The 72,089-nt window shown below is 36.7% G+C and overlaps 3 protein-coding genes and 2 long non-coding RNA genes across 10 annotated transcripts; 1 reads left to right on the top strand and 4 right to left on the bottom strand.

Annotated features, from left to right (window-relative positions):
• Nucleotides 1-13,733: 13,733 nt before the first annotated feature.
• LOC130420679 (E3 ubiquitin-protein ligase RBBP6-like) lies at nucleotides 13,734-16,522 on the bottom strand. 2 transcript variants are annotated; one of them, XM_056748167.1, is made up of 10 exons: nucleotides 16,129-16,522; nucleotides 15,675-15,774; nucleotides 15,555-15,591; nucleotides 15,134-15,175; nucleotides 14,954-15,042; nucleotides 14,784-14,880; nucleotides 14,562-14,701; nucleotides 14,308-14,483; nucleotides 14,130-14,239; nucleotides 13,734-14,040 (listed from the first exon to the last, which is right to left on the bottom strand). In XM_056748167.1, exons 1-10 carry the CDS (start codon nucleotides 16,286-16,288, stop codon nucleotides 13,792-13,794), a joined length of 1,200 nt encoding a protein of 399 aa, XP_056604145.1. In that variant the 5' UTR covers nucleotides 16,289-16,522; the 3' UTR covers nucleotides 13,734-13,791. The 2 variants fall into 2 exon arrangements, with proteins under 2 accessions (XP_056604145.1, XP_056604146.1); XM_056748168.1 differs by having other exon boundaries at nucleotides 14,130-14,233.
• A 672-nt stretch (nucleotides 16,523-17,194) lies between these two features.
• LOC130420674 (uncharacterized) lies at nucleotides 17,195-20,480 on the top strand. The gene is made up of 7 exons (XM_056748158.1): nucleotides 17,195-17,417; nucleotides 17,943-18,385; nucleotides 18,535-18,640; nucleotides 19,117-19,334; nucleotides 19,566-19,697; nucleotides 19,895-20,062; nucleotides 20,152-20,480. Exons 2-7 carry the CDS (start codon nucleotides 17,945-17,947, stop codon nucleotides 20,383-20,385), a joined length of 1,299 nt encoding a protein of 432 aa, XP_056604136.1. The 5' UTR covers nucleotides 17,195-17,417; nucleotides 17,943-17,944; the 3' UTR covers nucleotides 20,386-20,480.
• Nucleotides 20,481-23,303: 2,823 nt separating this feature from the next.
• Nucleotides 23,304-27,976, bottom strand: LOC130420818 (uncharacterized). Of its 4 annotated transcripts, none has more exons than XR_008906689.1 (4): nucleotides 27,883-27,976; nucleotides 26,164-26,245; nucleotides 24,204-25,734; nucleotides 23,304-23,567 (listed from the first exon to the last, which is right to left on the bottom strand). It is a non-coding gene; the product is annotated as an uncharacterized LOC130420818 (long non-coding RNA). The 4 variants fall into 4 exon arrangements; XR_008906690.1 differs by having other exon boundaries at nucleotides 24,249-25,734; XR_008906691.1 differs by having other exon boundaries at nucleotides 23,304-24,363; nucleotides 25,086-25,734.
• Nucleotides 27,977-36,637: 8,661 nt separating this feature from the next.
• On the bottom strand, nucleotides 36,638-40,522 carry LOC130420823 (uncharacterized). 2 transcript variants are annotated; one of them, XR_008906695.1, is made up of 4 exons: nucleotides 39,317-39,688; nucleotides 39,042-39,235; nucleotides 38,065-38,190; nucleotides 36,638-37,069 (listed from the first exon to the last, which is right to left on the bottom strand). It is a non-coding gene; the product is annotated as an uncharacterized LOC130420823 (long non-coding RNA). The 2 variants fall into 2 exon arrangements; XR_008906696.1 differs by lacking the exons at nucleotides 36,638-37,069; nucleotides 39,317-39,688 and adding exons at nucleotides 37,264-37,289; nucleotides 40,449-40,522.
• A 1,229-nt stretch (nucleotides 40,523-41,751) lies between these two features.
• Nucleotides 41,752-49,393, bottom strand: LOC130420690 (uncharacterized). Its single transcript, XM_056748180.1, has 9 exons — nucleotides 49,333-49,393; nucleotides 47,292-47,612; nucleotides 46,864-47,169; nucleotides 46,625-46,714; nucleotides 44,132-44,227; nucleotides 43,123-43,148; nucleotides 42,937-43,008; nucleotides 42,565-42,633; nucleotides 41,752-42,382 (listed from the first exon to the last, which is right to left on the bottom strand). The coding sequence occupies exons 1-9, from the start codon at nucleotides 49,391-49,393 to the stop codon at nucleotides 42,302-42,304; spliced, it is 1,122 nt and encodes a 373-aa protein (XP_056604158.1). The 3' UTR covers nucleotides 41,752-42,301.
• Between the last annotated feature and the right edge of the window lie 22,696 nt (nucleotides 49,394-72,089).

The following is a 72,089-nucleotide window of genomic DNA, read 5'->3' as shown; positions in this document are numbered from 1 at the left end:
TTATTAGGGTTCGAGCCCGAAGGGCTAGAAACCTATTGTATTTGTTGGTTTTATTATTATTCTTATTATTATTCTGCCCTAAAACTGATGCTGCAGCCCAAACCGTAAAGCCGACAGAGCTGAGACTCGGTCAGATGGTAGTAGTCCTTGTCGCTACTCAGATACACGGAGCCAGCCAAATCGGCCCATAGGTGGCGCTACAACGATAAAAAGCGCGTTTGCCCCCGATACTCCTAAACCGTTTGTCGCACACCCAAGTGTCTTATATCAGTGTAATCACTGGGTCAAAACTTAAAAAACGTATATCTCCGATTTCATTTCCGGTATGCAAATTTTTTCGCTAATTTGCATTTTATGCATCAATAAAGAAAATGAACTAGTCCCTGGATTTTTGCCCGATCGAAACCAAACCAACGCTGATGAATTCTGTGGAGTGTGAATGTAAATAGTTATCAAAAAAAAGTTGAATTTTCCACTCACGGCCGCTAGGTGGCGCTAAAACGTCCAAACCGGAAGTGGAATATTTAGCTAAAACGGCCATAACTCGTAAACCATTTGAGATATCTTCATGGGGCTTGGAACACATGTGTAGACCCTCAGTCCGGGGTCACAATAAAAAAACTGCGGCGTTTGGCCACTAGGTGGCGCTATAATTTGAATGAGCTAGAAAATGGCTATAACTACGCAATCCTTTGCCCGAATGACTTGATATTTGGTATGGTGGGTCTTTGTCTCATGCTACATGAATAACTAAAAGGACATTGGCGTATCTCAAAAAACATGTTCGCCATTGGTCGATGAATTTTGAGCACTCATTACACCGGGTTAACGGAGACCGATCAAAACGACACTCGCTGGGCTTATTCGTCTCATGGTCCTTAAGGTCTGTAAGAAACATGAACTTATTCGGCCACCGGGGGGCGTAATAACGCTTTTGGAGTGCATGAACAACTGTGTATCACGTGACATTTGACATATACCCAAACTAATGGTATCATATGATAGCTTTTCTTATTCTGAGCAACTTTGCCTCTGGAACCATTTCTGTCGATCAAACGCTTCGTGAGTTATCGCTGATGATGTCAAAAAACTACTTTCGCGAACTAGTCGTGGGTTTTTCAACCGATCAGACCCAAACCAATGTAGATGACTTGTGTGGAGTGTGAAGGTAAATAGTTATCCAAAAAAAGTTGAAATTTTCTTTCCTGGTTGAATAGGGGCGCCAAAATAAAAAAATGGGCGGAGCCTATCAAATTAGAATGCCTATTAATCCAGAATGGTTTAACATATCATCATGGGCCTCGGAACATATGTGTAGACCATCACTCCGAGGTCAACTACAAAAGAACGTGGCATTTGGACACTAGGTGGCGCTATAACGATAAAAATGGCAAAATTGATGCGTATTTCATTGTTTAAACAATTGTGTATCACGTGACATTTTGTCATTTACACAAACTAATATAATCATATGATAGTTCTCCTCATTCTGAACAACTTTGCCTCTTGATCCATTGATGTCAATCAAACAGTTGGCAAGTTATTGGTGATGATGTTAAAGATGTTAAAGATGTACTTTTATTATATTAACCTCAAAAGTACACCTGAAAGCTCACTCCTCCTTAATGAATAATCCAACTGACTTGTCATTAAGGATTATTATACTTTTATGACACTAAACAAGCATGCAAAATGTGAAGGTCATCGGAAGATGCATGCCTTCATAACACTCAAAAAGACGAAATATCATTCATTTCAATGGCTTTTTTATAGTCAACAGATCACAATGCATATTGTTTCACTGTAGCGGCTTATTGTATATTATATTATGTGTGCATACGTGCGTATGTATTACATGTTATGTGTGTGTATTTATGGATATAATTTCTCTCTGTTTCATAAGAGTGTGAATGTACTTTATACTTCTGTGTGTCGTGTGTGATTGAGACTGTGCATGTGTGTGGAATGAAATCTGTCTCACAATACGACAGTGATAAAAATTAAATGTATTAAACATTAAACATTGGTCCTTATTTATACATTTATAAATATAGCACATGTCTGGCTGGTTGTAAGATGCTGTATTTATGTACATAACAAACGTTTATTACGTACACCAGTTTAATTGCATGTAAACCCAAATTGATACTCAACCAGTCTCATGGCTGTCATTGTTCCGTCATTTTTCTTGGTGTGGGAGACTGACATCCGTCGTGGATTGTAATGGTGCGATTCCCGAGCCTAGTCGACCCCTTAGACGCCTTGGACTGCTCGAACCCGATGATTGCTGCTTGCAGCTATATTTAGGGTTCGAGCCCGAAGGGCTAGAAACCTATTGTATTTGTTAGTTTTATTATTATTATTATACTTCTTCCCTAGAACTGATACTGCAGCCCAAACCGTAAGGCCGACAGGGCTGAGACTTGGTCAGATGGTTGTAGTCCTTGTCGCTACTCAGATACACGGAACCAGCCAAATCGGCCCATAGGTGGCGCTACAGCGATGCCGAACGCGTTAACGCTTGTTACTCCTAAACCGTTTTTCGCACACCCATGTGTCTTATATCAGTGTAATCACTGGCTCAAAACTTAAAAAACGTATATCTCTGATTTCATTTCCGGTATGCAAATTTTTTCGCTAATTAGCATTTTATGAAAAAAATTAAAAATGAACTAGTCCCTGGATTTTTGCCCTATTGGAACCAAACCAACGCTGATGAGTTCTGTGGAGTGTGAATATGAATAATTATTAAAAAAAAGTTGAAATTTTCATCCCCCATCGCTAGAGGGTGCAAAAATGTCCAAAACGGAAGTAACATATTGAACTAAAATGGCCATAACTCCTTAACTGTTTGAGATATCTTCATGGGGCTTTTAACATATGTGTACACCCTCAATCCGGGGTCACAATAAAAAAAATGCGGCGTTTGGCCACTAGGTGGCGCTATAATTTGAATGAGCTAGAAAATGGCTATAACTACGCAACAGTTTGCCCGATTGACTTATTATTTGGTATGGTGTGTCTTTGTCTCATTCTACATGAATATCTAAAAGGACATTGGCGTATCCTAAAAAACATGGCCGCCATTGGCCAATGAAGTTTGAGCACTTATTAGACCGGGTTAACTGAGGCCGAACAAAACGACGCTCGCTGGGCTTATTCGTCTCATGGTCTTTAAGGTCTGTAAGAAATGTGAACTCATTCGGCCACCGGGGGGCGAAATAACGCTTTAGGAGTGCTTTAACAATTGTGTATCACGTGACATTTGACATATACAGAAACTATTGGTATCATATGATAGTACTCTTCATTCTGAGCAACTTTGCCTCTGGAACAACTTCTGTCAATCGAACAGTTTGTGAATAATCGCTGATGAGGTCAAAAACCTACCTTCGCAAACTAGTCGTTGGATTTTCGACCGATCGGAACCACAACAATGCAGATGACTTCTGTGGGAAGTGTTTGTAAATACTTATTGAAAAAAAGTAGAAATTTCCTTTCACGGTTGCTTAGGGGCGCCAAAATAAAAGAATGGGTGGAGCCTATCACATTTAAATGGCCTTATATCCAGAACAGCTAAACATATCATCATATGCCTCGGGAAATATATGTAGACCATCACTCCGAGGTCACATACAAAATAACGTGGCGTTTGGACACTAGGTGGCGCTATAATATTAAAAATGGCTAAATGTACATGTCTTTTGGTGGCCTAGACAACGGTGTGTCACGTGACATTTGACTAATAAACAAACTATTGATATCAAACGATAGATCTCCTCATTCATAACAACTTTGCCTCTTGAACCATTGATGTCTATCAAATGGTTTGTGAGTTATTGGTGATGATGTAAAAAAACTACTTTTGCAAACTTGTTCAAGGATTTTCAAGCAATTACAAAATTTCCACCACAGTACATTTCTCTGGACTCTCTAGGTCAATAATCATCAAAAACATGTTGAGTTTTTTTGTTTTGTGACCATAACAGGGTCCTTTATTATATTAGCGTGAAACGAGTACGGTGAAGGTCGCTACTCCTTAATAATTAATCCAACTGACTTGCCATTAAGTACTATTATACATATTATGACAAAAAACAAGCATGCAACATGTGATTCTTATCGGAAGAGGCATGCCTTCACAACAGTCAAAAAGGTGAAATATCATACATTTAAAATTACTATTTTAAACTTGTCTTTAATAAATACATCATTTGCTAATCAAATTGCTAATCAGCCAGTCACATAGCATAAACTCAATCCATTTTGGCTTCTAGACGTGGTAAACACACTTGCTGAAGTTCAAACCGAGCATCAAAATGGAGAAACAGTTGGATATATGGTATGGGATATATTAGATAACACATACCACCTGAGGATTGTTGCCAACCAAGTCCATGTTTTGATGGCTACTTCCAGCAGTAAAAAATGGACCATGTCAGAAAGCTCAAATGATCTCAAACTGGTTTCTTGAACATGACAATGAGCTCACTGTACTCCAATGGCCTTCAGAGTCACCAGACTCAACCAAATAAGCATCAGTTAAATGGCAAGGTCTTCTGGAATATTGTTGCAGACCATGAATGTGAATCAATTATCTATTTAAATTGGTCTTATTTTTTTTAATCAATTTTTCAGAACACAAAATGAGCTATTTTGAAGAATGTGCATTGTATTAACAAAAAAGACCTATATATGTGCATGGAATGTTTTAGAGACACAGGAGTTGCTTTGTTTTGCTTATGGCTTCGTTCTTTATCAATTGACAGCTGCCAAGCCACACCCTTAGCAACCAAACAGATTATTTTTTGCAACCGTCTAGCCAGACCTACATCTCTGCAGTAGAATATTATAGAGACAAGGGGCTTGGTTCGTTTGACTTGTGGTTTGATGTGTTATTAATTGACAGGTGCTATTCCACACCCATGGCAACCGAACAGGTTAGCTTAGCAACCGTTTAGCAAGATCTATATCTCTGCAACAAATCATCGTAGAGACATGAGAATTGGTTCATTGCACTCGTCCCTTAGGTATTATCGGTTTACGCCCGTTTTTGCATACGAGTGTAAGCATGCATGGTCTGTATTAAAAGTTACCGACCGTTTCTGTCATATTTCTTGGTGTGGAAGAGTGTCATTCGTTGTGGATTTGTTACGGTGCCATTCCTGAGCCTAGTTGACAATGGCAAGGCCAATAGAGGCCTTAGACTGCTCGAACCCGCTAAATGCTGCTTGCAGCTTTAATGTTATTTATAATTGCTCACAGAGCAGATTTTTCCCCCTAAAACTGATCGTGCAGCCCAAACCGTAAGTCCTAGAGACTTGATACTTGGTCAGATGGTTGTACTCCTGTTGGCTACTCGGAGACAGAAAGACAGCCAAATCGGCCGTTAGGGGGCGCTACAGCGATGACAAACGCGTTTAGGCTTATAACTCCTAAACCGCTTTTCGTACACCCAAGTGTTTGGTATCATTGGAATTGTTGGCTAAAGCCGAACAAAACGTATATCTCCGTTTTTATTTGCGCCCGGAAAAGTTTTCCGCTAATTAGCATTTTTTGCACCTAACACGTTTTCAAACTAGTCCCTGGTTTTTCGCCCGATTGGAACCAAACCAACGCTGATGAATTCTTTGGAGTGTGAATGTAAATAATTATCGAAAAAAAGTTGAAATTTCGATTCATGGTTGCAAGCAGGCGCAAATAAATCAAACCAGGAAGTGGCATTTTTTAATGAAATAGCCATTACTCAAGAACTATTTGAGATATGTTCGTGGGGTTTGGAATATATGTGTAGGACATAACTCCGATATTACGTGTAAAAGAAGGTGGGGTTTGGACACTAGGTGGCGCTATAACACCAAAAATGGCAATATTGATGCGTTTTTCAGTGCTTAAACAATTGTGAATCACGTGACATTTGACATTTACGCAAACTATTGATATCGTATGATAGCTCTCCTCATTCCGAACAACTTTGTCCCCAGAAACATTTTTATCTATAAAAAAATATAAAAAAACGGAGTTTTCTCTTTTTGGAATGAAACTCTTCATAAATACAATTGTAAATCATTATATTGTCACTAAAACATATGAGCAATAATAGGTGTAAGCTCAATCATTGTTCATGATGGATTTTTAAATAATTTAAAATAACTCAAGTGTGACTTTTATTTTAAAACTGGCGCTTGTTTGACGTCGCTTCACTTCACTGATTTGAGATGGAAGTTTACCGCGAGCAGGTGATTTCTTTCAGCAAAGCGGATTAAAAGGCAAATATAACTACCATACTTGTTTAAAGTGCATGAATGATGTTTTATCTAAAGTTGTAACACTTGTGTAAAAGTTATCTGGCTAATTTTATCGTGATGGTTGATGACATTGAAGCTGGTGATGTGTGTTTGGACATTCAGAAATCTGACGTGCTTTATTGATTCCGTGTTGAAACTGATGATTTGATGATTAAGTATTATTTCAGGATCAATTTCTTAATCAATTTAAAGCTTTAAGTGTTTATGTTGTGTTCCTTGAGAATTTACATGTGTATTTTCCCTTGTTTTACTAGTATAGCGCGATCTGCCTGGCTCCGTCACTTTAGTCATGTGTTACCGGATCACGTGATGTATGCGGAAGTCTTTCACGCAAGCGGCAGTGGTAGCAGCAAACTGCGAGTGCTCTCAGTCTTCCGTTTCTAGAGCGATCTCTTTTTCTTTTCTCCTCTTTGCTAAGCAACGTCTGTGAGTACTTCTTATCATTTAATATTAAGATAGTCTCTATTTTGTTCCCGGTAAGGTTGTGGCTAAGTTAGCTTCATGCCTATTACTGCCGATTGTTTAGCAGCTCGATTGCATCTCGTGACGTAGATTACCCGTGTTGTTTTTGACACTTGTATTTTATATCAATATGTAGAATTAACTCTTCTGTATTGTATTGCAGTTTCACAATAATCTCAGTAAACTTTATGGAAATTAATTAACCTCGTCCTGGAGTTTTTAGGAGTGTTTTAACTGATTGGAGCACAGTCCACGAAAGTTTACATTGGATAATATACATATACTAGCAACAATTGCTGATCACACTTTAAACCCAAACGGAAGTGTTTAAATCTGAACGTCATATTTACATGGGGGTTGGTTTATCCTTCATTCTGGCATAAAGCATTTGATCTATAATCAATTGAGAACTTCCAGTCCACTCCCAAGCAACCAAATAGCACACATTAGAAACCGTTTCGCAAGCTCCATGTAGATGCATCACAACATCATAGAGACTTGGTGTATGGTTTGTTTCACTTCAATCTTTAATTGGCAGCTACAATCCACTGCCTAGCAACCAAACAGAGTACATTAGCAAACATTTAGGTAGACCTACATCTCTGCTTTAGAACACAAAAGAGACAATAGGGCTGTTTCGTTTCACTTGTGACATGCGTATTATACGTTGGAAGTTGCAAAGCCTCTCCCTAGCAACTAAACAAAGCACAAAGCATATCTCTGCGTTAGAACATTGTAGAGACACAGGGGCTTGGTTCGTTTGACTTGTGGCTTGGCGTGTTAGCAATTGTCAGGTGCCATGGCACACCCATAGCAACCAAACATATTACCTTATCAACCGTTTAGACGGACCTGCATCTCTGCATTAGAACATCGTAGAGGCACGTGGCTTAGTTTGTTTAAGTTGTGGCTTAGTGTGCTATCAATTGGCAGGTGCCATGGCACACCCATAGCAACCAAACAGGTTTTCTTAGCAACGTCTAGCCAGACCTACATCTCTGCAGTAGAATATCGTAGAGACACGGGTTTGTTCGTTTAATTCATGGATACGTGTATTATAGTATGACATGTGACCAGCCACGCCCATGGCAACCAAACATATTACCTTAGTAACCGTTTAGACAGACCTCATCTCTGCATTAGAACATCGTAGAGGCACGGGGCTTAGTTTGTTTCAGTTGTGGCTTAGTGTGCGATCAATTGACAGGTGCCATGCCGCAACCAAACAGGTTAGCTTAGCAACCGTAAAGCAAGATCTATATCTCTGGAACAAAACATCGTAGAGACATGAGAATTGGTTAATTTCACTCGTCCCTTAGGTATTATCGGTTAACACCTGTTTTTGCGTATGAGTGTAAGCATGCGTGGTCTGTATTAAACGTTGCTGACCATTTCTTTAATTTTTCTGGTTATGGGTAAGTGTCATCCGTTGCAGATGTGTTATCGTGCGATTCCTGACCGTAGTCAGCGAAAGCAGTCGACCTTAGACCTCTTAGACTGCTCGAACCCGATGATTGCTGCTTGCAGCTATATTTATTCTTATTATTATTCTGCCCTAAAACTGATGCTGCAGCCCAAACCGTAAAGCCGACAGAGCTGAGACTCGGTCAGATGGTAGTAGTCCTTGTCGCTACTCAGATACACGGAGCCAGCCAAATCGGCCCATAGGTGGCGCTACAACGATAAAAAGCGCGTTTGCCCCCGATACTCCTAAACCGTTTGTCGCACACCCAAGTGTCTTATATCAGTGTAATCACTGGGTCAAAACTTAAAAAACGTATATCTCCGATTTCATTTCCGGTATGCAAATTTTTTCGCTAATTTGCATTTTATGCATCAATAAAGAAAATGAACTAGTCCCTGGATTTTTGCCCGATCGAAACCAAACCAACGCTGATGAATTCTGTGGAGTGTGAATGTAAATAGTTATCAAAAAAAAGTTGAATTTTCCACTCACGGCCGCTAGGTGGCGCTAAAACGTCCAAACCGGAAGTGGAATATTTAGCTAAAACGGCCATAACTCGTAAACCATTTGAGATATCTTCATGGGGCTTGGAACACATGTGTAGACCCTCAGTCCGGGGTCACAATAAAAAAACTGCGGCGTTTGGCCACTAGGTGGCGCTATAATTTGAATGAGCTAGAAAATGGCTATAACTACGCAATCCTTTGCCCGAATGACTTGATATTTGGTATGGTGGGTCTTTGTCTCATGCTACATGAATAACTAAAAGGACATTGGCGTATCTCAAAAAACATGTTCGCCATTGGTCGATGAATTTTGAGCACTCATTACACCGGGTTAACGGAGACCGATCAAAACGACACTCGCTGGGCTTATTCGTCTCATGGTCCTTAAGGTCTGTAAGAAACATGAACTTATTCGGCCACCGGGGGGCGTAATAACGCTTTTGGAGTGCATGAACAACTGTGTATCACGTGACATTTGACATATACCCAAACTAATGGTATCATATGATAGCTTTTCTTATTCTGAGCAACTTTGCCTCTGGAACCATTTCTGTCGATCAAACGCTTCGTGAGTTATCGCTGATGATGTCAAAAAACTACTTTCGCGAACTAGTCGTGGGTTTTTCAACCGATCAGACCCAAACCAATGTAGATGACTTGTGTGGAGTGTGAAGGTAAATAGTTATCCAAAAAAAGTTGAAATTTTCTTTCCTGGTTGAATAGGGGCGCCAAAATAAAAAAATGGGCGGAGCCTATCAAATTAGAATGCCTATTAATCCAGAATGGTTTAACATATCATCATGGGCCTCGGAACATATGTGTAGACCATCACTCCGAGGTCAACTACAAAAGAACGTGGCATTTGGACACTAGGTGGCGCTATAACGATAAAAATGGCAAAATTGATGCGTATTTCATTGTTTAAACAATTGTGTATCACGTGACATTTTGTCATTTACACAAACTAATATAATCATATGATAGTTCTCCTCATTCTGAACAACTTTGCCTCTTGATCCATTGATGTCAATCAAACAGTTGGCAAGTTATTGGTGATGATGTTAAAGATGTTAAAGATGTACTTTTATTATATTAACCTCAAAAGTACACCTGAAAGCTCACTCCTCCTTAATGAATAATCCAACTGACTTGTCATTAAGGATTATTATACTTTTATGACACTAAACAAGCATGCAAAATGTGAAGGTCATCGGAAGATGCATGCCTTCATAACACTCAAAAAGACGAAATATCATTCATTTCAATGGCTTTTTTATAGTCAACAGATCACAATGCATATTGTTTCACTGTAGCGGCTTATTGTATATTATATTATGTGTGCATACGTGCGTATGTATTACATGTTATGTGTGTGTATTTATGGATATAATTTCTCTCTGTTTCATAAGAGTGTGAATGTACTTTATACTTCTGTGTGTCGTGTGTGATTGAGACTGTGCATGTGTGTGGAATGAAATCTGTCTCACAATACGACAGTGATAAAAATTAAATGTATTAAACATTAAACATTGGTCCTTATTTATACATTTATAAATATAGCACATGTCTGGCTGGTTGTAAGATGCTGTATTTATGTACATAACAAACGTTTATTACGTACACCAGTTTAATTGCATGTAAACCCAAATTGATACTCAACCAGTCTCATGGCTGTCATTGTTCCGTCATTTTTCTTGGTGTGGGAGACTGACATCCGTCGTGGATTGTAATGGTGCGATTCCCGAGCCTAGTCGACCCCTTAGACGCCTTGGACTGCTCGAACCCGATGATTGCTGCTTGCAGCTATATTTAAGTCTTGCATTTTTAACATATGTATATCAATAAAGATCCTATAAATTATCCTGTTTGTTATAAAATCACATATGCTTTTACTCTTTTTCTCAAGTGTTTTATCTTAGAGCACATGCTTACCTTTTTCCACAACCAGAGGTTATTTCCTGTTTTGTTTTCCCACTATGCAATGCATGAGGTAAATAACGTTTTTTTTTTAAGGGGGTAGGAAGACATTTTTTCAAAGCTGTAAGATATCACACAGATATATTGTTTTAATTTCAGTTTTATTTTTAAATCAAGAGTGAGGCCCATAAATAGTGTGTTTAGAAGGTTATTGCAGGTCACATCAAACAAAAATATCCATAAATTATGACAGTATCCATAATATCCAGCACCAATCAATTGACAGGAAAGGAGCGCCGTCAGAGATTAGATTTGTGCTATTGAAAAACTTGAATTATTTCAAACATGTCAGATTTATGCAGGGCATAGGGAGTATGACAAAAATTAGACCGCAGTAGGCTACTGATCGCAGAACTGTGCTCTCGCGCTCGCGGTACTTTGGTGTATACTCCAATCGCGTGAAATCTAGCTAATGTCTAATGATGGGAATAAGATATGTTGTTTCTATCTATGGCACAATCGAACGGCCCGTTTTGAATCGATTTAGATTTAGGAGAGTGAGGTCAACGCTTCCGTAAATGTTCTTGTTAAATTTAACGAAGGAAAGAAGTTGGTTTGTTTTAATAGTATAAATCGAGCACAAACGAATAGTGCCACGAGCGATTTGGACGACATGGGTGGAGAATGACGTAACTGCTGCTGAAGGTTAGTTGTTTGTTATATTTTAGAAAAATCATTGCTAGGGGTTTCTTTTAACAGCACAAATCGATTTCAAACGAACTGCGTCAGTTTAGAGAGATTTTGACGATATGGAGTTGAGAGTGGTGCGTCTAATCCAACAGGTCTTGTTATATTAAAGAAAAGTCATAGTACACAAATCGAGCACAATCACACGCCACCTGTTCGGGGCGATTTAAACGACATGGGGTGGAAAGTGACGTCACTGGCCCAAAAATCTTTTTGTTATAGCCTATCTCGGGAAGTAAAGTAGTTACAGTGTTTGTTTTAATGGCACAAACGAGCACAAATCAAGCACAAACGAACGGCACCGGTTTGACACGATTTGGACGACATGGGGTGGAGAGTGACGTCACTGCCGCAAATAATATGTCTTATTTCCAAGCCAGGGAAAAACATACAGTGGTCATTTTAACGGCACAAACCGGCACAAATCGAGCACAAACGAACGCCACCTGTTAGTGGCGATTTAAACGACATGGGGTGGAAGTGACGTCACTGGCCAAGAATACTTCTTGTTATAGCCTATCTCGGGAAGTAAAGTAGTTACAGTGTTTGTTTTAATGGCACAAACGAGCACAAATCGAGCACAAACGAACGGCACCAGTTTGATACGATTTGGACGACATGGGGTGGAGAGTGACGTCACTGCCGCAAATAATATGTCTTATTTCCAAGGCAGGGAAAAACATACAGTGGTCATTTTAACGGCACAAACCGGCACAAATCGAGCACAAACGAACGCCACCTGTTCGGGGCGATTTAAACGATATGGGGTGGAAAGTGACGTCACTGGCCCAGAATACTTCTTGTTATATCTCGGTAAGGAAAGTAGTTACATTGTTTCTCTTAATGGCACAAACGGGCACAAATCGGGCACAAACGAATGGCACCAATTTGATAAGAGTTGAACGACATGGGGTGGAAAGTGACGTCACACAGCCAAGAAAAAGATTGTTTAATATCTTGAACGCCAAACCAGCACAAACGCTCATTTTTGCGGCACAAATCAGCACAAACACAGCACAAACGAATGGTATAGTTTTGGTTACAATTTATTTATATGGGGTGCCAACTTCACGGAGGTGTCAAATAAATACCAAAGTGGTATGTTTTCTTAAAGTAGCTTAAAAACGTAGATATCATGTGTATTTACTACGAAAACAAAACAAGACCAAACATTAACTCTTGTGACATTATATTTAGGTGTTGAAATAAAGTAATATCCACATTGCAACAAGATGTTCAAAAAGGTTTTGATAGTACCAGAATGTAATTCAAAGTTGGAATTTATTCTGGATATAATTATTTATTATGATTACCTTTATTATGTTTTTTTTTTTTGTTGAATATCTTTTGAAATGTTTCTGTTACAGACGGTTTCATTTACATTTACATTAGTCATTTAGCAGACGCTTTCATCCAAAGCGAAAGCAAAGACTGATCACAATAATAATGGTTTGATCTTCTACATATTATTTTTATATTGAGGTTACTTGATTAAATTATTTTCTTGCTACATGTTAATTTAATGTTAAGAAAACATGACTCTAACATGTGGAACCACTGAACATGATTAAATCATTTTCAACCATAGTGCCATTTTTTGAGTTTTAATATAATAATTTAATATACAATTATATTTAGTATTACATTTACATTTTAACTTTAATAATTAATTTAACTTTAGTTGTGAGCTCTTTTTATACAGCCTATTATTCCAAAGCACATCAGCTGGAAAACCATCTGACAGGAAAGGCGTAATCTATATAAAGTATGAATGTTATGGGGAGTTTGGTCAAATTATGGCAGCGAGACAGCTATTAGTTGTCTTAAATCAAAGACTCACCTGGTCCAATAAGAACAAGACACTACTTTTAATCCTGCTTAAAAAAGACATAAATCTTAATAAAGAAGTGTTTTGCACACCATAAAAATTAATTTCTGCATGTGGCCCAGTGAGCAAATTCTTTATAAAGTCACACTTTATATGTTCAGTTGCTAATACAATATATTTAAAAATATATATATAAGGTAAAACTTCAGTATAGGGACCAAAAATAATTTATAATAATTAAAAAAATTATGCAGGACTTGGGTACTTTTCTGTATTTTAAGTTTTTTTTTCTTATTGTCTGTTCAAAGTGATAATGATTTAGATTTCTTTAAATTATAGTTAAAGGTAAGAAATAATAATGAATGTTTTTGTTTTAGTATTTTGTGTGTGTGTGTTTGTGTGTGTGTGTGTGTGTGTGTGTGCGTGTGCGGCTTCAAAAACACTTTTCAAACCTGAATAAAATGTAAAATGTATTTATTAATTCTATATGTCTATGATATCTACTGTAACTATATACATAATATATACATAATGATGAATCTCCCTGGATGTTCTTCATCAGAAAGCATTCTTGGATTTCTTGAGCAGAGGTCCGGAGTCATTGTCTTCACTGCCATCATCACGCAAACCCCGTCGCCTCTTACCGGAGGATGAGTTGGTGCGGGAATCGTGGGGTTCAGAAACGACTGAGCTGGACCGATGGCTGAGACTTTGGCTTGTGGAGGAACACGCCGTATAAGAGTTCAGGGGTTTTCGAGTGTGTGAGAAACCAGACCCCTCGGCTCTGTTCTTAAAACAGTTCACTTCCTGTGTGAGCAAGAACCAGAAAACCGGTTTGAAAAGAAGACAGAGCTTGATGCTTGACAAAAGCCTGATGTACAGTTTCACAATCTTACCTGCCGTAAGAACATGTTTACATTCAAATCATCAGGAGACACATGACACTTTGTGCAGCTGGGACAAACATGTTCATCTGAATCCAGCAGACACGTTCGAATACCTGCGACTAAACAATCACATATGTTCTCAAAGGTCAAACAAAACTGAGTGATATTTGCTTGTGTAGAGACTCACACTCATCGCAGAAGCTGTTGCTGCAACAGGGCGTCATCACAGCGTCAGTCATGAGATCTTTGCAGATCTGACACAGCAGAGCATCGGGCACCGGATCTTCATCTGGGGTGGATGTGGAGGACTCACTCCTGGTTAAGAAGGGCGGATCTTCTTTCTTTTGAGTTGCATAAGCCTCACTAAACAGAACAAGCGCACAATTATCAACCGAATGCAAATGTGTGTCAGTGGTGAGGTCTCTACAGTTGTAAACTTACGCGTTGATAATGGGAATGACATGCTTTCCACTGCTGCTCAGCATCACTCCCTTCATGTTTTGGTCATCCACCTCCATTAAGAAGCTGACAGGAATTCCTGCGCTTCTCCGTATGCGCTTGCTCCCAATAAATGCTGGATCCTGTGACGGCACAAGCAAGGTTGCATTAACATTCACTGCAAAACGTGCACACAAATCCTGTCCACAGTTAGTTATGTGTTACCCGTGTCTTTGGGCAGTTTCTGATGTGATGCCCAGGTAAGCCACATTTATAGCACACATAGTTTGGTGGAAGGCCTCCAACCAGCTTGAGTGCTTCACTGGTAAGTGATGAGAGTCATGATGGAGAGCACTTGAAAATTCAGGTCACAATGTGAACGTTATTATACTCACTTGGTAGAATAGTAACAGCGGCTGGACTGGAACATGACAGCTTTAATTTTGTCCTCCTCTGATGCCTTTGCCTCAGCCAGATTCTCTGTCTGTTCATTTACAAATAAATGCTTTATACGCCTTTTTCTACACAAACATACAGTTTACATAGTTTTCATATCGTTTAGTGGATTTCAGTACCTTGAAAAGCTGCTCAAGTGACATTAAAGAACCATTCACTTGCTGTTGAAAGAAGACCAAAGAGATTTATTACCATTCAGAACCCCATCACACCCAGAGAGACAAACTAAAGACACTTAACACAATGTAAACAGAAACCCACCAAATGACATTTTACAGCAATACTTTAGTAGAGAGTTTTAAACGCACGTATATTAGCTAAACCACAAACATATTTATATTGAAATAAGTTAATGACAGAAAATATAAAACTTATAAGATGACATGAATTACTTAAACAATGAATTTTAACTTATTGAATTTTACAGTAAAAATAAACTCAGGCCTATTGTTCAAGGCTTCTTCATGGTCAACTCTGACCAGCTTAAAGAGATCCTACAGCACAATATAAACAATCAAGTCAACACTTTTGTTTACATACTGCTTTTGAAGATCCACATGATGGTTTAGACCAGTTACTGCAAATCAAAACAACAAAGACTTAATGACTGATTGATATTCATTAAAAGATTCATATTCATAACATCATCAAGTGACTTACTTTGCAGGTCTGTTATATGTGGATTTCACCCCAGTGCCAGGGATTCTTCTGACTGTCACCATAGTGTTACTGGGGATGATGTCTGCATCATCAGTGTATTCTGTGGGAAACACACACTTATTTACAGTCTGTCCACACCAACTAAAATAATACCAGGATACTGTATACCGACCACAGTACATATCAATATATAATATATTTATACTATTTACAAACTTAGTTTATAATAAACATACAATATAATACAATACAATACATACTAGTGAGTGTACCAAACGGAGGTGACCTGCAGCGTTTTTCTTAATGTTCATTTAATCATTTATCAAAATGATAAAAGGATAAAGCCTGTGACCTCTGCCCTCCGTGACTATTTTTCCATAATCACATTTAATACTTTATACCCGTTAAAGAGAGTAAATAAGTCAAAGTTTACATGTAAAATAGCTGAACTTACCTTCATCAGTTTGCTCGTTGGAGATGCGCAGGTCACATCGCTTCAGTTTCTCTCGTCTCATGATTTGTCGTTTCAAATCTCCGAGAGTGATGTGAAGTCCCTCAAAGATCACAGTGTCGTGTGTAAGTTTACTGACAAACTTATAATGAACACACGGCATGTTGCGTTCTGATGCCCCTGCACACAAACAGATGCAATGAATGTAATAAATTGGCAGAAATGCAATAGAAATGGTCAGCAAGTAATTAATCACAACAATAATAGATATTAATAACACAAATATGAATATAAGAAGTTAAAATCAGACGACAACGAGGATGTAGAAAGGTGCTCTCGTGAACAGCGATCAAATAGCAACACTAAACAAAACTTTGCTTGTTACTATGGAAACCGATCAAGCGCATCAATTAAAAGCGATCTTGATGACGTCAATGTTTAAGATGCACATAAAGCACAACTAAACAAAAAAATAAAGTTTTATTGAAGTGTGTTAACATTAGTGTTTGGTGTCTATGATTACAGAGTCTAATTACTGTAATAAAATGTAACAGAGGGGATTACTCTTCATTTATTAGTCATTTGTAATGTACTTGCATTTGTTAAATTGACTTAATATTTGTATTCAATATTTCCTTTTATTCGGTTATTTTACTGAAATAAATAAGGGTTACTAATGGTCACAGTTTGTTACATGTAATGTTTAATTTATTAAAAAAAGATTTATATTGTCATTGTGGAGTAGGTTAATGAGTTTTTTGTATAAAGCAGAGTGTACTTTATGTAGCCCGATGTAATTAGTAATTATTACATTTTGAGGAAACATACCCAACATTGGTAATGAATATAATTAATTTGCACTGTATCTAAAGATCAATTAAAAATGTTTTTTTATCTTTTTTATTTTACCTCAGTTATCAACAGCGGGCACGCGCAGTGTTCAATTAAACTGCGCTCTATAAGCGGCTGCTAAATGAGCGCGCGCGCCAAAATGCTCGTACAGGGGAAAATCACCCGCTTCGAATGTTATCAGTGGATTGAATGGGCGTTGTCAGTGGTTATCAGCTGATTCATATAGGCCAGATGGGGCTGCTGCGGCTACTGGTAGGCTCAGAAGGCTTTTATCATCCATCCTAATGGTTAACCACCATTTCAAATACAAGAGAAGACTCCAGATCCAGTCCCAGAGGAATCCAGCTCAGCTGATCGAACGTCTACAAGATAACGTGGTGACGTTACGCTTTTTCCCGCTTGATATTTTCACTCCCGCATCATATTTCACTTACTTTCAGGTAAGACCATTTAAATGATAAACTGGGGATTTAAACTAACTTATTTGCCAATAAGTAAATAAATGCAGAAAATGTCTTTTAATTGGCGTGACATGAGTGTTGACATGACATAACGATTTAGATTTCATAGTAGCCTGCGTTATAGTTACATGCTTTATGTTAGCATTAACGTTTGCTGTCTGAAGTTTAGTTTAAGGCAATATTACTCTGTAACTGTTCCATGCTGTAAGACAGTTTATTGCATTTTATAACGTTAAGTTATCTACTCGTTAACGCTTCACTGAAGCTAACGTTATATTATACTCGTATTGCGTGAAGTATTCAAACCCAAGACGTACTTTTATAGCAAATAAAGTTATATGTGTTTAAATGTGTATGTCTGTCTGTCTATCTAATAGTGTCACCAAATACATACACCTCATCTGCATCCCATGTTCACTGATGTGTTTATGTCTTTTAGGCTGTGATAAGAAGTATGGGTTGCTGCTTGCCTTAACTAATAATTGCCAAAATTTCTGATTTTAGATATGGGAAAAGCAGTTCAGGGCGTACGCTTCAGGAGCATTAAGATTAAGGTGCTGAGGAGGTCTATCACTGGCCCTGCAAAGGTTTCTTACCTATATCAAGGTCTCCCCGAGCCCAACTGCAAACTGACCCACCCTTCAGACCCTCACAAGTCTATTACACCTCAACAGGCTGAACCTGATGATGTGGTACCGAGCTGCAGCTCATGTTCTGAGACTGCGTACAGTAAGGCAAAGAAGAGAGAGCTTCATGCCTGGGATGCAGTTAAGGATGACATGCTTAAGGTGTCATTTGAAGGTTCAGCACCAATCACTACCCAGTGTGTTGTCTGCCAAGAACATGGAGATTATAGGTGTGTCAAATGCAGCACCACTGCAGTGTCTTGTGAGGCTTGTCTGAAAAGGACTCACAGAAATTCACTGCACCTTCCTGATAAGTGGAGCGTAAGAATAATAGCATGCAGTCATACACACAGACAATAAACTCACAGTTATTCATTAATTTCTTCAAATTGTTTTTGAACTATGTAGCTGTTCGTGTCTCAAGTTTATTGTTTTAAAAACTTTGTTAGAGCTATAATTCTTTCTTACAGAATGCTTACTATGAGCCATCCACCCTGAGGTTATTCCTATATTTACCTGAAGGCCATGGCACCCATGCATTCTACACAAAGGACATGAAGGTCATTGTCAGCACAGGTTTGTCATTTTACAAATTCATTTAATTTTCTTAAAAGGTAAAGGAATCAAATCCATTTAAATGTGAAATAAGGATTTCATCAAAATTTGTCAAAATATCTAATAATTATAGTAACAATATTTATAAAATGGTCAGTTCTGTTCCTTGATTCTGATTGGCTGAGCCAATTTCTAAAATGTTATAAAGTACCCCGATTTATACAAGCTGACTGAATTACATAGCCTTAATAACACTTCGTTTACTTTATTTGATTAAAAGCAGGGGGTAACAGTGTGTTTTATAACAGCAAAGGGGGTTTTAATGACTTCGTTTAGCATCGTGCCACAACGCCCTTAGCTGTTATAAAACTCACTTTAATGCACTGCTTCACAGGCTTATTGCGTTATTAAGTTATTAGTGACACACTCAAGGGATTTAGTCTACACTGATAAGGTCTCTATAGTAGTACTTGGTTATGTTTTTTTTTATTTTGCAGGACGGCTCTGCACCGTCACAGTCAATATGTGTGCGTGTGAACCAGAAACGTGCACTCTGCTAAGGTATGGGCTCTGGCCAGCAACAGCCGACAAGCATCAGACAGCCTTCTCCATCCCTCTGCTAGAGCTTTTTGTTTGTCTGTCACTGGAGTGTCAGGTTTCTGTTGAGGGTTTTTGCAACACCCTGCGCTGGAAAAATAACCTTACACTTGCAGAGGTAAGCCAGTTTCCAGAGGTCAGTTTGAAGTCCTGTCTATAATGTGAACATTTCTGTTACTTTCATAGAATATTGATGAGTCCATATAGACAAACCATCTTGGATTTACAGTTGCTTGCAAACATTTTCTTGCTATTTTGCTATAAAATAACAACTTCTCAGTGAACCACAGTCTACAGATGTGAGAGTGGGATATAGTAATGTTTTCACTGACTCCTGCTTATACCGTAGGCTAACGCACTTTACAGAGCCCTGGTGGGAGAATCCATATCTCATTTTAGGCATCACCACTTCCGAAAAATAAGTTTGGTAGATGTTTGCCCACAATTAGGTGATGGGACCACATGTCCAGCATGTCCAAAGGTTGGTTCTAGTTCCAGCGTGGTACTTGTTTGATTAACCATAAATGCATTCTCCATTACCTTATGGCATTGAATTGATAAAAATGTAAAAATTTCTTAATTTTTTGTATAAAGAATTATAATAGAATAGTAATAGTATAAGTGTATCAACCTGTTGCATATACAAAACCAGGATTACTGTAAGTGTTTGTCTTCCAGGCGGATGGAGATGTGATAGTGACATTGGATGCCAACTTTGGCCTTGTGAGAAAGCAAAGCTCAGGGACAAGTGCGATTGAGCCATTACATGGAACCCGCATGTTTGTTGGTGAAAAGGATGTAGAGGAATACCTGCTATCACATCTTGACAGCTCAAAGCCTCACGAGGTAAGACATAGTTGTAGAATACGCCGTGAAATATTAGATTTAAAAAAGACCATTATTCCTCCAATAAATCTCGGTCCTTTAATCTTTAGGACTGCAGTAACTTCAAGGCTGGCAACGTCCTGAGGTCACCGCAACAAGCTAAGAAACTTGATGTTACAGGAGTGTTTGGAGCCTCCTGTCGTCATGAAATGCCCCTAATGTTTGTCAACATGACCCAAGGAGAACGGCAAGTCTATGCCACAGTAGTGATAATTCTCCTGTTTTATTCTACTTATTCAAAAACATTTTTGAATAGCTTGACCCTAGAATTAGCCATATTTTAATTTTATATGTCACCAAATATGAACCTCACAGAATGTAAATGGGGGATTCCAAAATATTACAAAATTTGAACTTTACCACCATTCTATAATCTTCACTTATCTAAGAAAAAGGGTTTGGTTAATTGTGAGTGCCCCTATTGAGTACGTAGGTATTGAATTTGATGCTTGAGATTATGTATATATAATAACATACAATAAATTTACATTGAGCTGATATATCAGCACTGTTAATTATTTCCCTGTTAAATAACAGGAAATTACTGGCAGCAGGGTTACCATTATTTTCCTGCTATTTGAACAGTTACAGTGCATTCCCCGTAATGTTTTTCTACAGGAATTTACTGTGAATCACAGAAAAAACAGGAAACAACTGGCAGCAGTGTTACCATTATTTTCCTGTTAAATCACCATTTATTTTGTTTCCATTAAATATTGTTAATTAGGGTTAGCATAGTAACGTGTACTGATTGTTATAGACATATTCTAGCTAGAGTTAATACAAAAGGCATAATCCTTCAGGTAACACTTAAGTGAAAGAAAACTAATAGTTCCGTGTTGAAATTAACTTTTTTTTATTGTAATACAAACACTGAAAGATAAATACTTACAAATGTAGGCACACATGGATCAGACCAATCACAAAAATATACTGTATATCATGTTCATTGCTGACATCTGTGGTCACTGGACGGAAAATAACAACTGCGTCTGTCTTAAACTAGCAAAGACACTTGCGTTTGGCTTTGCGCTGCGTTGGTGCAAGAAAGGGCCCAAAACCTCAACATTTAATGTTCCTTGAACTGCTAAAATTCATTTAAAAAGACTCAAAGGATATACACTGTGACTCCTGGTCACATAAAAATGTTACACATAGGCTCAGATTAATCACAAACAAATTTCGTTTTCTCATGTTCATGGTTTAAAAAGTAACATACATTTTTAAACCCAAATACATTTTTCATTATAACAAAATACTGAACTTCATATGCAGTGTTACCTAAACCACTAAAATTCAACATGTATGAATACATTCAAACCAATAGATGACACTTAATGGAACTCTTCATCAATAAAGAGCAATGAACAATAAAAACACTGTCACTGCTTAGACCACAAACCATTTACTCAAAGCACACAATGAGGATCCTTTGCAAAGTCTTGGGTCTGTATATGACAGAGAAAGAGAGAGGGAGAGAGAGAGAGGGAGAGATATGATTTCCATAATTTCAAATTTCAATCCAAAATTACATCACATGGCTTGACCTAACAAAAGCTAATTTTAGAAACAGAGCTTAAAACGGACAGAATAACATAAAATAATAGAAAGTGTGATGAGCACACTTCATTGAAAGAACAAAAAAAAGAATGGCAAAAGAGCACAGAAGAGAAGTTCAGCATTCTCACTTTGAAAGGCAGATGAGAATGAACATTAGAATGAATTTCCCCAGCCCCCTTAGTCATTGCTGTTTGAACATATGTGTAATGTATACATCCTACTCAACATTTTCAAATGAAATCCCACTGAAAGTCCATTTACTTGCGCAAGAGGCTGGTGACATGTGAATTGACAGTTCTTCTTTTTTTCCCCTTTGCAGCCTTTGTCCCTTTTTCTGGGTTTATACCCACAAAGCGTCAAAAATTATACACTGGTTAAAAATCTAGTAATTCACACAGACTAGCAGCACAACAAATGTACATGAACTACCCTCAACATGCACTAATATTTTAAGTTGCACTAAAACTTTCTAAATCAAAGTTAATTGCTAAATCCCGTCACCACACCTGTGGAAACCATGCTTGAGCCCCAGCCCTGTCACAAAGGTGGACTGGCTGTTGTCCACAAAATTGACAAGAAAACATAATGCAAGCCAATTAGATTTATTAATAGATTAGCAGTAAATTGCTAGATTAAAGCAAGTAAGAAACCATTCAAATTTTCACCTGTTTCTGAGACATACACCCTGGGATATTATCTTGAACAGCAGTGTGATAATGGATGGTAACGTTACCCTGCATCTGCATCTGTAATGAAAAAAAATATATAAAAAAATGTAAACATTTATCTACAACTCAATGATAATCTGGATTTACCTCATTGATAGGCTAAAACCTGCACATAAAAGTCACACCAGCATGTCTGGTAGCCCAAACAGCTATAATTATAACAGCTCATCTTACTTCATGTGGTGTAAGTCCGTGGCGTTTAACGTTAGTATACATCAACATCACTGATAGATGTTAAAACTGTGCATGACTTTGAAGAAACTCTTTAATCTCAGCAGATTATTGATATTTTGGTCGATGAAATCACCGCGATCTTCCGACGTGGATCTCCGTGTCCGATGCAGGTTCAAATGCCTCCTTCAACGTTACGCTCCTTCCTAGATAGCAAATTGACTCCGGAACGGATCCGCCCCGGAACTACCAAAGGCTCCGGAACGGATGTTGAAAACGGATCCGGAATGGAGTCCACTTGCACAGCGCATCGGATCCAGAACAGATAAGGATGGCGGATCCGGGGCAGACCCGTTTACAAAGCAGCTGATCCGCCACGGATCTAGTCATTCTCTCTAGATACCTTCAGATCCCTCATTTAAAAGTTTTCTGGCCAAAACTAGCTAAAGAAATATTTCAAATCTTATCGACCAACATTGGATAGAATGGATTGCTCTTTCATTTTTAATATGCCTTCCTTTATTAATATTAATAACACATGAGGAAATCATTCAAAACGCATAGTAAACTCACCCGTTTAAGCCAGTAACAATTCAACTTTAAAAATAGGTCATTACAGACTGTATTTATGTATACAATTGTATTACAGAAAATGAAATGCAACCATAAATTGTACAAATATTTTTATTTATTTAAGGAAAATAACACTTTTTTTAATGTAGCTCAAGAATCATTTAATTAAATATTTTTTTTGTGTAAACTGGGTTTTTAAAATATTGATCAATATAAACTTAAAAAAATACTTTTTAAAGTAGTAAACTTGTCTTTATCTTAACTGGTAAACGAACACTGAACACACAAGTTAAAGTTAAACAGTAAAACACAACTTTTGGGTCCTGACACTGGGTCTGCTCCCCTGTCTGCTGCTAGGTTGAACCACCGTATCACATGTATTGTGGTGTCATCATCAGTGGCGGCACGGGAGACATGGTTCTTTCTCACAGCACCTGTAATACACCAGCAGAATTATTATTAGACCAGTTCATGAAATCACAAAGGCGCTACCATTTTTTTTTAAAGAAAACACCACCGTTTAACATATGTCTTACCTCAAGCTAGACAAGTTGATATGTATCTGTCCCATCTCAGTGAGTGCACTTAATCGCTATGAAGTGTTTGGTGGCTTCTTAAATCATCCCTGTTTGGATCCTAATGAATGAATTGAACGAATGGTTCTAAGCTAAACGCTAACATAGTGGCACCCTGCAGCGATTAAGTGCACCCACTGAGACGGGACAGATATGTATCAACTCTTTTAGGTTGAGGTAAGAGCATAATGGCATATGTAAAAACGGTGGTGTTTTCCTGTAAGGATACACACAACCAATGTTTTTAAAACAAAAGTGTGATATCTGACACTTCTCTTTGTCTATGACGAGTCATTCAGGTACTGGGCTACTCAACAGCGGTTGACTGTCAAAAATAGTCTGAATGTAAACCCTAGGTGTATTTGATTGATTCAGGATTAGACAAAAACAAACTTCGCAAGAATGATACATGATGTATCGTTAGATACATTTTTAACCCAAAAATGTTTTGTGCTTATATTTTTAAACCAGGCAAATTTCATTACATTTACTTACACAGGAGGAACTTCCTAGACTCCATCTGATTTTAAGATTTTTTACCATTCATGCCCTTCCAGTTGATCCTCCTCCCAACATCATCATGGAACATGTGTGAAAGGATGTTCCATGTGACACGTTTTGTGTCATGGCCCCCAATAGTTGCCAGGGAGGAAATCTGAAATGTAAAAAAAAATCCTGTCATTTCTTATAATTAACACTGGTAAAATAATTTACAAAATAAATGTTGTGTTATAAAAAATATTTAGTCTTAAGACTTCGATGACCAAGTAACCTGTTTAACCCTTGTGCTACATATTTAATATTTTGTGTGTATAACAGCAAGATATTGACAGTTTTGGGAAAACTAAAACTAATAATATATCTGTTAAGATTTGCCCCAAGTGCTTAATGGGACCATCTGATAGTGGAATCTTAAACCCGGGACATACCAAGCCGACTATCGACTGTGAGTTTTATTGGGCCGATTCAATATGTAGAATGTATGGAAGAATGTGTGCCGAGGGTAGGCCCAGAGGATTATTGGAAGTGTAGGGCTGAAGTTGAGTGACCTGGTGACCGTTACACCAGTTTGCTTTGGGGCACCATTGACTTCCATAGTAGGTAAAAAATACTATGGAAGTCAATGGTGCCCCAGAACTTTTCACACTCTTCAAAATATATTATTTTGTGTTAAACAGAACAAAGAATTTCATACAGGTTTGTAACAACTTGAGGGTTTTTAGAGTCAGAACAGATCAGTCAGATGTTGACGGAAGAGATGTGTTTTCAGACGTTTCTTAAAGATGGCTACAGAATCTGCAGATCTTGTAGCAGCGGATAGATCATTCCACATAGGTGGAACAGATCCAGGGAAGATGCACAAGAGAGATTTTGTACCTTTTTGGGATGGCACCACAAGGCACCGTTCGTTTGCAGAGCATAGGGATCTGGCAGGTACATACTGTATGTCTGCAGTAGCGAGTGAAGATAAGGTGGTGCCGAACCAGTGGTGGTCTTGTAGGCCAGGAGCAGAGTCTTGAATTTGATGCGAGCAACTATAGGGAGCCAATATACAGAGGAGTGACATGTGCTCTCTTCGGTTCATTAAAGATAATTCTTGCCGCAGCATTCTGGATCATCTGTAGAGGTTTGGTTGTGCAAGCTGGAAGTCCACCCAGTAGCGCATTGCAGTAGTCCAGTCTGGACAGGACCAGAGCCTGTACTAGGACTTGCCTAGCATGCTCTGATAGGAAGGGTCTAATTTTCCTGATATTGTAGAGGATGAATTTACAGGACCGGGCAGTGCTGGCAGCTTGATCCGTGAAGTTGTTCTGATAATCGATCACCACTCCCAGGTTTCTTGCATTTCTGGAAGATGAGATGGTTGATGAGCCCAGATGAATGGAGAGGTTGTGATGAGTCTTTGTATCGGCTGGGATTACAAGCAGTTCTGTTTTTGAAAGGTTCAGCTGCAGGTGATGGTCATTCATCCAGAGCGAGATGTCGGCTAGGCAGGCTGAGATGCGTGCAGAAACCGTCGGATCGTCTGGGCAAAAAGAAAGGTAGAGTTGTGTATCATCCGCATAGCAGTGATAGGAAAAGCCATGTTTCCGGATGACAGAGCGTAGGGATGTCATGTATACAGAGAACAAGCTTCTATATAGCTTGTTACTTAAACAAGCAGCAATTGGCTCTTTTATGGGACTTGTTCTGCCATATTGTCACAGTTTCTCCCATTCATAGAAATAGTAGTAAATCATCTTTCTAGATCTATAGCCTTTGGTTGTCTGCTTATTAAACAACCAGCTTAAGAATGTGCATGTAAACACGCCCAGTATTCATTTAAATTTAGTCATTTAGCAGACGCTTTTTACCAAAGCGACTTACAAAGAGTTAGGGAGCAATAAGCGTTATGTCATATTCGACAAAATAGCTGGCTAAATAATGTTTAAAACAGTATAAAATCTTACTTTACCAGTTTGGTTGTAAAAGATAAATTGAGAAGATGAAGATGATGAACTCCAAAACAGACCAGTTGCACTAGAACGAGCTGTAAACTGCAACAGAACACACACACACACACACACAGTATATTATAGTTGATTTATTCTATTAATATGACATGAAATAATTAGAATACCAGAACTAAAGTTTACTAATGCAAGTGGGTTTTTAAAATTATTTTTTTATATAACTATAAAGTAGGTTTTAAACTTTTAATCTTAAATTATTGATATGAATCGTATGATATTAAATATTATTACATGGGCCATTATCACTATATAAAGTGCCATTTGGTGTCCTTATCAGAAACACTGAGCCATCATGTAATGCAAAATAGTGGCATTTTGAGGTTTTACTATAAATTTACTAACATTTACACACTTACAACTGCAATAAGAAGATTCTTAATATGTGTTTTATCATTTTATAACCATGTGATTTTGGCATGTCCCTCACACTGCTTAGCTACCTTCAGTGAGTTTAAAAAGTGGATACATTGCACAAAATTAAAATCTTTTTTGATAGTTCCTATTGTCCTCAGCAATGTATTTAATAAAACAAATCATTTGGATAATCTATATTCTATTTTCATAGTAATATTCAGCATTTGCATGCGTCCCTGTATTTGCCGTCTACCCTGTCCTTTTGGGGTACAAGCCCCTTTAAGAAATAGTGTGATGTACTCAGTGACATCCCCTCATTCTGACTTTCCTCAGTGGAGGTCAAAACATCTTCTGCACATACAGTTAGTATCTGCAATCAGCACTCATATTTACTTTTTATAGTTTTCAACATAATGTGTTTGTAGTTAAATGTTGTCAGGCTTCACATGTCTTGGTGACATTTTAATTAACAAAAACTTTTCAGTAATTGAAAATATGTTTCTTAAACAGTATACAGTCATCTTTAACAGTGAACCCCTTTGCTAGCTGCACACTGTGTGTTCATTAAATGCTAACTTTAGCCACAAATGCACACCAGGTCACCAAGCCTTCCTTGATATGGTGGAAAAGTGCATTAACTTAATGGGCTTGAGCTTTGACCAACATACATTTCTAACAGCCAAAGGTCTACTTAATACAACATACATGAACTTAAATGGAAAATTTAAGATCAATATTTTGAAAATTGTGAAGTCTCAAAGGCACTCTATGGTGATAATGACCCACATGTTAAAAACTGTAGTGTGTACCGTTATTGACAAAATAGCCTCGATTTTGATCCACATCCGGATATAAAAACAAGGCCACACAGTATCTTAATATAATGAATTCATTATCTGAAACAACATTACATAGGGAGGTGGACAATATATGTCAAAATATGAACAAAAGACTCAAACTATACCAGAAGTTCAGTGGATAAAAAACATGTAACGTTAAACGTTAAAGTAAGGCCTATCAATTAATCTCGCCTGCTTGTATACTGGAAATGGGTGAAAATATGGTCTCAGGATGGGATTAAAAAATCGATTAAATCACCCCCTCCGAGAAAGATAAAGACATTCCGTTTAAAAAGCTTTTATTCAAAAAGTTATTTACCAAATCAATCTTACTCAACGCGAATGACAATGCGCTGAAACTTGTCTTGCCAAAATCACTTCAGAATTAAAAACATCAAACAGAGAAATCAACGGTAATGTTACTGGCTAACGTAACTGTACAAATAAAGCAAATTTAACTATTCTTACCGTGTTCCGTCTTCACCGACCAGCCGGCTCCACCGTTTCCACTGTGTGAGGAGATGATAGTGACTGCGACCGTTTGAAAAGCGCGCGTCCGTCGCGAGTCCGCGAGTTGACAGTGTGTTGTGCGGAGGCGGGGCCTGTTCTGTGCGTATGACTGAATTGATTCTGAGAGAACAGCGGACCAGGTGACTTGAAGGCGGATCCGCCCCGGAGTCTTTTGCTATGTGGGTTCCCAGAATGCAAAAACTACTGTATGAACGTGTTATTTCAGATGCGTGTCATACGGATATTTACACCGTGTTAAGAAAGAACATACACACATAGACACACACACACATTGGGAGCGCAGTTCCTCAACTAAATATACAGGCCGTCTCGCGTAAAATCCGGAGTGTGGGGTATTAATAAAGGAATTAAAGGCTATTACACCCACGATAACAAACACATTTGCGTATGCACAGAAAACACCGCAAACTTTATTATTTCTGTCTGTGAATCCGTCGTTGTTTAGCAACCTAAAAAAAACTAAATTGCTAACTTCTCCACTGAAAAATAATAACTTTTTTTTACAATAAGAATAAAAGCATTTATCTCCAAACATAGCCTACATATCCGACATCTTTGCTTGAATTTTCGATTTTGCGGTTAAATAACAAAAATGAGGTGTTATTGAACAATGAAGTGTTAAATAACAAAAATGAGGTGTTATTTAACATATATTTCCTAAAATTAACAGTAAGGCGCAGTTATTAAAAATAACAGGTTAATCATGTTGGAATTTGGGTGTAAATTAACAGAAACATTTAACAGTGAGTCACACTGTCACAGTATAAGAATGGTGTGACATCACGTGTTGACTGACTGGCCATGCGTACTATATATGCCTTAAAAACATTCTGTTTTGCTGACCTATTTAATACGACGGCATATTAGTGCCACGAAAAAAAAAAAAGATTTCGAGAATAAAGTCGAAATGTTACGAGATTAAAATCGAAATCTTAGAAACTACAAACATTCACATCTGTCCTCCATTCTAAACTCTCAAACTACATACATGATTTAATGCGCTGCAATATCTTCATGATATACAGTCTCATAAATATGTATTTGTATAATCTTGCTTTAATAAATCTGTGTGTTTAAACATGTGTGATGGTTTCTGTGATGTTCATTCAGGTTCAGTCTGCTGGTGATGTGACTTATGCCGCTATCAGAGGAGGTAAAACTGAACCTGAAGACGCCTGCAGAGAGCTTTAATCCTCCCTGAACAAAACCACTCACAAATAAAACACAAACACACATAATTATACAAAACTTAAATTTCCTTTGACAAACAAACTCAAGTGCAGATTTGATTTATTTGATGTATTTTTGGTTGGCTTTGGAATGTTTGTTTGTTGTCTGTTTGTTTATTACTTGATGTTTTTGTCCACATGTTATTGAATCCTAACATGTCTGATGAATTTTCATATGTATTGTTAACAGTGTACGTGATCAAATTGGTGTAGTGTCATAGAAACAGATTTCTTAGTTTGACTTTTTATCTTAAATGAAGAACCCCATAAGAAATGTTAAGACATTATTATGTATTTATATATGGGCCTAACATTTTAGACCTCTGTCACAGCAGAACTTCATCCTCTGCTGCAAATGAATTATCATACATTGTGTTGTGTACTGAAAAGCGTAACACAATTTCTTTCCAAAGTATGACCAATGTAGTAGTTTCCATTAATATGACTACACCAGCAACTGTTGCTAATAAAGGGCAAAGGCAAAGTCAGTTTAAAAAATACAAAGTATATTATTTAAGGAACATACAGAGAAGGAACAAAAAAGAGGTTTAATACTGCCTTCAAAATGACCAATGTGATCAAATACAGACAGACACATTAAAATAACAGACAAACATCTCAACACATCTACAGTTAATGTAACAAAGATAGCCATAATGAGTATATATTTGAAATATTATAGTATAAAAATTGTCCATATATTTAAAATATTTATATATTGAATTAAATAATTAATTTAAATACTTTATAGTAAACAAATAACCTAAATAATTTAACTATATGATTAAAATGTTTAATTTAAAGTCACAATTATAGTGAGCAATGTTTCCTTTAGTTGAGTATTGCCAATGTCATTAATTCAATAAATGTTTACGCCAATATTAACATTGAGAGGAAAACATTTTAACCACTAGATGGCGACAGCAGCTTATTTTACACATCAATAAAACGATTGTTCATTAACAACAAATGATCAGAGAAAGAATACAAATGATTTCAAAAGCTTTAGTTCACAGGTCTATGAAAATTGACTCAACAGAATGAAATCATGGCACTAAAATAAAATAAAAATCAAGCAGAATAAATAAAACTATAATACACACATCAGTAAATGTACATTATAAGATTCCTAAAAGAAAGTTAAAGGTTTTATTAATTACTAACCCAGTTTATGATTCATTCATGTAGCAGTAGATGCCGAATTCACACTTCACAACCCACAACAGCACAGAATTACAACATCAATTAACTGTTATATAACTGTTATTTTCCCAGATTTTAGAATAAAAGTTTAAAGTATCAGTGAAATTTAAAGCGTTAAAATTATATGTCACGATTTATCCCAGATCACCGATGTGCTACGTGAAGTTAAATATTCAAAATGAAACTTCAGTTCTTTTCTTCACAATCAAGTTTTGGTGTGAAAACATTTTCATCAGGCTGCAGTCTCCATGTCACTGTTGTGATCTTCTCTATCCCATGATCCTTCAGTTTCAGCTTTATCTGAACAACACAAGCCTGTGGGGCATATTTGAGGCATATGAGGCATATTTACCCTTTAATAGTAAATAAATAAATAAATGATTACTATGTTGGATGTTATACTGTTAATGCTTCCCAGCGGCACCTTGACTGCAAATCAGACTGATGTCAAACATTTGACGTCTACTTGACCTCAACACACTGATGTCCTTTTGACTATTAAAACAGTAACACAGAATGTATCCGCTGAAGAGAATACGGTGTATAAAGCTAGATCTAAAAATGAAAGGTTACCCAGAGAGCAGAAAAAGTTGTTCTGTCAATGTTAATGACATTTTTGATATTTAATAAAATAATTGTGATCAGTGTTTGCTTGAGTTGGGATCTTGAGTCTTTTTCTGTGATCAAGTCATTTCTCTTTCAATACTTGCAATAGTATTTGGGATAAGAACACTTTTGGACATCAACATTAAACTCACGCTCTAGTACACACAGTATTTTCACATTATTAACACTTCACACTCAAAATGAATGATGTAATTTCAAAGTGATTTTATCAAATATACATTGAGGCTCATGGATTGCCAAAAAATCACAAGTACAATTCTTTGTAAATAAGTTTTGTTCAACATCAATTTGAAGACTTTTTAACTTCAATGTGCTCACTTATGGTGTCAGATTTATATCACCAGTGGCCTTATTTATAAAATGTGTGTACGCAAAAATACACGTCAACATTTATATTTATAATAACGGTCTCTGATGTGGAAAAGTGCTACAGGCGTCACGTCAGGGTCTGAGCAGACGGACACACTTTTGCTTGTCAGAGTGCTGCTGGTTTTTGGAAGTATACGTCATTCTAGCCACTCGTAAAGGATTTGGAAGTTGACAGGTGCTATCTCATATATCAATGACATAAATTACACATTATTGAAAGCAGGAGATCTGAAACTGTTCAGCTGTGCGCAATATCACGATCATTTGAGATTTATAGATTTCACTCACTCTGTTTGCAGATGAATGAAGGGCTGTTGAGCATGTTGATCATCTATCAGAGCATCAGGACCTACAGCACCACACGCTCGCTTCTGACCAGTTATGTCACGTATACTAGACAGACAGTTAATGGAGGACATGGGGACGTTTGTTCCATCTGAACACTTCCATCAGTCTCTGAACAGACCAATCCATGCTCTTGAAAATCCTCACATCATGGTCAGCAGCAGGTCATTCTCAGCTTGAGTGTGAACGGTGGTCAGATCTGTGTAGTGTCTGCAGTGACTCTGAGCATCAAGACAAGACATCTAAACATCAGTAATAGACACAAACCTGTCTGCAGTGACTCTGAGCATCAAGACAAGACATCTAAACATCAGTAATAGACACAAACCTGTCTGCAGTGACTCTGAGCATCAAGACAAGACATCCAAACATCAGTAATAGACACAAACCTGTCTGCAGTGACTCTGAGCATCAAGACAAGACATCCAAACATCAGTAATAGACACAAACCTGTCTGCTCCGGTTTACATATGTAGAATGACATGAAACATGAGAAAAAATCAATTGAATTGTTTTTCACACTTTTAAACAAGACGAAAATGTGATTTGGTTGAATAATTTGTGGATCTATGCTTCCCAGTGCTGGTGTGTATTCCAGAAAGCAGGTTAACTTACCGTCAGCTAAACTCTGATCTCTCGGTTGATAAACACAAACTTGTTTACTCGGGGTCTGTCTGTTCCTTAACACCTGAGAAGAGTTTGTTTAATCTCACTAAAGATACTCAGAGTTAACACGCTCACAGAAACAACATGAAGACACTGTCAATGGATCACAGATCTCACCAGTCACCATGGAAACGGACGAGAAGCTTAAAGTTTTTGACTGTAAAAGAAATTTATAAATCTGAGTTTTCTTCACAGAAGACTTAAATCTGCTTCAATGTATAAAGTGTGGGATAAAAATCATCAAATTAAATTATTTATAGGTTATATGTTTATAAAACTATAAACGCTATGAATTAATTATTTAATTAAATACATAAATATTATAAATATATGCACTATTTTTATACTATAATATTTAAAGCATAAACTCATTATGGCTATATTTGTTACATAAACTGTAGATTTGTTGAGATGTTTGTCTGTTATTTTAACCTGTCTGTCTGTATTTGATCACATTGGTCATTTTGAAGGCAGTATTAAACCTTTATTTTGTTCCTTTATTTTGTTAAAGAGTTTCTCTATTGAGTGAAGTTAATAAAAGAATAACTGATCAAGGAAAAGATGCTTCCTTCTCATACCGTACACCAGGGCTGGTCAACAGGCCCGCCAATCATCTTTACCAAGCCCACCTTAACATTTCAAATAACTGGAGAGACTTTAAGAATGTTGTGCTTGAGACGCCACAACTTTAAATCCAAAACACTGCTATAATCAATACGAAAGTAATTTCCGTGGCTCGATTTCCATCTTGTAAAGCGATTTGATCGAAGAAACTTTGAAAAGTAACTGCAGGAAGAGAACTACACCACATGAACTGTTGTCTCAGATAAGGAAAAAATGATGTTGTTGTTATTACTGCATTCATTATGTATGATTTAAAAAGCTTTGTTAATGAAAACAGATGTTCATCTTCCTCCAGAACTTACACTTCAAAAGATCTGCACTTATAAATGTGTGGGGCACATGAATGTGATTGTCATTCACCTGAGGATTTGATAAGAGTGTTTCTTGCACAGATCGATTGATTCGCTTTATTAGACGCCAGTTTAACATCAAGGGGCAGAGATAACTTTTCTGCTGAATTTATGAGCATTTTTTACTTTCATTAACTTTCATTAATTCAATATCTTCATAAATATCTTCTAGAGAAAAACAATACCACACATATCTTGGAAGTATCGGGGGACTGGGGGTGAGTAAATAAACAGCAATTTCATTCAGTGTATTAGTCAATATAAAATACAATTATAAAGACACTATCTCTTTGATTAAATATCATGAATAGTTATATACTGGATGCAATATTTGTGTGCATACTTTAATATATGATCTGTAAGTAAAAGCAACAAAAACAGTATAAAAGGAACAAATGCAATAAATAACAGAAATACAAAATAAAAGAAATTATGATATGGGAACTGGCCCGCATCCTATTTATTCTTTTGGAATCTGGTCCTCAAAGAAAAGAAGTTAAAGACCCCTGCTGTACACAGTCAGAAGTACACAGTCAGTGCTCATAGACTAACAAACACATACAGCCAGACTGTGTATAGTTATGAAACTCTGACTGACCTCAGACAAAATGATAAGTCTCCAAACATTCATCAGACCAACGGTTGCTCATTATGAAATGTCGGTTTTCTGTTCTGTTAATCTGTTATTGTTACTATTTTCCAGTAATAATTTGGTGCAAAGTTCATGATTGCAAATTCTATTACAAGAATAAATGAATATATTTATTTGGTTTAAATTATGTCCCGTGTTTTAACATCTACGGAAAGTAAATGGAAAGTAAAGTAAATGTAAATTCAAGTGAATTCTTCTAAAAGTATTGGTATCAATATCAGCAATTCTTGTCCTGCATTTACTTTAATTGTACAGCATCACAAACCACTATTTATAATCACACAGACATGTAGAATCAGTGTATGAATCTCAACAATGGTGACAATCAACAAAAGAAAACTTCATAATGCAATGCATGCTGGGTAACATCATGGTAGAAAACTCATCCATGAATACCAGCCTGTGTTGCAGTTGATCTGTTAATCTGAATTAGTCTGTTGATTGTCACCACTGTTGAGATTCAGACACATATTCTTGATGTCTGTGTGTGTCTGATCACTGTAGATTACAGTTTTATTTGCTTTAAGGTTTCACACGTCTCCTCAAACTGTAGATCTCATACAACTAGTGATACATGATGTGAAACAACAGAAAATGCAAAACTACAATACAATTTCAGATGTTTAATATGCCTCCATGATTGATAAATATTGTATACATCTCATCCTATGTGTAATTATAAGTAGTTGTATGTATTATTGTTGTTTATTTATCATTGGTGGATGTGACGGGCAGCTCAAACACTGAGCGGGAGCAGACAGACACTTCTGAGTCTCTGACTTTTTCTCTTCAGATGAGCTGCGTGTAAATGAAGTTTCTTATGTATTTCTGCACTTGAAGCGTTGTTTAAAGCTGTTGTTATTGCTGTAAAGTGCTCATTCGACATGTGTCTGCATCTACTCGAGGTTAAATCAATGAAGCGTGCGTTGAGATGTATTTTGGAAACGCAACATTGACAAAAGCCGCTGCAGTAAAGTGTAATTCTGTTGTTTATATACATCTGTTCTCTTAAAGTATTTGTGTATTTATTTATCTTCTGTGTTAAATATTCTTTCCACATTGTTTGTCTTTAATATAAGTTTGTAGGCTTTCTGGAAGTCCCCACAAAGTTAATAAATCCCCCAAAAGAGTTTACAGAGCCGTGTTTACTGTGCACTGTTTACTATGAATTGGGACACAGTTACTGAGTCCTGACAATGAGTGTATGAGGAACAGTTTGTGTGTCATAATAGTATGTTGAAGTGTGCGGTGAGGTCTGGTGCTGGGGGCGTGGCTAACAGAGCATCTGAGTCTGTGACAGAGATCATTATCAGACATTTTATTGCTGTTGTGTAGTTTCTGGTGTGTTAAGAGTTGAGAATCTCTCAGGGTTTGTGGTGGTCACTAGAATCTTGTTTGAATCTGTAGAAGATGATGAATGTTCAGAGACATCATACTGTAGAACATCACAATCATATTTCATGTTTATGTCATTTCTTCATCATCAGTACAGAGTTTAATGACTGAAGTCACTTTGAGTTCAGGACACTCCTGTCAGAGTGATGTCTTACCTGTAAATCTGACAGTATATGTGACTGAGGTCTTGATGTCATTCTTGTGTTTGAACACACATCTCAACTCTGTGTTGTCGTCTTCATCCACGAGTGTTGTAGTCAGAGAGATGAGACAGAGTTTATCTGATCTAATCTGATATCTGGAGTCTGTCTGTAGATCAACATCAGTCTGATTCATCCACAACAGCTGGTATCCATAATAACTGAACTCATGATCACAGTCATATGAAAACAGCTGACAGGAGAAAGTGAGAGATGTGTTTGCTCTTATCTCAGTCTGTGATGATGATGATGAAGACACTGAAACACAAATCACACAACACACTCTCAGTACTCATGAGTTTCAGTGAAAACACAAGAGATAAAGAGAACTGTGATCTGAAGTAAAACATGTGTTCAAATCAATGAAGAGAAACACTGACCATGAAGAACATGTAGATAAACATCTGAATCAGGTTAATGTTGATTTCCATTCACATATTGTCTGCAGATGTAACGTCCATTATCATGTTGTGTTGTTTTATAGATGTTGAGAGAGCAGTCAGATGTCAGATTCAGTCTCTCAGATCTCTCTGTGTTATTCTTATTTATTCCTCCAGTAAACACTTCTACTCTAGATGATCTTGTATAATTATTGTAGATCCATGTAGTTGAGGAGCATTGATGAAGAGCATCATTACAGGACAGAGACACACTTTCACCAGAACTGATGAACACATGAGTCACTTCTGCTTCACTCACACCTGAAACAGCAGATGACATCATTCATATTAATACATCACAATATATTCAAACAGTTTAATATTTATCTCTTATTATAAAACAGTCAGTTCTGGTCCTTGATTCTGATTGGCTGAGCGGAGATCTAAGTCGTTATAAAATACCTCAATTTATAACAGCTGACTGCACAACATAACCTAAATATCATTTTATTTACTTTATTTTATGAATCCTTGCTAAGCATATGGAAGAACCCCGTGAAGCAGTGGGTTACAGTGTATTTTACTCCGCTCTGTGCCGTGCCACAACGCCCTTAGCTGTTATAAAATACACTGTAACCCACTGCTTCTTGGGGCTTATTGCTTTAATGACAGATAGATTTTGATTATTTTTACATCATATAAATCAGAAGATTTGACAGTAAATCATGTGATCTAGTTCCTCTATCATCGCTCTTGACATCAGACTTTTGAATGTGAGAATAAGACACATGAACTCTATGATAAATGTGACATGAGATGAAACTGAACATGTTTGTCAGAATGTCAGTGAGAGTAATGAAATGAAATGTGATGAAATAAATGTGTTGTATAGTTTACCTGTGAATAGTGAAGAGAGAAGGATCAGTCCCAGCAGACATATATCACTCTTCTCAGTCATGTTGTGTTTCTCTTACTGAGTCTCTTCTCATCATCTACTTATATTTCTTCATGAGAACATTTGTAACTCTTCCTGTGTTTCTCATTTCCTCTTTTCACATCGACTGAGTCATGACACAATAACGGCCTACAACACATTCTGTACTTTAGTAATATTTGTAAAATACTTCTGTTGTCTTAAAATAATTGGACACAGTGCTCAGTTATGACTTTTGTTGTCAGAGACTTTAACAGGGTTAACTTGAAAAAGGTTAATTTTAATCACAGACCACATGGGGAAACATAATTATGAAAACCCTGTGACATGGGTCATTCTTGAGCCAGGGGCGATTCTAGGATTTTTTCAACTGGGGGGCACATGAGGGGCCACAATTAATATAGAGGGGCCATTCTTATGTTGTGTATTTATGTAGAACTGTAGATATCCAAATCATTTCAAGTTCAGTAAGCTTTAAAATCAGCAATAAACAGTGATACCCTATTATCTTTTGATAGCAGTTATTCACTGCTCTAAATCAAAACAATAAAATACAATTTATATTAACTTATCACTTTACAAAAGTGAAAGAAAAACTGTAATAAATAAAATAATCCAATGTCTGGGAAGAAGCATTAGGAAATGGGAATCAATTATCAGAGGCACTTTCTATGGGGGTAAAATTGTTGCATATTACCAAATAAATAAATTAAGATTCACAAACAAATGTAAAGAGATTCACAAAAGTATATCAAATTCACAAATAAATAGATTAAGCGATTTACAAATGCACAGAAAGCAATTCACAAATAAATGCCAGGCAGAGTTGTGTTTGTAAAATAATAAAACATTTGTAAAAAAAAAATGTTATTTGCAAATTTCATTTTATTTATTTGTGAGTTTATATTTTTTTGGGAAACTCTTTACATTTATTTGTGGATCTTAATCTATTTATTTGTGAATTTGATATACTTTTGTGAATCTCTTTACATTTGTTTTTGAATCTTAATCTATTTATTTGGTAATATGCAACAATTCTACCCCCAAACGTGCTGTTTCAAAGGCACATGAGACACACAGTTAGCAACAGTTCCTTAATGCAATTATGTATTGGCTATTTTACATGTAAAATAAAAAAGACATACCATCAGGTCCAGTAAGAGCAGTATCAGAAGTAAGTGGAAGCTCAGATTACACTTCTGAAGGTGGGTGACAAGTATCCATCTCTTTCACATCACTTTCACTCTCATCTGTTTCATCCCTAGAGACAGCTATAACACAAAGGCATATTAGTAAAATACAAGGATTTTAACTACATAACTGTATGCATTCATACAATAACAATCAGGAGTGCATTTTTTTCTGTATGATACTGAAATTACCAATATACTAAAGTACCAATATATCAATATAGGGACTTCTGTTATTTAAATAAATGCGTAGCCCTGAATACAGCCTACCAAAGTCATGTCACTGTTAGTGATGGGAAGTTCGGATCATTTTATTGACTCGGACCTTTGAGTCTCGTTCATCAAGAGGAACGAATCTTTTTTCGAGTCATATCGTTCCTTTCGTTCATTTAAGCAAAGTATAATTAAAATGTTACATGTCACTTTTCTTAACAAATCTACTACTTATTCAAACGTTATTTAATATCACATAACAACAAATACAAAACTATAATGCTACAATAAACAGAAAAGATGAATTACTTGTATACATGGGTATTTAGTCTATGAGTAGCTCACCTCACCTCTTATCTTGATTAATTTGTCATTTCACTGTCTTTTTCTATCAATAGACAAACACTAGGACTAGGCTATTCACCCGTTTGTTAGGAAGGTTGTAAATTAGCTAATTTCTCTGTCCAAAGCTGTCACGTCACATTACAAAAGACCGAACGACTCGAACCCGAAGACTCGAGAGGTGAACAAATCAATTCTCTTTCCGGCTCTGATTGCATTTGTTAAACGTCGGAGCGTGTTGCGCAATGCGCATGCGCGACTGAACGAATCACTTTCCAAGACGACCCGTTCTTCCCGAGTCACATTTAAGATTCGTTCGAATCGTTCACGAACGACCCGTCACTAGTCACTGTCCACTTTCTAGCTTGTCTACTAACCTGGGTGTACAGGGCTGTTCTGATTTATGCTCAAATCTTCCTGAACCAAGAGGTCTCCTGTTGAGCAGGCAGGCTCTGAACTCACTGTGTGTAACGTTAAACCATCACGCGGACTCTCCCTCACTGGCTGGCATGGCTTTTTCTTTGCAGAAAAATACTGAATATCTCCCTGCCTTTTCGTCCTGTTACACTGCCTGAGATAACAGAGGTAAAAAGGAGGAAATTACTATTTGTTTAAATGCTATGGTTTTATTGGCGGATGACAAAAACTTTACCTTTTATCACAACCAGCCCAGCTGGAAAATTATAAACTAAAAACAGGTAAAATGTTTAAACCCCCAAAAAACAAGTCATTATCAAGGCATGCGGTTCGAGACTTTAGAATATTCGTTCTCAAGACTCGAAGTCAATGTCATGTAACTTAATTTTCTTTATTTAGAGTGTAGTAACGTAACTCAAGACCTCCACCTCTGAAAGTTAACGTAACGTTAGCTTTTAAAGTGTTGAGCGTTAGCCTAGATAAACATCATACGATTTGTTCCGGCACCTCGCTTGCAATATCACTTGCTTATCGGCTGGGAAAAAAATCATAACGCAGGAAAACCCTGTTACATTCAGCCTCAGGAGCATAGTAACGTTAAATGTAATTATTAGCATTATGTTGGTCTGCTCTTGTTGTGGAAAATGTTGATCTTCAAGCTCAAAAAATTGCTCAGACAAGGAAGGTCCAAGTGTCAAAGTTTCAACTTTATTTGTACAAGTCAAACAAAGTGAGAGTCCCCAAAACATCTCAAAACTTGGTGTTTTCCAGCCTCTACTTATAGTGAAACTTTTCAAAGGTGAACCAATCAGGTAATTACCCGTTATCTCTTATTTTTTATCATCCTAACTGTCCTTGTCTGCCACCATTATCTTTAGGCAACAAGGTTTCATGTCTAATAGTGGAATCTCAACCTTGACTTAATTTTTAAAAAATAAGTTGTGCCATCTGGCTTTTCAAAAATGAGCTGTGCTATAATTTATTTGGGTCTGGCCTTCACACCATCCCTGGATTTTGTATTACTGAAAATGATTAAAATAGTTCATAAAATCAAGAATCATGCATAAATGTATTGATTATATCATTCAAACAATCTTATCGTTCCAATACTCATCTCTAAGTTAATGTGATTTCTGATCTACTAACACGTCTTTGTTACAAACATTCCTATGAATACTTCTTTATAATCGGGGTAAATAAAAAGCCCCATAGTACACAGAATATGATCAGAATTATACACAATACTCTCAGAGAATACATCGAGCCTGGTCGTCCTAACACTGAAAGACGGTAACGTTACCAAACTCTAGCACTGCAACAACTCGCTAATCGAAAGAAAATAAGCTGTATAAAATAGATCAACTTACCGTGTGTTTTTTTCCGTTGGAAAACAGTTTGCTATTCTTGGTCCTCGTTGAGAAGCATCGCGACGCGGAATCATAAATTATTCTACTACAAGCTGAAAGATTTGATTTGAATTTTTGAGTGACAGACAAGTAGAAGGGTGGGGGCACACTGGGGGGCCAATCAGTTTTCAGGAGGGGCCAGTGCCCCCATGGCCCCTCCCCTGTCTACGCCACTGTCTGGAGGACAGTAAATACATTTTAATAGTGAATTCATCCTCTGGTTCTGACTCATGTTCATATAATAACTCAACATCATCAGTATTCAGTAATACAGGTTTGTGTTGTTCAGATAAAGCTGAAACTGAAGGATCATGGGATAGAGAAGATCACAACAGTGACATGGAGACTGCAGCCTGATGAAAATGTTTTCACACCAAAACTTGATTGTTTCATTTTGAATATTTAACTTCACGTAGCACATCTGTGATCTGCGAGAAATCATGACTTATAATTCATACTGTAAATTTCACTGATACTTTAAACTTTTATTCTGAAATCTGGAAAAATAACAGTTATATAACAGTTAAATGATGATGTTGTGATTATGTGCTGTTGTGGGTTGTGAAGTGTGAATTCAGCATCTACTGATACATGAATGAATCATAAACTGGTTTAATAATTAATTAAAACTTTGACTTTCTTTTAGAAATCTTATAATGAACATTTACTGAGGTGTGTATTATAGTTTCATTTATTCTGCTTGATTTTTTTTATTTTAGTGCCATGATTTCATTCTGTTGAGTCAATTTTCATAGACCTGTGAACTAAAGCTTTTGAAATCATTTGTATTCTTTCTCTGATCATTTGTTGTTAATGAACAATCGTTTTATTGATGTGTAAAATAAGATGCTGTCGCCATCTAGTGATTAAAATGTTTTCCTGTCAATGTTAATATTGGCGTAAACATTTATTGAATTAATGACATTGGCAATGCTCAACTAAAGGAAACATTGCTCACTATAATTGTGACTTTAAATTAAACATTTTAATCATATAGTTAAATTATTTAGGTTATTTGTTTACTATAAAGTCTTTAAATTAATTATTTAATTAAATATATAAATATTTTAAATATATGGACAATTTTTATACTATAATATTTAAAATATATACTCATTATGGCTATCTTTGTTACATTAACTGTAGATGTGTTGAGATGTTTGTCTGTTATTTTAATGTGTCTGTTTGTATTTGATCACATTGGTCATTTTGAAGGCAGTATTAAACCTTTATTTTGTTCCTTCTCTGTATGTTCCTTAAATAATATACTTTTTATTTTTTAAACTGACTTTGCCTTGTATCAGCTTTATTAGCAACAGTTGCTGGTGTAGTCATATTAATGGAAACTACTACATTGGTCATACTTTGGAAAGTAATTGTGTTATGCTTTACAGTACACTACACAATGTATGATAATTCATTTGCAGCAGAGGATGAAGTTCTGCTGGGACAGAGGTCTAAAATGTTAGGCCCATACATAAATACATTATAATGTCTTAACATTTCTTATGGGGTTCTTCATTTAAGATAAAAAGTCAAACTAAGAAATCTGTTTCCATGACACTACACCAATTTGATCACGTACAGTATTAATAAGACCTATGAAAATTCATCAGACATGTTAGGATTCAATAACATGTGGACAATAACATCAAATAATAAACAAACAGACAACAAACAAACATTCCAAAGCCAACCAAAAATACATCAAATAAATCAAATCTGCACTTGAGTTTGTTTGTCAAAGGAAATTTAAGTTTTGTATAATTATGTGTGTTTGTGTTTTATTTGCGAGTGGTTTTGTTCAGGCAGGATTAAAGCTCTCTGCAGGCGTCTTCAGGTTCAGTTTTTCCTCCTTTGATGACGGCATAAGTCACATCACCAGCAGACTGAACCTGAATGAACATTACAGAAACCATCACACATGTTTAAATACATAGATTTATTAAAGCAAGATTATACAAATACATATTTATGAGACTGTATATCATGAAGATATTGCAGCGCATTTAATCATGTATGTAGTTGGAGAGTTTAGAATGGAGGGCGGATGTAAATGTTTGTAGTTTCTACTCACAATGTTGTTCTTCAGTTGTTTTTTACTGACAACGGTTACCTCAGAATAAACCACATCATCTTTCTGCTCCTAAACATCAACACAGATATAAAGGACTGAAAAACTCTCCACTCGCTGTTTGTTAGACAGACTATAGTGAGAGTTAACAGATGTAGTTGTGAAGTTTGAAATCACTGTGTTTTATTACTCCAGAGAACAAAATTCTCAAAGATTGATTTTAAAGTCATGTTTAGAGGACTGTTAATATAGTATAAAACAAATTAAAATAATGCCGATATAAACCAAAGAACAATTAACACAGTGACTGTAAATATTCACAAATCTCATGAATCTTTGTGAGTTTATTGCAGATGAAGGAAACTGTTTACTAACATTTGTGATAGGAGTAGAAGGAACGATGTTGATGGTGTCATATGTTCCATTATTGTCATTCTTAGATGCGACCTAAAGGAAAGGAAATGTACAACAACACAATGTATCAGATTATTTTTATCCAACATGAATAAGACGCCAGTCTCAATGGTGATATCTCACATATCAGCCTGTTACTATACTCACCACAGGGTCTCCAGACAATCTTTGATCTGAAAAATAAACACGTCTCATTGCATTTTAATCATTAAATAGTTCAGCGGGACACATAATGTTTTTAAGGCATATATAGTACACATGGCCAGTCAGTCGACACGTGATGTCACACCATTCTTATACTGTGACAGTGTGAGTGATATATCAGCTCAATGTGAATTTATTGCATGTATTCATCATTATAGTGATGAGTGTTTGCTTTTACTCGGCTCATCACCCTTAACTTTACTTTCTGTTATTGTTGATTTATGAAACACAATTGTTATAGCAAAGAAAACAACTGTTGTGTACTCACTCTGAACATAGTGAGTAACTAATGATGAAGATCCACTGATCTCATGTGTAAATTTAGTCTGGTTATCATTTTTATCACAAAGCATCATAACTTCATAAATGGACTTTGGTCATTCACAGCTGTAGAACTGCTGATATTAGAGATAAACAGTCTCTGAAGGGATATTTCACCCAAAAATGAAAATTCTGTCATCATTTACTCACATTCAACTTGTTCTTAATCTGAATACATTTCTTTGTTTTGATGAAGAACGGAAGAATGATTATAACCAAACAGTTCTTGGACCATATTGACTACCATAGTAAGAAAAAATGTTGTTTTGTTCCGTTAAAACAAAATAAATGATATTTTGAAGATTTAGGACAGCAAACAGTTCTCAGACACTTTTGACTTCCATTGTCATTATTCCTACTATAGTAGTCAATGGGGTCCAAGAACTGTTTGATTACAAGCGTTCTGTCAAATATCTTTCTCTGTGTTCAACCAAACAAAGACATTTAAACAAATTTGTAACCACTGGAGAGTGAGTAATTCATGACAGAATTTTCATTTTTGGGTGAACTTTACCTTTAAGGAGAGAGACTGAAGACCAGTCACAAGCAGGAGCAGAAGAATTAGCTTTTTTCAGATTATTAAAATCTCAGAAACTGTATTCCGATGGCCTCTTGAAATCAGCATACTCACCTGATCTTTTGATATTAATCACACAAAGAACAGCAACAGTAAGTAGAAGAAGTAATGAAGCTATCACAGCAATGGTCACTGTTTGAGAGCTTGTCTCTGAGAAAGACAAATAATAAAATTACAAATTAAAGTCATTAAAAAGTGAACAATGACTTGAGTTTGTGATCATCCCCAGACAAAAACAGCTCCATCATAACCTGTAAACAACATTTAGTTAATTCACTTTAATTAACAGAATATAAAGAGCTATCTTTATAGCTCTTTCTCTCTGCCTTCGTTTTGGATGAATGTGAAGACTGAATATCTGCATTTGTCTGACACTGTCATTAAATCTCTGCTTCCACTTGCCTCAACTTATTTGTGTGAGCTTGGTTTTCAACATTGACTGCGTCAAAAACATAATACCGAAATCGCACCTACGTCCAAGTTGTTACAAATTAGTTGTACTGTATTATTGTTCAACACATTTTTTGTAAATGTATATTAAATTGTGTTCTTCACCGCTCTCCTTTATATAGTTTTAAAGAAGTTAAAAAAAAGTACAAGTTTAAAAAAAAAAACAATAGGAGAGATTTGGTGGGCAGATGGGCACTAGCTCAAGCCACAGAGCCACCCTGTGAACGCATTCCGGTTCCCGTTGGTCCGGGAGTTTCAAAGGAGAAAAATCTGAAGTATGAGAATAATAACTAGAAATGTACATTTTCTGAATAAAATGTGAGTGTTGCTTCGTGGCAAAGTGCGGAACTGGGCTCTAGGGTGTTGACACTATAAGCAAGGAATGAATCTAAACAACCCCTATGTCTCTATGATGTTCTGATGGAAAGATATAGGTATTGCTAAATGGTTGCTAGGCTAATCTGTTTGGTTGCTATGGGCGTGGCTTCGTAACGTAATGAAGTTCCTGGGATACTGATTGGTTGCCTAAGTCAATTGAGTCAATCCCCTTGTCTCTTCCAAACTGTGCTGCAGAGATATCCACCTGGTTCTTTTATAATGGGAGTCTATGGGAAAGGTTGCTAGGTTGCTGTAAATGGTTGCTGGGGGCGTGGTATCATAGCGTCATGATGACCATGTGATACTGATTGGTTGTCTGAGGCAAATGAGCCCACCCCCTTGTCTCTAAGTGGTTGTACTGCGAAAGTATTCATCTCAGGACAGCTATGACTCCTTATACGGGCATGTTTCCTCCCCATATTAAGTCAATGGGGCATTTTGGGGGCTCTTACGCCCCAGGGGTACAACTAACCCCCCCATTGTGATGTATGTTCTTACAGAGGCTGATGGGCCGTTCAAATGTGGTAACCCGCATATTTCTAAAAATGTCTTGCTCGGAGCAACGACCCCTCAAAATTCTGCGCAATGTTAAGTCAATGGGATTTACGGGGTGTTTTTTTGCCCCCCATCGAAACCCCCTGTGCCCGATCACTTATAAAAGTCATAGCACACCATTCCCATATAGGCCCGTCGATTTGAGGCCTCATTCAGGGGCCTACGACAAAAACTGCAGGTTAAAATATTTCCAGCACAACAGTAATAATGATGCTTTTATAACACCACTAACCAAACGTGAGAGTGGAGGGGGATGTGTGTGAAAACAGGAGTGTTGACCGGTATGATCTGGATTCTCTGTCTAAAGATCATGGTGTGGTGTCATGGGTAAATAATCAATGTTTCTGTTCTTTCACGTTCTTGTCTCTCAGTGATTTGTTTTCTTTGTAGCGCTGCACTGCAATAGTGCTTATCAGCCATTATAACAGCATCTTAATGCAGAGACAGGTTTCACTGCGGTGAACATGACGGATAGAATTCACAAATAACCAATCAGGAAATGCCAACATGACTGACGATATAAACGACATCATTCCTTACAAAAAGCAGTGATAATGTCCAGCCATGACTATGATCAGTGTTTGCTTTAGTTACATTTTACATTGAGTGATTTGGCAGATGCTTTTATCCAAAGCGACTTACAGTGCACTTATTACAGGGACAATCCCTCTGGAGCAACATGGAGTAAAGTGTCTTGCTCAAGGACACACTGGTGGTGGCTGCTGGGATCAAACCAGCAACCTTTGATTTACCAGTTCAGTGGTTTAACCCACTAGACCACCATCACCATTGAACTTTTGACTTTCATTGAGTCTGTTAAAGTTCCTCTTTCTATACATGTGATGTGTTTCTATAAGAAGACTTGTGAGTTTTCAAAGGATAAAATTAAAAAAACATTATGTTGGCAAAATTGAGTTTTTATGAAATTTGCAACGGCAAAGTTAAAATTATTTAAGTAATACTGAGATTTATGAATTCATTACAAAAACAATTGTCCTTTTTTAAAAGTGGAAATAACTGTGACAAAATAATTACTGTCACACTTGCATCAACAGTCATCACACAAAACTCAACAATGGTGACAATCAACAAAAGAAAGCTTCAAATTAGTTTGATGATTGTCACCGTTGTTTTCAGGACAAAACATTTCTAGTGGGAATATACCTTGTTTTTGTCGTTGTTGTGTAGTTTCTGTTGTGTTAAGAGTTGAGAATCTCTCAGGGTTTGTGGTGGTCACTAGAATCTTGTTTGAATCTGTAGAAGATGATGAATGTTCAGAGACATCATACTGTAGAACATCACAATCATATTTCATGTTTATGTCATTTCTTCATCATCACTACAGAGTTTAATGACTGAAGTCACTTTGAGTTCAGGACACTCCTGTCAGAGTGATGTCTTACCTGTAAATCTGACAGTATATGTGACTGAGGTCTTGATGTCATTCTTGTGTTTGAGCACACATCTCAACTCTGTGTTGTCGTCTTCATTCACGAGTGTTGTAGTCAGAGAGATGAGACAGAGTTCATCTGATCTAATCTGATATCTGGAGTCTGTCTGTAGATCAACATCAGTCTGATTCATCCACACCAGCTGAAATCCATCATCACTGAACACATAACCACAGTAATATGTAAACAGCTGACAGGAGAGAGTGACAGGTGTGTTTGCTCTTATCTCAGTCTGTGATGATGATGATGATGAAGACACTGAAACACAAATCACACAACACACTCTCAGTACTCATGAGTATCAGTGAAAACACAAGAGATAAAGAGAACTGTGATCTGAAGTTAAACATGTGTTCATATGAATGAAGAGAGACACTGACCATGAAGAACATGTAGAAAAACATGTGAATCAGGTCCATGTTGATGTCCATTCACATATTGTCTGCAGATGTAAAGTCCACCATCATGTTGTGTTGTTTTATAGATGTTGAGAGAGCTGTCAGATGTCAGACTCAGTCTCTCAGATCTCTCTGTGTTATTCTTATTTATTCCTCCAGTAAACACTTCTACTGTAGATGATGTTGTATATTTACTGTGCATCCATATAGTTGAGGAGCATTGATGAAGAGCATCATTACAGGACAGAGACACACTTTCACCAGAACTGATGAACACATGAGTGTCTTCTGCTCCACTCACACCTGAAACATCAGATGACATCATTCATATTAATACATCACAATATATTCAAACTGTTCAATATTTATCTCTCAATGACAGATAGATTTGTATTATTTTATCATCACATTATTCAGAAGATTTGACAGAAGATAATGTGATCTTGTTCCTCTATCATTGACTCTTGACATCAGACTTTTGAATGTGGAGGAAGTTCTCAAACACTTTACAGTCTTTAATGCTAAATTTAAGATAAATCTTCTTTATTTTGTTCTTTGATGAACATTAGTGACATGAGTCACAGCAGCAGGTTTAAGAACGTGGCCCCTTTAAGAGCTGTCTCAGGACGCAGATCTGACCGTCACCACACTCTCATTATCACAATTCTTTGTATTCATTTAAGATTTTAATTTACACTTTGAAGTCTGTGCTTAAGAAAATGTTAGACAAAACAGCTTTCTGGCATAATCTTGTGTGGTTTATCCATTAAAGCACAAAAGAGAAGTTAACACAGATGAGCTGTCTGACAGAGATTCACAGACGCAGCCTTTAGTCTGTTACTGTTCACACCAGACTGGACCTCACGTTGCGTTCTGCTGCGTCTCACAGTTTAGAAGATCTCTTTCTTCATTGAACATGTCAAAGCAACTGTTTCAAATCACACGTACGTGGTTTAAAAGCCTGAACATGAATAAGAGTGTGATGACATAATGTAACACTTGACAAAGAATGTCAAAACAAACAGATGTTGTGTTAATTGAGTTAAATATTTTTCAGGAGTTAATTTGAAAAAATGTATCACATGCGTTAACGTGTTGACAGCACTAGTTGTAATGCAACATAACATGTTTTTTTAAAAGCTCATATACACAACCGTTCAGACAACCACCACGGGTTTCACAATCATGACTGTTACAGGCACCACTTCTTTTTTATTTTTAAAGGGGATCTTTCAGATACGAAAACCAGCAGTTTGTAAAAGCTGAACCTGGATTAAGGGATTGTTTTTTTATCAAGTAAAATATTTCAAATGTATTCAATCTCTCCTAAACATCCATTTCTTAGCTGAAATGTAAAACTGTTGTGTTCGTATTCCTTTCCGTATTTCTCTGTTTTTAACAGTTGTCTATTTATAATGTCTCAGTCATAAATCTCTACAGAGTACTCATAATTTTCAGACAGATGACAGACTGGGAGCATTAAGAACATTTCCTTGTGATCCAGCGAGAACAACCCAAAAAAAACGTTTGTGCCCTAGCAATAAGAGGACAAACAACTAGCCTATCATTGACAAGTTTGTCCACCATGTTTGAGACATCATCATTAATCTTTGTTTGTTTAAGTAGTCGAGGAATGGACTGAATTATGTTTAACTGCCGTGTAATTTGAGATGGAATGTAATACATCCGGTGACAACCTCTTCAGTTTTTGGTTGTTACCCTCAAATGAAAAGGCAGATGTACACCAAAGGAGTCCTTCTTTCAGCTGCCAAATATCACATGTGAGCAGCGCTATACACAGACTAGAACAACTAAAACATTGACGTACGTGAACACATTACATACAATAAATGTAACCATGCTTATTTCTTAAGATAGTTTTTTTTAATTCTTACGCAACACTGTTCTTGACACATGAACTCTATGATAAATGTGACATGAGATGAAACTGAACATGTTTGTCAGAATGTCAGTGAGAGTAATGAAATGAAATCTGATGAAATAAATGTGTTGTATAGTTTACCTGTGAATAGTGAAGAGAGAAGGATCAGTCCCAGCAGACATATATCACTCTTCTCAGTCATGTTGTGTTTCTCTTACTGAGTCTCTTCTCATCATCTACTTATATTTCTTTATGAGAACATTTGTAACTCTTCCTGTGTTTCTCATTTCCTCTTTTCTCATGACACAATAACAGACTAGAACACATTCTGTTCTTTAGTGGTGACATTTGTAAAATACTTCTGTTGTCTTAAAATAATTGGACACAGTGCTCAGTTATGACTTTTATTGTCAGAGACTTTAACAGGACTAACATGATGAAGGTTTTCTACAAATTCATTCAACACAAGACTTTCCTGCCCGAGCAGAGCAGACGCACAGCCTTCATTAAAGCTGATCACACCTCCGTTCTTCTTCTGTCTCCACACACACACAAAAGCAGGACATGAGTGAGGTCATCTTCACACTTCTTACAAACCACAGATCTGCAGATTACCCATGATGCAGCAGACACACACATTAATAAACACACTAACTCTGTCACAGATTATATCATGTATGTTCACCGCCGAACCCAAATGACCAAATAAAACCAAGTGTTTGTTTTTCCAGTAACATGACAAATATTACAGTTAAATATGACATTTATTCATAAAAAAATAAAATGCTTTAATTATGAAGTTATTACACTGGAAAATAATAAGTAGTTGGCTTTCTTTTTGACACATTCACATGTGCGCTTGTGCTGTTCCGGGAGAAATGTGTTTCCATTGTTACAAATGGCATCAACACATAACTTTTTATATATCTGAGCCAAGGTATCTTTGCTTTTTGGGCAGTGGATTAGCCAATGAGAATGTGTTATGCTGTTTGGAGTTGACTATAGTCTGGCGCTTTGTGCACTTCTGGGTTTTCTTTGCACACAAGGTGGAGTTTTATTCAACTCCGGTCCTGAAGGGCTAGTGATCTGCATAGTTTAGTTCCAACCCAAATCCAACACACCTGCTCATCATTTTCTAGTAATCATGAACAAAGCCATTTTAGAAGGAAAGCCTGAAACCTTTAGCAAAAACTCCATATCGTCTTATGCTACTGCGGCGGCTTCAGCGGTACACAGGGAAGGAAACCATGAGGCTGTTTTTTTACTGGACGTCAATGGATGGTTGCGACAGGCAGGACTCACTTACAGCATCATCATAGAATTTAACAGTAATATTGAGCGATGGCTTTTAGGTTTCAGCAGTTATGTGAAAACTTGAATATATATGTAAAATATATTTATTTTGTTGAATGAAACTAAAATGTTTCAATGAATTCATTTAAAAAGGAATGACTTGTGAATGTTGGTTTGGCTGAGTGTTAAAGCAGTCAGGGTCTATCAGCGGCGGAGTCTGAGTAGTGGACCTACTGATACATTTCGCTGTTTACATTCACTTGGATGTAGTGACTGTGTGAGTTATTTTGAGCAAGACGTGAGTGGGAACGGCACGCTATGTAGAGAACTTATGCACACTGAATACATGATACAGACATGTTGTAGTTAACCAGCAGTCGCTATTGGAAGCGTCGTTTATACTTTCTATTCTCCAGTAAGCTTACAGTCGGCTGACTGCCGCTCACTAAACAGTACAGATGCTGAGAAAAGTGCACACGTGCTGGCAAGAGATATTTCAGCTCGAATGCAGCAGTGGTGAAGTGAAGTCAGAAGATAGAGCTAAATATATTTTTTAAATTTAGAGAGATTGTACTCACCTGGCTTCTGCTCCTGCAGTTAATGTGTGAACTAATGTTTACGCTTAAAGAGAAAAGTTATAACATTACATGTCATTTGACAAATTGGGGCCAGCATTATGTGTACTGTTGTATGTGATGCACATGTTAAAAAAGGGACTGAGAAAGAATGTGTTTATGTCCTTTCACCATGAACCCATAAAGTATGACACGCATGATTTGATTGTTCAAGGTCAATAGAGAAAACAGGAGAAAGAGGAGGAGAGGAAGAACAAGTGTAGAACCAAGCCTTCTGAAATCATGAGTGATATGATCTACAAAGCTACACAAATGATAAGGTTGATTCGCCACCAAGAACATATCAATAAAAACTTACTGAAGCTTACAAGGGAAATATTAATAGATAATAACCTTTGCTCTAGATTAGAAGTGACCACAGCCGAGGTTGATTCATTGGCTTTGCCTGAAGAATTTTTGCTTACGCTTCTGCAACATTTAGATAGATGCAGACTATTATCTTGACACCTCCGCTCAGAGGAATGAGGGTGTAAAGGTCAGCGATGAATTCCTTGGAACATAGTGTGTGTGAAGCCATTTATATGTTCATTTATGGGGGAAACAGATGTCAACTGTGATAAACCAGAGATCTTATCTCCATTGTGGTTAAAAGGTGTCGCTGCTTCATGAGATCTGTTTATGCTCAGGTAGGAGATGTGTGTCACAGTGTGTAGTGTCCATATAAGGGATGTATATCCTGGCACACGACCCCTTTGTATGACGGGGACGGTATAAAAGAGGAACTCACATGTTGTACGAGGCTGAACCTTGTGATGAAGACTTATCGCTCTTATGTTTGTATGATTACTTTTGATGATTTATTAATAAACCGAAGCCATATATTATTGTGAGGAGATCTTCCTCTTTTAAGGAGTCTCTGAGAGAAGTGATTACAAATATACATTACGTAATTGGTCATTTTTGGTAATTTCATGACTTAACAGCTGAATGGCATGTCCCAGGCACATAATTTCATTGCCATTAAATGACCAATTCATGACATCGCCTGCACAAACACGTGATGATACAAGATAACCAAGGATGGTACCCAGATAGCAATTTTTTGCGGCCCAAATCTGGCCCTCACCTTACTCCCCATACTTTACTCATCTGGCCCACATATGGCGTGGAAGGATGGCACTTGTGCGGCCCGGTCCTGTTTGCCAGATTTGGGCCACAGGCATGCCAAAGCTATGCCACATGTCAAACATCAGAACAAATAAAGCAGAGCTGACCCAAATATAAACAACAGTTCATTTCAATTCTGACCCAGATTTATCCCAAAACCAACACCTTTCTGTGCTCCAGTTTGACAGAATTTGTAATGAGTTTCAATATTATTATAGTGATGATTGAGTTATTAGTGATGAACATTCCATTCCATTCCATTTTCTACCGCTTATCCGAACTACCTCGGGTCACGGGGAGCCTGCGCCTATCTCAGGAGTCATCGGGCATCAAGGCAGGATACACCCTGGATGGAGTGCCAACCCATCGCAGGGCAAGTGATGAACATCTGCTTTTTAAAATAAAAAAAAATATTTGCCCAGAGGAATACAACAACTACAACCTGAAATATAACCCAGCTAACAAAAGTTTGTTATAAGAACTTTCCTTTTAAAATATTCAAAATGTCAGTTTTTTATGTTTTAAGATCATTTCCAGCTGACAAAAGTCACCATTATGGTGATCAGTGTTTCCTTGAGTTGGGCTCGTGACCCTTGACATTTACTCTTGAACATAGATGTACTTATAAAGTACATTTGTCAAAGAAATTGAAATGATGCTCTGAGGAATGGTGTTGGTTGGTGGTCAGTGATATATCTACCGTGTTTACATTTGAATAAATTACTGTCCTGCTGATCTTGAAATTACATTAAAATATCTGAGAGTTTGATTACATTTTTCAGTCTCAAAAGCTTTTTTGAAAAAAAAAAATTCTTCCGAATTTAGACACACAGACATGAAGAATCAGTTTATGAATCTCAACAATGGTGAGAATAAACAAAAGAAAACTTCATGCTGTGATGCATGCTGGGTAACATCATAGCACAAAAGTAATTAATAATTCCCAGCATGCATTGGGGTTGATCTGCTTATCTGAGTTAGTTGGTTGTTTCTCACCATTGCTGAGATTCATACATTGATTCTTGATATCTGTGTGATTCTAAAATGTTGTTTGATAAAAATACATCCGTTTTTCACAAATCTTTCTAGATATCTAAAAACAGTCAAATTTATTTATTTTACAATGTCCTTTCAGGATCTTCAGCATAGCACTCAACCTAAATGAGTACTGAAACAAGCTTTAACATCACAGAGGTTTCACCAATACCATTTGGTTAGGTTCATATTTGTTCTGACATGACAAGTGAACTTTATAAGCACCCAGTTTCAGCAGTTCAAACATACCTTTGCTCAGGGGTCAAGATCCCAACCCAAGGAAACATTGATCACCATGATGACGACTTTCTTAAAACACTTAAAACATTTTTTACGTATTCAAACATGTGAAAAACCTCTATCGAACGTTCTTATAACAATTGTTTGTTAGCTGGGTTGTATTTCAGGCTGTATTTCAGGTTGTAGTTGTTATGTTTCTCTGGGTAAATCCTTTTTCTGTAGTTTTTGTTGATATTTTCTGCAGTGATGCTGTTTGTTAACAGCAGATGTTCATCACTAATAACTCAATCATCACTATAATAATAATCAAAACAAATTCTGTCAAACTGGAGCACAGAAAGGTGTTGGTTTTGGGATAAATCTGGGCCAGAATTGAAATGATCTGTTGTTTATATTTGGTTCAGTTCTGCTTTATTTGTTTTGATGTGTGACATATGGCATAGCTTTGGCATGCCTGTGGCCCAAATCTGTCAAACAGGAGCGGACCGCACAAGTGCCATCATTCCACGCCATATGTGGGCCAGATGAGTAAAGTATGGGGAGTAAGGTGTGGGCCAGATTTGGGCCGCAAAAATTTGCTATCTCGGTACAGTTACCTACTATATTCCTACTATATTGATAAAAACATGACCTACAGGTAATCAATGACAGCAGGCAGGAGACGAAGTGATGTTAAATACACAGAGAAATGATTTATTGAATAATCTCAGTTGTGTGTTGATGCTTAGTCAAGCTCTGCCAAACTTCGTCTGACTAGAAACAGATTCAATATGTGTTTTTAACCATTCAAGATTACAGTATCAAAACATTGTCTCATGACATTATTATGGACCTTGAGATGGAGACCAACGGATACTCATATCAGCATAAGACACAATACAATCTTCCAATGAGGTTAAACAACAGGAAAGTAAGGAACAAATAATATGAATAGAAGTGAATAATAAAATAAAGGAATGAATACATATGATGAATATTGTAATAAATGGGATAAATGAAATAGAATAATAAAATGAAATAAACAAGAAACAAGTGTATGTTTCTATCCAGATCTATCAGTCCAGGCGTTTTCATTACATAAGATTCATATTTTATTAACATTATTGGTGTTTCCAACTTTCAATACTTCCCCACTCGTCCTTTACGATCTCTTCTCAGTAGCCGGCTTTCCAAAATTGAAATATCACATAAAACATTTGCAGTTTCAGTTTCAGTCAAACTATAGTCAACCATTTTTATATGAAAAAATAAATCCAAGAAATGTAAAAAAGCAAAAATAAATGAGTATTTATAGTTATATTTCCTTATTTATGTGTAATTAAATGTGTAAAAAAAAAACATATTTATGTGTAATCCTACAACCCATGATACTACATGTTAACAATGAGTCACTTTTTAAACACTTGTTATCATGATTTATACTATAACATCGTCTGACAAAGTCACCGTACATCGACATTAATGTGTGGTTGTTATTTTCTCCTGTAGTGCACTACCTCCTCCAACAAACTTTGTTCATGTTCGTGTACCCAAACAAACAGTCAGTTACAGTGACAGATGCTTCAATTCTGTGTTGTGCTCGTTGATGAAACGCCCGAGTTTCACTAAACTGAATGTTTAGCTTATCCGCCACGCACATACTGCACAAAATAGATGCTGAGAAAACGACCTTCTCCAAGTTTAATTGATTTGGGGAGGGGGGCAGCCCTCGGATGGAGGGGGACGTGTCCCATCCGGGGTTTACGCCCATGCTTTTGTATACACATATGACAGATAAAGTGAAAGTGTGTCTGTGATAAGTGAAGATGTTAATGGTGTTTTATTTCATTCTCTGGTGAGATCTTGACAGATTTCATGTGTTCATCTGTTATTTACACTTGATGTTTGTTTAAAGTTGTGTGACTGTGAGTCAGTTGTTGTTGTTGTGTTTTGTTTATCTTTTCTTCAGTGATTTTGCTTGTTATCAGCAAATGTCATCAAGGATCTTCACTTCATTATTCACTCTCATTAATCTTTGTTGTGTAACGTAACTCAAAAGCAAGATGACTGTTTCACAGGAATTTACTGTAATGTTAGTGTTAACAATAAATACAATATTTCAAATCTTTTGAAAACCTGTCAATTATTTAACAGTTTGGGTGAAGAACAATCGAATGTTGAACAAGTGGCAACAACATGTGAGATACACACTCGTATCTACATTATAATGTGTATTTGTAAATATTTGTGTTTTATTAATGTGTGTTCTGAGCCTGTTTAAATTATTACTGTAACACACTGAGTTTTAAAAGAGTGCAATACCGGCCTCTGCCATAAGGGGGTGCTTAGGTGTTGTCATGGTGACGTGTGTGTGTTTATCTCAGACACTGTCAGACGCATCTGAAGAAAGACACAAAGTGTTTCTTGTGTTTATTTCTCATGAAATTTCAGGTTTTATTATAATAGTAAATATGTTTTCCAAACATTCATGTAATACCGAGTAAGTTAATGTGTTTTTATCTGTTTGGTATTAAATAATTTAACTTTCTTACTGTGGAGAAATATTGATATTTGTATTGTGTAGATTGTGAATCTTAAATGTTGACTGTTAATAGAAACATCTGTAAGTTAACTTATGTATTTCAGTCAAATCTGTTCAGATAAAAGGACTCAAACTAGTATATATTGTGTTCACGTTATTAAGAAAAGTGTGTATTTTTTTTTTATACAATGGATATTTTAGTCACATGAGTTGGGGTTGTATTTCAGGTCATATTGATGTTAAATTGATGAATATGTTAATAGTTTATTTTTTATACAGAGAACAGATTGTCGGACTAAAGAAACATTTTAATGTGTTACTGCACAAGGAAGAGATTTATGGACAATGTAATGTCGGGTTTTAAATACAAACCTTATTTTTCACTGTAGTAGAGTAGGCGGGCTGCCCATGCGTCCGGTTGCCACCCGGATAGTTCCGCGGACCTCTCAAATAAGCCAGGAAGGCTTCCGGCTGGTCCTGGGCTCCCATTTTGTGTAATTGTACCGTTGGGGAACCAGCCGATGTTGGGTGGCCTTCTTCCTTGCTCAACCAGCTCCGGAACGACTCCCGGTCCTCCTGTTGGGTCTGGACGAGGGCCTGGAAACGTCTCTCCTGGTCTTCTATAAGGCTCAACAGGGCCTGATGATGGTGGAGACCGGCGAGAGAGCTGATGACCTCGGCAAACGGAGATCCTGGCGGCGACTGCATGCTGGTGGCGGCTCCTTCCTTTCTTCCCGGGTTTCGGCACCAATGTAATACGATTCAGACATGGAAGGAAGGAGTCGGGAACCGGAAGACATTCAAAACATTTAATAAAGTAATATAACAGCCGGCGGCCCCTCACGGACGACCGCCGGCGTACAAAACATAAATATAAATACAAAGATAACACAAGTTCGGGCCCGGTCCTCTCGCTCGTTCCTTTTATATGCTCCCTATCTCCTACGTTATTCGAGCCCAGTGTGCACACAGCTGGCGCCAATTCACAATTACTCACCGGACTCGAACCACGGTTTCGCCCCGCCTACTCTACTACATTCATATAAACATGTAGATTAAATCTGCATCTGAAGAAAGAAACAAAGTGTTTCTTGTATTTACATTCCACAGACGGGACCCGTAACACAAACTCATTGTGTTAACAGAGCCGCTCCAGACATGGGCAGGAGTGAGATGAGCCCACCTAAACGTATGTGTTGCCCACCCAATGAGAATTAAAATAATAACACCAAAAATTCAGTATTTTTCTATTGACTGGAACCAACGTCATTGTTCACTCACACAGCGGCTTTAGTTTGTAACAGAGAAGCTACATGATATGGAGAAAGAAAAATACTGTGCAAAGGATGTTTAGACGCACTGCACACTTGCTTTGAGTTTATTATAAACAACATTTACACATAATTGTACAGTAAAGTCTGATTCATTTATTATATCTGGAGTTTTTGCAGTTTTATTTTGTGCTGTTAACAAACAGCTGTTATTTGGTTGCAATAGGCGACATTTTAACCTGTTGAGCGTGATGATTGATGATTAATGATGAACACCTGCTGTTAACAAACACAATCACTGAAGAAAACATAATAAATAACATTAGATCTTGAGGTCACTATTATAGTGAACAGTGATCCTTTAGTTAATCTCTTACTCTTGGACTGCTGATATATGTTGATGTTAATTATTTCAGTGTTTCTGTAATAAAAACACCAATAAATCACAATATTACACCTGAAGATAAACTTTCATTACTGGAAAACAAAGATAAAGAGCCCAACTAAAGGAAACACTAAACACTATCAGAGTGAATTCTTATTGTTGATGTTTCTTCAGTGATTGTGTTTGTTATCAGCAGGTGTTCATCATTAATGATCAATCATCACTTGTAATGTGAACTCAATTGATTATTAAACTGAATGAATAAATGAACATTTCACACCAGAAAGACTCTGCTTCAGTGTAAGTTTAACACCAATAGGTATGAACTCATTTTTACACCAGAGACTTTACTGTGCAGTGATCTGTCAGGCTTTGCCCGTTGTTTTTGTATTTTGGTTGGGGTTTTATTTTCTCTGCTGTATTTTCTGTTTTACAGATTTCGATCGTCTGGTACCTTGTTTTCACTAATTACCACCACCTGTTCCTGATCGCTGCTTTCCCTATTTGAGCTTGGCTGTGCCAGCTCTCATTGTGGCGATGAAATGATTTGTTTCTGTGTTGCTTTCGCTGTACTTATTGTTAAACCTTTTCCCATTGTTCGTAGGAACGTGGCAACCCGTGAGCCTGGTTTGGATTATTTTTCTCTCCTTACGGTTCTTTTTGGTTCCCGTTTTCCTTTCCCGGATTTGTGGATTTTTTGGTTTACTCTGACAGCAGTGTACTTGAGTATTTGGCTAGGAGCACCCTGCCTTTCTTTTGTTCTCTCAGTGAAGCCTGTTTAATAAACTGTGTTGTACCTTACCTGCGTCTGAGTCCCTTTGTGCACCGTGACATGATCGTCCAGTGATGGGGATTGTTCTGAGCCCACTTTACAGGCTCCTGTTAATGTCCAGTTTACATAACCACTTTATTAATGAGTAAAACATCAGTAAAACACACACAATTACTATATAAAGGACTATAATCAACAATAATTATTTCTGTTTTAATCTTTTAGTCTTCAGTAATAAATGTGTGTTTTCTATATTTTTAACATCCTGAATCATTTAAATCCTGCATGTATTGCAGTCATATATTTCAGTGTTTGTTGAATTCTAACAAAAGCAAACCTTAAGAAAGTCTGAGATCATGATAATAATTAATAATTGAATAAAAATATCCGGGTTACTTCACAACACATTATTTTCATACTTTTTCTAAAATTTGCAAACATTAGTTTTGTGTTGCTTAAAATAAATATGAAGTATTTTTTTCTCCAGTTCATTTTCACCTGTTCAAAAATAAAACATCTTTATACGGAATTTAGGAGAAAAGTTGTCAGAATTTTACAGATATAAACAAAGATTATTATTTACCAAAACACATTCTTATCAGAATTATTATTTTTAATTCAAAATAAAGCGTTTGGGGAAATGTTTAAAATTCACAAGCACCACATCAGAAGGAATTTCCTGTGAAAATTCGATCGTCTTAAAGCTTCTGCTAAGGTCAAAATTGTAAGAAAATCCTAAGATTACATTATTTAAATAAATTTTAATGGAAAACGTTGTGGATTAAATAACACAAGAATGATTTGGATGAAACATTAAGACCACTGTGATCATGCAGAAGACCACAAACTATGTTAAAGCTTTAGGTGTTTATTTGGGATATATTTGTCGCCTCACATGATGATTGTGTTACGAATATTATCTTTTTATCTAATAAAGGACCCCATTAAAAACATTCACTAATATAATTCTGTTATTTTGTTATTCGAATATTTAGTTATTAAGTTTGCAGATGTGTTTTCCAAATTATGAAGTAAATCAAAGACCCTTTTAGTGTCAACGTCACACTTACGTCACAGCATTAGCTGGAGAAAAACCAAAGGAAATCTGGAGGCGGCAAATACAAACCAGCACAGAGTCGACTACACAAAATATACAAATATCTTATTGTGTTGTTGAGAGACAGAAGCGATTGATGAGACTCAGAAAAACATCATTCAACAATATGTTTAACATGTTTTATTATTTATTTATATATTTGCACAGTTCACTTCAACACAAATATTTTCACAGATCATTTTGTCTATTCTGTGTTTATAAAGAAGCTTTAATTTATATTCATGTTCTCAAACAACCACATGTTTGAAAATGTTGAATTACCCTTCACACATGTTACTACTATATGTTATGAATACTACTACTGTATGTTGTAAAAGTTTTTATCTAAAAGCATTACATGTTCAGCTGCTACAGTCTACACACCTCACCAAACACAAACACACAAGATAAAACACACAGAATATAAACATTTAACTCACATTGTCACATGTCATTGTGTTAATCTGTAATCATAAGATTGTAGTTTAATAGATTGTCATGCTACTATCACTATAATATCATTAATAACACACATCTTCAAAGCTGAATTATAAGATCAATCAAGAATAACTAAATATATTTGACTGGATAACAAAATAATGAGACTAACTGAAGTTATTATAAACGTTTACATGTAATTATAAATCCTATAAAACATGTATTTCAAAGTTTCTCTCAAGTGATGAAAATGACGTCTTTAAACACAACGACTGTGTTGTGATCGGTCAGAAGTCTGAACACACTTTCTGTTTCTCTTCATCTTCATGTTTTGGTGTGAAAACATTTCCATCAGGCTGCACTCTCCAGGTCACTGTTGTGTCATTGTGTACGCCCAAATCTGTCAGTTTCTGCCGAATCTACACAACACAAACAATCATGACACACACTATTAAGCTCATTGCACATTGAGTCCGAAATTTCCGCACGTTAAAAACATAAATATGACCTTACGTTGTGTCAATCACATTTATACACTGCCTCCGATATTTTCGTCCGTCATGAAAAAATTCGGACCGGGTTCGATTTTCTGCGTTTTTCACATCTGTCAATCATTTTGAGTGTCCTTTTATAACAATTTAGAGACACCAGACAAACTAGAGCCAAATACATACAAACAGATTTCATCTCACATTTATGGACATAATAGGGAACATTCTGTAAATATTACAGGAGTTAATGTCGGATGAGATCTGTTTCATTGACATTCTTCTAAATATCCTCATTTGTGTTTAGCAGAATAAATACATTTAAACAGGTTTGGAACAATCTGAGGGTCAGTAAATGATGACAGAATTAAAGTTTTGGGGGTTAAATATTCACTGGAGCCATGAATAGACTGTTTTATCTTCCGTTTGTGCTTGAACTGCAGTTAACTTCCGGTCTGTGTTTGTTTATCAGTCTGGCTATCATCTAATAATATAACTATTTAATTTAATTTATTTTAAAATTAATTTATTTTATTGTTTTATTGAATGACAATTGTATTAAATAAAGTATTTGTTCAATGGCTCCTGTAGTTTTGTGTCATTTAAAGAAACCGTCTGGTACACTGACATCTAGCGGTTGATCTACCTCAGCTTTCTACAAGCGTTCATGAATCTAACAGAGATGAACCATCAAATGAAAGAAGACGAGAGTTGCTTTTGACAGAAGTCCAGCTGCAGACCCACAATTACTCATTTAACACAATCCAGACCAGCAGTCACAGGACAGAAGGTGTTTTCTGACAAAGTCAAACGCATTGACAGCATGAAGGAGAGCAGAGTGAGTTCTGACCAGTTTTTGTTTATGTTGTGAAAAAATAATGTATATATTTGACATCAAAAGTCTATACTTTGAAGTGTTTTTTACAAAGTGAACAGATATTGATTATGTAGATATTATAAACACTAAGTAAATATTATATCTAGTAAAATAGAAAGCACTATGCAAATAACAACTACATAAAAATGTAGGTTATGTATTTTGTAGCGATTTCAGATATTGTACATAACAGTCAACAAGATCTATATGACAATAAGAACATAGTCTACAAAAACTGTCGGTAGAATGATCTGGACTAAACCATATCTGGGTCGCCTTCATTTCCGGTCTGAGACTGGTGGTCTGGATCGTGTGTCCTGAAACGTGTGGTGCTGCAGGATATATCTGACCAGCTCGAGGTCAGTTTAACTGTGAAAGAGCGCAATGTAAGCAGCTAAATGTTTTGTTATAGAAATGTCACGGGTAGTTCAAGAGTCGCTTCTAAAAATGTGTGCAAAACGCCGGCTGTGTCGCTTTCTTCCTCTTTCCACATCACTCGAGCACACTGCCTGCGAATGTTAAATGTCGAAGGTAAAATCCAGTCTTGTACACTACAAAACACTGAAAAGCATTTAAACGTTTCAGGTCATGTCAGTGTGACAAGATAAAAACATGTCCAGACCTTCACTAGTTCACACTAAAGCATGTGTCTTACTTAAGTGTGTTAAGGTTGTGGTTAAAACAGCCATTTCACCTGGACAGCCATCACTTAAATGAATATTCTCGCTCTGTAATTCTGTTTAAATGTTACCTGTTTTAAATCATTAAAAAAAGTATCTGCAACTTCTGTAATTTGATGTCTATGTTATTATTAAAACTTAAAGGGATAGTTCACTCAAAACTGGACATTCTGTTATCACTCATTTACTTTCATGTCATTTCTAACGCAAATGTTCTTTCATGAAACATAGATTGTATAATATTTGTTGACCATGAGTTTACTTTACTGATGCTGATAATAATGAAAGGACACACATGGTTATCTGTTAGCAATTATTATCTAATTTAAACTGTAAAAGTCTTAAAATGCACATATATAGATCAATGAAGTCAGTGTACGGCCCTGATGTCACTTCATATGCCTGTAGGCCAGGACTGATTGTAGAATCTTTTCTGTGTTATCACTCATTTCTGATATGAAACTTCACAATGTGCATAAAACCAGGGTGGAAACCAGACTACATTATAACACAGAAAGCTGTGCCGCTTTAAAAATGGGGCATGAATGAACAGTAAACCCACTTCTCCAGACACCACTACACCACTGATGGTGTTATTTAACTGTATATGTCATGGATGTAAATTTAAAGCTTACACATATTTTCCTTCTTGTTGGTAGTTTTGCAATTGAAAAGAACCAGTAAAGTCAGTGAAGTCACAAGACTGCTTTCTGAGTTCTCTTTGTTTGTATCTGTAAACTCTTTTCTTAAGTAACGCACTGGTGACAACACAATAATCACAGTGACACAGTAATTCTGTGGTCAGACTAGACTTGAGCACGTCTAATTCCTTCAGACGGTGTGAAAATGTGTCAGTGATTCCTCCATCATTCACATTTCAGTACGGAGAGGTCACGCTGTGACATTTTGATCTTCTATTGGTCTCACGCACTCACGTGACACGAATTCACAGGTCAGAGTTCACCAAACTTAAACTTAGAATATATTTTGCATTTCGCTGTGTTTCAAACAAATTTGCATGACAATTAATAGAAGTCAATGGAACAAAAAGTCAAGTGTGATTGTGTCTTAATCCAGTAACAAACATGTTTGAGTGAGTCTGAAAAACTTTACCATCTGTGTGTCAGCTCATTGTGTTGTGTAGGACACACTTTCAACACAAATAGTTGAATACTCACCGACTGTAAGATGGTCTCCATCACTGCAGGATCATTGACATTCTGACCAGATTTCAGCTCAAATCTCACAATCTGTTTCTTGGTCTCTGCTGGAAGATTAAAAGCTGTTTTTATTTTCAACTGATATAAAGTGTGAAGAAAACAACATCACAACAGTTACACAAATCTACAGCCAATCTTTCTAACACAACAGCTGCATGTGTTTAACACAAATGGAATCATTTGTCAACTTCTCATATTGATTTCATAGCAACTGTTCTTAAGGATACACTAAGGGAAAATGAATAAATAATAATCATTCATTTATCATATTGTCTCCTGAGTGTTTGCTTCCACTAACCAAAAAAAACAGATTAAGAAAATCAGAGCTCTTATATAAATCTTTATTATGATTTTTTTATTTCATTTCTCCTTCTTTACTCTTTCATCCTTCAACTTTTTAACCTAAAATACATTTCAGAAGAACAAATCAGATCAATACAGTAGAACACTAACAATAGCTGCACATCTGATATTAAAACAGGATTTTCTTCTCTTGTGTTGACTTGTTGTTCGAGGAGACTTTCTTATTACACTGGGATAGTTACAACAGGCAAGTCTCAACACATTATTATTATTTATAAAACGCTCAGTTCTGGTCTTTGATTCTGATTGGCTGAGCCAAGTTCTAACCTGTTATAAAATACCTCTGTTTATAACGGCTGACTGCACTACATAGACTAAATAACATTTTACTTACAATATTTAATGAAACCTTGCTATACATATGGATTAACCGTTTTATAAAAGCAATAAACCGTGTGAAGCAGTGGGTTACAGTGCATTTTAAAACTTCTAATGAGGTTTTAATGACTCCGCTTTATGTCGTACAACAACGCCCTTAGCTGTTATATAATACACTGTAACCCACTGCTTCACACGACTTATTGCTTTATTAGACACTGACTGTTTAACATCAGATGATCATCAATGTTACTCTTTTGCATCAGTTTTTCTCACTGTCTTTGATGTTTTATACAAAATGGAAATCAATATTTTCAACAGTACATTTGTGATCAAACTATTAATTTTGACTAACAACAGCTATGTTTGTCAAACGTCTCTGTTTGTGTTATGAGTGGCTTATAATCACACATAAAAACTTACGTGTCTTGCAGATGAATGGAAAAGTATTTGAACACAGTTGATCATCTATAAGACCATCAGGACGTATAACACCACAAGGTTGGTTCAAGTTCGTCAAGTCAGGTTGTCCAGTCATCCAGTTAATGGAGGACACGTCCACAACATTTATTTCATCTGACCACTTCCATGAGTCTCTGAACAGACCAATCCATAATACCCAAATGCCTTCCATTGACATCTTCTGCGTCAGCACTTGATCCTCAGTGTGATTGTGAATGACGGCCAGATCTGTGTAATGTTGTCTGCAGTAATTCTGAGCTTCATGCCAGCTCATTGGGATATTAACAAAAAAATAAATGTCAGCTTGTGTTTCATTCTCTGGAGAAAGATGAGATTGAAAAATACCATTAGAGAACAACTTCAAAGAAATAACATTTTCATGTGAGTTTAATTTACCTCTTTTACTATACTTTGCATAACATAGTTTAGACACACGGACACTAAGAATCAGTGTATGAATCTCAACACTGGTGACGATCAACAAACCATTTATATCAACAGATCAACACTCAACATCACTAAACAAGCTGGACAATTGAATTGATCTTTTTTGATTATTTGATAATTGGCTTTAAAAAGTGTTTGGTAGACCGGTGCTTATCTCACAGAGCTTGCTGCTCAACTTCTGGTCCAGACCTTTGTAATCTCTAGACTGGACTAATGCAATGCTCGTCTTCCTGGTCTTTTTGAGGGCTGTTTCATAAAACAAGATAAGCCAGGATGATTTGAGTTTGTCAGACTAATTGTCAGTGGATTTGCTTTCATAGAGCAAACTTGAAATAATTCAAACTCAGTTACTATAGCAACTAACACTGGGAACTAACCAGGGACCAGAATCACAAGAGTTCCGTTAACACTGAGCCATGAGGATATGATGATATTACAACTAATTATCTTTCATGATGAAATATTTTATTACTCATTAATAAACACATAATAAAATAAAACTAGATTGGAAAGTTCAAGTATAAACTATATGTTGGCTTGACAAAGCCTGTCCTGAAGAGTTTGAAATAGTTTGAAAGGTTTTATTGGTAAACTTTTTCTAACATGATGGAAAATATAATGTGACCCCAGTGTTTGAATACCGGGATTAGTATGTTGATAGCATGATTAGCATGTTGCTAGTATGATACTCCAAGCCATGAGTGAAACAAACCAACCCCTGTGTCTCTGCGATGTTTTGATGATGATATAAAGTTATTGCTAAACGATTGCTAATCTAACCTGTTTGGTTGCTATGGGCGTGGCTTATCATTTTACAGATTATGACACTCTTAGCTATGAGTGAAACAAACCAAACCCTGTGTCACCACGAAGTTCCGATGCAGAGATATAGGTATTGCTAAACGGTTGCTAGGTAAACCTGTTTGGTTGCTATGGGCGTGGCTTAGAATCAGTCATTTGATTATTCTCTTAGCTGTGAGTGAAACGAACCAACCCCTGTGTCTCTATGATGTTCTGATACAGAGATAAAGGCATTGATAAATGGTTGCTAGGGTAACCTGTTTGGTTGCTATGGGCATGGCTCAGCAGAAACCAATTGATGATGCGTCAACCCCCAAGTGAAACGAACCAACCCCCATGTCTCTACGATCTTCTCATGTAGAGTTGTAGGTCTTGTTAAATGGTTGCTAAGTTAACATGTTTGGTTGCTGTGGGCGTGGCTTCGTAGCTTATTAAAGTTTCAGGGATACTTATTGGTTGCCTTAGTCAAATGAGCCCACCCCCTTGTCTCTACGACACTGTGCTGCAAAGATATCCATCTGGACTTTTTATAATGGGAGTCTATGGGAGTGGTTGCTAAGTTGCGCTAAATGGTTCCTATGGGCGTGGCTTCATAACTTAATAAAGTTTCTGGGATACTGATTGGTTGCCTGAGTAAAATGAGCCCACCCCCTTTTCTCTAAGTGGTTGTACTGCGAAGATATTCAACACGGGACATTTATGACGCCTTATATGGGTATTGCCTCTTCCATTATAAGTATAGGGGGGATTTTGGGGGGCTCTTACACCCCAGGGGTGCAACTGACACCCCATTGTGAGTAATGTTCTTATAAAGCCTGCCAGTCTCTTCAAACGTGGTAACTAGTTCGTTTGTATGACATCCGTACTTTGAGTTATGAGCCGTCAAAGTTTGTCACAATGTTAAGTCAATGGGAAATTAGGTGGTTTTGAGAGACTGGATTTCGAAAACCAGAACCTGGTAAAAATATATGGCAACTCAAGTCAGACCAGTTTGAAGTTTTGGGTAAAGTTTGGTTCATGTAGCTTGAAAGCTGTAGGAGGAGTAGCAGTCAGAAATTTGGGGGATCATAATAATAATAATAAGCTTAGAACAACGAACAGTATGTTGACTCTGTCAAGACGCCAAAGACGCTAATTTCAAAAACACTTTTCTAAGCGACTTTTGAAGAACACTTCAATTACAGTTTTTCTCAATTGTTTAAACACAAATTCTGGTACTTGAGACACAATGACCACAACATTTAACTCCAACCCCCTGAACCAATTCTGATAAACTACAAGCACAGTGCCTGCGTTACAATCAAATTGCAGTTCTAAAACACACTTTTTTCAAAACACTACACACAATTCTCTACTTTTGGCACAATTTTCATGCAGAAAATATCTTGTTTTCAAAAGGAACACACTGCCATTCAAATATGCACAGTCACACAGTTTTACAATTAGCAATCAGAGCTTTAGCATAAAGGGCAACAGGTGAGCTCTTCTGTTTTGGAGCAATGGATGCCAACATTGGAAACAGAGGCAGAGCCAGAGGAGTGAGAGAAAGAGGAGGAGGACAGGGAGGACGAGGACGAGGAAGGCCAAGGACCGTAATCTATGATGAGATCCAAGCCACTTTAGTTGATCATGTGGTCAACTATGGTCTAACAATGAGGGAGGCTGGGCAAAGAGTACAGCCACATTTGAGCAGGTACACTGTAGCATCCATCATCCGGACTTTCCGAAATGAGAATAGGTAAGAAGTCTACTCTCACTAGAAAATTGCAGTACTGCATAGTACAGTAGTACAGTATTGCCTGTGGACTGTTCTGCAAGACTGTAAAAATACTGTAAAGTATGTTTCAAGTATTTAGGAAATGTATACCTGCTTTGTATTTGCAGTATTTTACTATTTGTTGGCAGAACTGAATGATTTCCAACACAAGGTAGTCGGGAATGTGTTCTGTCTCCTGTCAACGCCATAACATTACGGCAAATACAAAGAAAATTAATAGAAAACAATGAAATGTTTCACAATATTAATAGGGTAAGCTTATCAACACTGGACCGTGTCTTGCGCATAAATCATCTCAGGATGAAGCAGGTCTACAAGGTGCCATTTGAACGCAATTCAGAAAGAGTTAAAGAATTGCAATATAACTATGTGCATCATTTGAAAACAAAATCCCATTTTGAGAAGAAATAACATTGTTTTGAATGTAAAGTTTCATTTTGCAGGAAAATTGAGGGGTTTTGTCCATTGTGTGTGTTTTTTTTGGATTTGTGTGTAGAGTTCTGTGAATATGAGGCATGCTTTCAGAAAATGTGTGTAAACAATTGAGAAAAACTGTAAATCAAAACACAGCATTTCTGTGTGCCTTTCAGAAGTTCAAAACATCTCATGTGACATCAGTCTTAATCTCTTTCCTTTAGCTCTTTATTCACTGAAAAACATTATCTCTAAACAGGTTTTGGTCCTTGTAACTTGGTTTAAGCAAAGGTCTCTGTACAACATATCACTTTATTGTTTATTAATTCTTGCAAGTTCAAATCTTAAAAATTAGAGCGTCTGCTTAATGCATTCTGGTCAATGAGAGGATTGAATCATATTACAAAGTTGAATTAAATGAAATAACAATACATTTACTACTTAAAATATGCATGTGATTGACATGTGTTGGTGTTATTTCATACCTTTGAAGCAAATAAAGGGATATTCAGTAGAGCAGTCTCCATCATGCCATCCAGTAGATGTTATAAGGCCACATTCATCTTTTCCATTACCGTTGTTTGGTTGATTTACATACCATCTGGAGAATGAAATGTTTTCATTTTGATATGACCACCGCCAGCTATAAATGTCATTGTAGAGTCCAATCCAGACGGCTGAAGTCAATGCTGGTTGAACAGCTCTCAGTATATTGGTCCAGTCTTCATTGTTTTGAACGGTGACCAGATCAAAGTGATAATGTCTACAGTAATCTCTTGCCTCTTTCCAAGTCATCTTCTCCCGTATCAGAACATATTCACATGAGATACTCTGAATGAACAGACAGAGTACTGCTGTGAGAGAGATAGAGAGAGAGAGAGAGAGAGAGAGAAGGGGAGAAGGGAGAGAGAGAGAGTGAGAGAGAGAGTGTGTGAGAGAGAGAAGGGAGAGAGAGAGTGAAACTTAAACAAGGCTGTGAATGACCTGAGAAACAAGGCACTAAGAGCCTTTTACGCAATCAAAAAGAATATCAATATTTACATCCCAACCGTAATCTGGCTGAAAATAATACAATCAATAATAGAACCAATCGCGCTGTATGGAAGTGAGGTTTGAGGTCTTCTCGCCAACCAAGTGTTCAGCAGATGGGACAAACACCCAATAGAGATTCTGCAAACAGAAATGTGTAAAAACATTCTACGTGTACAGAGAAAAACTCCAAACAACGCCTGCAGAGCAGAATTAGGACTTTATCCTCTAATTATTAAAATACAAAAAAGAGCTTTAAAATTCTACACACACCTTAAGAACAGCGACACAGACACACTCCATCACAAAGCCTTAAGCCATCAAGAGCTGAGCCCAGAGAGAAACCCCTTCATCCAACTGATCTCACAACTAACTCTACAACCCTAAACATGCCCAAGTCAACCCCAAACCCCAGCCAGACTAAACCAAATGATCAAAACACAAAAAGAGAAATATCTCCAACACTGGACAGAAGCAACAGCTCAGCAAAGTAAACTGGAATGCTATCTGTCACTAAACAGAGAATATAAAGTGACAGAATACCTCACAAGCGTATCAGACCCTAAACTAAGAAAAGTGTTGAGCATGTACAGACTCAGTGATCACCAGCTCACTGTAGAGACGGGCAGACACAGACACACATGGACACCGAGAGAAGAGCGACTGTGTCCACACAGAGCTGCACTTTCTCCTCTCCTGTCCCAACTACACACACATCAGAGAAACATTCTTCCCCCAGTTTACAAACTTACACAAAGACTTTGACCAGTTTCAACAAAAGGACAAGATCTCATACATACTGGGAGAAAAGTCAAGAAGCTCAAACCTGCTGCAAGATATGTCAAGTCCTGCCACGACCAAAGAACAACCAGCACAACACAACACAACACTGACAGGACAACACACACAAACTGACACTATCACCCTCATTGAGAACTTTAATTAAAACTGTTTTTCTGTTTATATTGAGATGTATATATATATATATAGATTTTTACTTATAGACTTTTAATTTTATTCTATCTTATTTTTGATCTTAATCTGTATTTGTGCATGTTTATATTTAATCTTGTGCTTTGGCAATGTAAATTTTATTTTATCATGCCAATAAAGCTCCTTTGAATCTTGAATCTTGAGTGAGAGTGAGAGAGAGAGAGAGAGAGAGAGAGAGAGAGAGAAGGGAGAGAGAGAGTGAGAGTGAGAGAGAAAAGGGAGAGAGAGTGAGAGAGATAGAGGGGGAGAAGGGAGAGAGAAAGAGAAAGAGAGAGAGTGAGAGAGAGTGAGAGAGAGAGAGAAGGGAGAGAGAGAGTGTTACAACAAATGTTGATTTAAATGACAAACTGATAAAAATGCACACATGGCATAAATAAACATGTGTTTTAAAGTTTATTCATTTCATAATTGTATTTTATATTGATTTAAACCTTATAAAGTTCAATTAGTTTTGTAATTGAACAAACGTAAATTCAAACATTTAACATTTAGATGAAACGTGTCACACTGACCTGAGAACAGCAGCACATGAATGGGTTTTTCCATTGCTGATGGCTTCACAAGTATGAAATGAATCTGAAATGATGAAAATAGTTTATTGAATCATAATAAACACTTTAAAATGAACAAAGTGACTCAAAGTGAAGTGACTGGTTTGAATTATAAAAAGAAAACACAAGTTTACCTTCAACAACACTCAGGAGTGAACATCAGACTGTCTTTGCTTGTTCAGTCTCAACATTTCAGCTTTAATGTCCTACACAAATGTGTGCATTCACCTAAATGCAAAACCTGTTTTTGGTTTGGAGATCCTGAGACTGATTTCCATTTTGATTTTATTTGCATGGAAACTCTAGGATTGGCCCAGGTGTGTGTCTGTGTACATACATGTGTTTCTGGGTTTTTAAAATCATGTACTTCATGTGGTTTTAAGCAGAATGGAAATTGGAGGTGGGGGTTGGTGGTCTTAAAATAAATTGAACTTCAATGAATTTCTATCCTATTAGATCACATTAAACCACTGTGAAAGTTCAAACACACAAGTATCGTCACTAAATTCTGTAGTCTGAAGAAGAGACACACAGATCTGACTGAAGTCTGTTTCCTGTGTCATGAAACCACGTAACATAACACAAGACTTTCTCTTTCCAGGGGGAAATAAAATGTATAGATTTTGTCCAAATATTCATTGTTTTAATGTAGATAATTTAAGTCAGATAATAATCTCTCACTGAAGACTGTACAGGAGTCTTATGAAGAGAATCAAATAAATGATGCTCTTATCATCACACTGTCACAAGATTTTATAATCCATAAACACTTCTGATAGAAATAATCTCACATCTTTACAGACACAGAAGCGATTTGAGTCAATGCAAATGCATCTCATTACAGACGTAAGTAAAACATCATTTGCATTGTTCAACAAATATCTGAATTCCATTCACTTGATGGTATTAAAGAAATTAAAAGATTAAATAATCTTCAGTATATATGAGTTTAACTAGTAAACATGACAGGACTTGAACATCATAGTTTCCATTAGTGTCCTCTGCATATCATTTGTTTTTAAAACACGACGCTGTTTTTCATACATTAAAGGTCTTCGTGATCACCGTCTGTCACGCTCAATTGAGTTTTGCTCGAGTCATTTAAGATGCATATTAGACACATCTGTGAGTTTGAACCCTGATCTTCTCGTACATCATTTGAGAAAAATAACTTCATCTTAAAGTAAAAACTTCTGCATCGGACCTACGCCATAGCCTGACGCACGACTATGATGTTCATATGTGTAAAAGGTTTACTAGTTAAACTCATATATACAGGAGAATATTTAACCTTTTAATTTCTTTAATACCAACAAGACTTTCACTTATTTATGCAAATGATGTATTACGTAAGTGTTTTTCCTAATGTCTGTCATTAGATGTATTTGCATTGACTCATACTGTAAATCACTTGCTTCTGTGTCTGTAAAGATGTTAGATTATTTCCTGGGAGAAATTGTTTAATGATTATAAATCTTGTGACAGTGTGATCATAAAAGCATAATTTACTTGATTCTCCACAAGAGACTTCTGTAGGGTCTCCATTAAGAGATCTTTTAAATTCTTATCTAAAAATAACATTGAAACAATTCATATTTGGATAAAATCTGCCACCTTTCATTACCACGAACTAAAAGACTTTATTTTGGAGTAATTTTACCAAAATGTTACATTTCTGAATCAGT

The sequence above is a fragment of the Triplophysa dalaica genome, chromosome 5 (genome assembly GCF_015846415.1).
Source record: "Triplophysa dalaica isolate WHDGS20190420 chromosome 5, ASM1584641v1, whole genome shotgun sequence".
NCBI classification, from domain to species: Eukaryota; Metazoa; Chordata; class Actinopteri; order Cypriniformes; family Nemacheilidae; genus Triplophysa; species Triplophysa dalaica.
The sequence above is the reverse complement of the archived record's forward strand: the minus strand, read 5'-3'. Positions and strand labels throughout refer to the sequence as shown.

What these genes read in the sequence shown, in the direction of transcription:
- LOC130420679 (XM_056748167.1), bottom strand. Translation starts at nt 16,288, where the DNA reads ATGCCGTGTGTTCATTATAAGTTTGTCAGTAAACTTACACACGACACT. An exon ending in CACTTGAGCAGCTTTTCAAG is followed by an intron (nt 15,043 to 15,133) that starts GTACTGAAATCC and finishes GTAAATGAACAG; the next exon opens with ACAGAGAATCTGGCTGAGGC. An exon ending in TAAACATGTTCTTACGGCAG is followed by an intron (nt 14,041 to 14,129) that starts GTAAGATTGTGA and finishes TTGCTCACACAG; the next exon opens with GAAGTGAACTGTTTTAAGAA.
- LOC130420674 (XM_056748158.1), top strand. Translation starts at nt 17,945, where the DNA reads ATGGGAAAAGCAGTTCAGGGCGTACGCTTCAGGAGCATTAAGATTAAG. An exon ending in ATAACCTTACACTTGCAGAG is followed by an intron (nt 19,335 to 19,565) that starts GTAAGCCAGTTT and finishes CTTATACCGTAG; the next exon opens with GCTAACGCACTTTACAGAGC. An exon ending in CATGTCCAGCATGTCCAAAG is followed by an intron (nt 19,698 to 19,894) that starts GTTGGTTCTAGT and finishes TTTGTCTTCCAG; the next exon opens with GCGGATGGAGATGTGATAGT.
- LOC130420690 (XM_056748180.1), bottom strand. Translation starts at nt 49,393, where the DNA reads ATGACTGAGAAGAGTGATATATGTCTGCTGGGACTGATCCTTCTCTCT. An exon ending in TCTCTCTTCACTATTCACAG is followed by an intron (nt 47,613 to 49,332) that starts GTAAACTATACA and finishes CTGATGTTTCAG; the next exon opens with GTGTGAGTGGAGCAGAAGAC. An exon ending in GATTAATATCAAAAGATCAG is followed by an intron (nt 43,149 to 44,131) that starts GTGAGTATGCTG and finishes TTTATTTTTCAG; the next exon opens with ATCAAAGATTGTCTGGAGAC.